We start from the raw sequence: 72,089 nt of genomic DNA, 5'->3' as shown, positions 1-72,089 counted from the left end.
TTTTGTAAAAAATATTGTTTGGATTGCACATTTATATAGAAGTTTTTATTGTGATCTGAGTAAAGTGTGATGTTTTTGAAAATGAGTAGAGATGTAATAAGCCAGGGATGATTGCTTTTGCAAACCCTGAGCCATTATGTTTTGGTTTTGCAAGTGTAAAATGACCCTTTGTTTCAGTTTCAGTTTTGAATTCACGGTCTACAGTCAAAAAGTAGTGAAAGAGGAGAGTGGTAATTTTAGATCTTCAGCCAAATTCTGCTTTGGCTTAAACCCCATACCCTCAGTTGTGTAGGTCAGGAAAGGATTTGCCCTTTTGAGGTTATGTTAAAGGAACTCTCTTCTGGTAAAAAGCTATAGAGAAACTAAGGAAAAGCATACTTGAATTTTGTACTGTACTTGGAAAAAAAGACCCCAGAAAAGCCTTAAAATGCAATTTAATAGTGAAATGAATTGGCAAAAGTGCTCCCATCTCCTGGACTGATAATAGTGCTGCAGAAGTGCTTGCTTGATGATTGTTCACACAAGCATGGAGGTGATTGTGCCTAAAATATAACATAGACATGCTTTTGTGCTGTTATAGACAGATGTCAGGTTAAGGTACCTTTGAAAATTTGGCCTACAATATTTGAGAAAGGAGTTTGAAAAAAATGTGGGGTAAAAGTCATTTTTCTGTTGAAATTTGATTGCTGAAAATAGTAAAAGAAAAAAGAGTTCATAGTTAATCAACTGCCTCCCTTCTGGGTATCATAAATGAAAGTGTTGCCATCAGAAGAAGCAGATCAAAACTTGTTTCATAGCTTCACAGCTGGAGGTCATGAATATGAAGGAAAGAGTCATCACAGTTAATAATAATCTTGTGGATAAGAAACCTTTGGGTGAGAGTGACTAAATTTGGAAGTTCATTATTTCAGAATTGAACTAGGTAAAAGGAGTGAAGAAAGTATGGAATACAATGGTGTTTTAGTATCTTCCTTTCTTTTAAAACATCTGCACATATTCATGCTTGGTGCAGGTGAAAAGGGTGAGAGGTTAAAGCCACTGTTTCATCCCCCCTAATCCTGGAGTGGCTAGAGGCCATAACAGCCCCAACACAAGTTACAGCAGGAATAAATCCCTGGGGAATGTTCTCCTGGCTGACTCAGGACTGCCAGAGCACATCCAACACACTCTAACTCCACCCCCTCTCTCCTTGACATGTCTTCTCAATGCTTTTTTCTAGACTTGATGTTCAGTTTTTGCTGGAGATGGGAAGAATGGGTGGCATAAAGCCATTAGAGGATTCCCTCATTCCAGGGCAATCCTTTTAAGGCTGGTTTAAGGTCACCGCTCCAGTGACACACAGGAATTGGGGGCGGGCATGGATCTGACCCATCATTAAGTGAGTATTCACCCATGAAAGCTCATGCTCCAAAATGTCTGTTAGTCTATAAGGTGCCACTACACTCTTTACTGCTTTTATCATTTTTAAAGAACTTCTTCCACATTTGTTTCAGTTTACTTACTGGTAAAGCTGTTGGTGACTCACCACTGTTCAGAATCCTCTCCAAAGCAAACTGATTAAATCATAGTAGGTTTCTTCATTTCTCCCTCCTTCACTCAACTCATGTTTCTATAAGTAACCAGTTTAACTAAAATCTGCCTACTAGGCTCAGCCTAGGTGCTGCTATCCTCTTTGAAGTGGGAGTAGATTAAAGCACACTAACTGTTAATGTACATCAGCAGGGTCCACATGGACAATGAGTGCACTGCAGGCTAGCATGAGGTGGCTACACTCCCCAGCTTGCCGGGGCTCCATTTCCAAAGGTATTTAGGTGCCTAAAGATGGAGGTAGACACTTAGCAGGATTTCAAAAGCAGCTAAGCAGTGCTAGCACAAGCACATCTACTCATGGTGGAAATCATGCCCTCAACTCCATGTGTAGAGATATGCTATGAGACTTAGGCTTCTAAGTGGTGGTGAAGGGTGGTGAAGCACTGAAATAGGGTGGTAAAGCATTGGAATGGGTTACCTAGGGAAGTGGTGGAATCTCCTTCCTTAGTGGTTTTTAAGGTCAGGTTTGCCAATGCCCTGGCTGGGATGATTTGGTTGGGGATTGGTCCTGCTTTGAGCAGGGGGTTGGACTAGATGACTTCCTGAGATCCCTTCCAGCCCTGATATTCTATGATTCTACGTGCAAAATCATTTTTGGGAAAATGCGATTTAGGCTCTTAAATCACTTAGGTGTGTTGGGGAATTTTTCCTTAAATAAAACCAAAATTCACTACATCACATTTTGCTTAAGGAATAATTAATGAATTAATGCTCATCTCCCTTGAGTCACTGTAAAACATAGATTGAAAAATTGTCCCTGCCTGGAAGAGTTACAGGCTATCTGAGAATATGCAATAAGAGGTTGTGACAAACCATTTGGAGGAGCAGGGAAGAAAGGGTGAGGGAAACACAGGCAAAATATGTACACATCTAGATGGTTTGAAGTTGGGTAACTAAAAAAAAGACATACATAAACAAAAAATAAAATATATATTAGATGTCTGTACAGGCCAATTACCTAGCTGTTACCAGGTGGTAATTTCCTGTATGTGTCACATTAGAAGTTAATCTTGAAGAGGGATTTGGAGGGGGACAGAGTATAGTGGTTTTGTGGACTGGATCAGAGAAGGTATTCCATACACGTGGGTGATTAAAAGAGCAAAGATGCTTGTGATAGTAGTGTGGATGGAGAGAAAAGAATGCATTTTAAAGATATTGTGTAAGAAAAAGTGGCAAGATTCAGACAGTCTGGATGTGCAGGTCTAGAGATGGGCAGAATCAATGACGAAGTTAAGGTTACAGGCCAAAGTGACTTAGAGTATTGTGTATAATGAACAGTGACAGTGAAAGAGGGGAATATGGAAAACAACATTACAGTTTTGGCTATATTAAGTTTAAATCAATTAAAAGAGATTGATGAAGAGATGTTAAAGCAAAAGGCCAATATATAAGCTTGGATATAGGGAGTCTAGCCGGAAGTGGAAAAGAAGATTTGTGAGTCATAAGCTGAGAGATGTTATCTAAGGACACATCCCTGTGAGACACCTATGAATAGATAGGGAGAAGGAAAGCAGGAGTGACTGAAAAGAGATGTTGAGGGCACAACCAGAGAGGCAGGAGGAGAGCTAGGAAAAGATGGAGTGATGAAAGTCAAGGAAGGACAAGATTTCAAGAGGGAGAATATGAACAACATTGCCAAAGGCAGAAGAGAGGTTAGGAAGGACGAAGATGAAGAAAAGACCTTGAGAATGAGTCACTAGATCAGGGGTGGGCAAACTTTTTGGCCTGAGGGCCACATCGGGGTTGCAAAACTGTACGGAGGGCCAGGTAGGGAAGGCTGTGCCTCCCCAAACAGCCTGGCCCCCTCCCTCTATCCGCCCCCTCCCACTTCCTGCCCCCTGACTGTCCCCCTCAGAACTTCCAACCCCCCCGTCCGCTCCCTGTCCCCTGACTGCCCCTCCTGGGACCCCCCACCCCTAACCACCCCCCGGGACCCCATCCCCTATCCAACCCCCCCTACTCCCTGTTCCCTGACTGCTCTGAACCCTATCTGCCCCCCTGCCAGGCCCCACGGGACTCCCACGCCTATCCACCTCTCCATTCCCCATCCCCTGACCACCACTCCGCCAGAACCCCCAACCCATCCAACCCCACCTGCTCCTTGTCCCCTGACTGCTTCCTCCCAGGACCCTCTGCCCCTAACTGCCCCTCCCAGGACCCCATCCCCTATCCAACCTCCCCTGCTCCCTGTCCCCTGACTGCCCTGATCCCTATCCACACACGCACCCCTGACAGGCCCCCTGGGACTCCCACGCCTATCCAAATGCTCCCTGCCCCCTTACCATACCGCTCAGAGCAGCAGGAGCTTGCAGCCCTGCCGCCCAGCTGGAGTCAGCCACGCGCTGCCCAGCAGGTGCCGGGGGCCAGAGCGCAGGCGGTGCAGCAAGCTGAGGCTGCAGGGGAGGGGGGACAGCAGGGGAGGGGCCGGGGGCTAGCCTCCCTGGCTGGGAGCTCAAGGGCCAGTTAGGATGGTCTTGTGGGCCGGATGTGGCCCGTGGGCCATAGTTTGCCCACCTCTGCACTAGATACTTCAATGAGAACAGTTTCAGTAGAGTGGAGAGGGAAGAAACCAGATAGGATGAGATCAAGGAAGGTGGTGGAGGAGAGGAACTTGAAGCAAAAGTTTTAGATGGCAAGTTCAATGAATTTAGCATTGAAGTAATGAAGGGCCATGGCATTAGAGTTAGAAAGAGAAGTGAGCTCAGGACTTTTTTTTTAAGGGTGGGAAGGATTAAATTGTGAGAGGAAGGAACTTAATGAGAGTGAGAGATAAAGGGGAGGGAAGAAGGGAGGAAGCTTAAGGGCAAGAGAGGTCATAAGGCAGAAATGGATTGCTGCAATAGATGGAAAGGTAAAAGGGGGAAAGCATGACAGAAATCTCAGCATGACTGACAAGGAAGGTAGGAGAAAGAGATGATGGGGAGAAGAGGGAGAGTGGAGTGGTCACATCAGATCTTGTCACTTTATCTGAAAGATTCAGAAATAACATTTGCAGAGAAGGAACAGAAGATAGGTAGAGACGGTTTTAGAAATAAGTCAAAGGCAGTGTACAGGTGCCTAGGACTGCAGGTGTGGGATACAGTGGGAGAGAAGAAGAGCTGCTTGGAAGGTGGCAGAACTGAACAATAAAAGAATGAATGTGTAGTGTAGGAATTCCATGTGGTTATGAGCTTTTCTCTAGAGGTGATCGGCAGCCCAGGAACAGGAGTAGAAGAAGCCAATGTTGGGAGTTGGTGGGCCATGCACTGCAGTGGAAAAGAGGGGCGAAGAAGCCCAAGGTGGTGGGAAAGTGGAGCAAACGGAAGGAAGAGGAGGAGACAAAGAGTGGCATAGAAGTCCTTGACATTGTCCTACCACTTTACCTCAACACTCTCCCAGAGTAATAACCTTTAAGGCAAGTTCATTTTCCCTTCTCATTCAATCCTCTGCTAAGTCTGGCAAGAAAGATATATGTTTAGTCCAGAGATTTTTGGGGGGGTATTTACCCAGTCAGCAGACAATGCACTGAAACTACCACCTCCTTTCACATAAACCACTCAGTCATTTCCCTGGGCTGGCTATGTATTGTTAATCTAGAGACACTCTATAGCCTATTGCCAATCTTTTGAGGCATACCTCAAAGCATTAGTGTATAAGAAATCTCAGAAAGTCCCAAAAACAGTTTTAAAAGAACTCTTGATTTTCATTATATTGTCCATATCTTAAATACTGGTCACAAAAGTAAACTACTTGAGCTCATCTACACTCTGATTTATCTAAAATTTGGTTAGTGGAACAAACTTTTCTTCTTCTTTTCATTTACAGGAAACCAAAAGTGGGATTCAAGCACTTTACAGAAAATGACAACTTTGACTGAAAAATTAACTTTTAAAAGTTCACAACCACAAATTCCGAGATGATAAGCAGTTGGAAATGGAGTGGGGGGAACTTGCAAGGCATGGAAAAAATGCTTTTCCGTCTGACCTTAAAAAAAATTATAGGAATTGGCTTGCTTTTGTTACACTTCTTCCAAGTTGTGAAAACAATCCAATGAATGGCCGCTTGCCATCTGTTATAATAAATTTCAAACATACCTCATAATTCCATTTTCTTTCACCTACCTTTTTTTTATTTTAACCCACAAACTTATTTAAAGTAAGAATTTTGATTATTACAAAATGACTGCCATTCTCAAAGAATTTTCCAGTTGTTAAGGCTTCACTTGGGTGCTAAAAGTCTGGGCCCAATTGCACTCTTTATATGAGACCAACTCCCACTGACATAAATAAGAGTTGTGTCACACAACTGAAGGCTGAATTGGGCCCTTTGGGTATGTCTACACTACCCGCCGGATCGGGTATATTGCTCATCAGAGGTTATATATTTATTGTCACAATACTCGGATCGGTGGGTAGTGAGCGATCTATCGGGGATAGATGTATCGCATCTCATCTAGACATGATAAATCGATCCCTGAACACACTCCCCGTTGACTCCAGAACTCCACCAGGGCGAGAGGCGGAGGGGAGTCGACGGGGGAGCAGCGGCCGTTAATCCCGCTTCGCGAGGACGCGAAGTAAGTGATTCTAAGTCAATCTAAGATACATCAACTTCAGCTACGCTATTCTCGTAGCTGAACTTGCATATCTTAGATCGATCTCCTTCCCCTCTCCCCCCCCCAGTGTAGACCAGGCCTTTGACTCTGATTTTAGGAAGGGCTGGGCACCTAGAACTAATGGAAGCTGTGGGTGCTATATGACTGAAAATAAGACTCTATGCCATTAGCCACTTTCACTATATTCAATCATATTATGCAAGGGTACTGATGCATAATCCAGTAACCTGTCCAGTGACATCCAGTAACATGTCCAAAAATTAACTTTGCTTTTTGTGTTGGATACATGATGGTATAGTATAGAATACTGGCTTTATCAGCGTAAGTTTGTAATGATCATCTCATGCTGATTTTTTTTTCAGAATTGCCACTGAACTGAAAAATCATCCAACTCTAAATCTCTCTCTCACAGACTGATTATTTGTTTTTAAATAAATGTTTGAAGGTGCTTAGGGAATTGGACTATTGAATACATTCCCATGGATGGATTAGTGGCCAAAGGTCAAGTGATGTGGTTGAAGGTGAGTAATATATAAATCCACATTTAGGTACCTAAATTAAAATGGCCTGATTTTCAGAGGTACTGTGCATATGTGACTCCCTTTGATTTCAATAGGAATCGTTAGACTCAAGGCTGGTTTACGTTGAAAACTCATGTTGGCATAGTTACCTCCATCAGGGATGTGAAAAATCCACACCCCTGACAGATGTAGTAGCTATGCTGACCTAACTCCCAATGTAGGCAGTGCTAGGTCAATGGGAAAATTTTTCGATTGACCTAGCTAGCACCTCTTGGGGAGGTGGATTAACTACAGCAATGGGTGAACCCCTCCTGTTCCTGTAGTGAGTGTCTATACTGAAGCAGTACAACAGTGCAGCAGCAGCTGTGCCGCTGTAGTGTTTTAAGAGTAGACATACCCTCAGTTTCTCTAAAAATCAAGATACCTTTGCTTAGGTGCTTATATATGGATTTAAATTTCTAATTTTAGGCACTCAAATTTGAAAAACAAAATGGCTGGAATATATTTACACATAATAGTACTAATGTGTATCTCCTAACCATTCCTTTGTCTGAAAGTCAGTCTTGAAAATGCCAGTGTTCCAAGGCGAAATCTTAGAAACTGGTATGTATATTGCTCATCAGAGGTTATATATTTATTGTCACAAACAATTGACTTCAAATTATAACTTGTATGTGTTGTATCTACATTAACAAATACCATAAAATAAAATAATCAACTTGAAGTGGTAAAATATGCCTTATTAGATCTAGTCATATAGTTGCCAATGTCCTTCTTGATAAGTTTAACTCTTCCCACAGATCTCTTTTAATATTGCCCTTCTTGGTGTTTATTGACTTCTGTGTGTGTGTGTGTGTGTGCTTGTGCCACAGATATTTGCTGGACAGATATTTGCTGTAGTGTTCACACAGCTTGTACTCCTTAGTTGATGGGCTGAAGAAAACTGATCATTAGAGGTGATTTATAGAGATTTTTCTTTAATTCAAGTGCTGTAGACCTATATTTTTGGAACAGAAAGTCATGGTTGCTATTTCTGCTACATTTATGCTATTAGCTGGTGTAGCGGGGTGGACCCCCGCTCCTGCCCTGAAGCGTTAAAAACAGCCCTGGGAGGGGGCTGTGGCTGGAGAAAGCAGCTTTTAGGCTGGGCTGATTGGGGGAAGTGGCTGGAGCTGGGGCCACGCCCCAAACAGACTCAGCTGGCTCTATAAAGGCAAAGAAGCCAGGGGCAGACAGGAGTCTCTCTCTAGCTGTTGAGAGGGATGGGAGCTGAGTAGGGTACCTGAGTGAAGCAGGGCTGGGGAAAGGAAGAGGAGCTGGGGAGCTCCAGCCTGGAAAGCCCTAGGCTGCGGCCTAGCACAAGGTCAACAGGTACTGGGGGTTGCAGAGGGCAGCTCAGGGGTAGGCCAAGGCAGCAGGTCCAAACCCAACCTTGCCAGTGATGAGGAGGCTGATACTGCAGTCTGCCCCAGGGCGCAGGGGCTAGACAATGACTGGCAGTAGCCATATACTGAGGCAAGGTAGGGATAGAGGATGGGGGTTTCCCGGGGAGGGGAGACCCTGAGAGAAAGGGGTTACTGCTTGGGGGCAGCACCCCAGCTAACAGGGCACCAGGGTCCTGGGAGGGACATGGGGCCAGAGGAGAGGCGGATCACCGGCCTGCAGAGGGCACTCCAGAGCTGGAATGAGCTAATTCCCAGAAGTCACCAGCAAGAAGCGCCGCAGGGGTGAGTCCGCACGTCTACGGCTGGTAATGTTTGATGGTGTCTACTTGGCCTATGGATCATTACATACAATGTGTTTAGCAAGAGCAGCAAAAATAACATTAACAAGAGAGGTGAAAATACTGCAGGACAAATAATCTAAGCATATATAAAACCTTTCAACCACATTTTTTTGTTGCTGTACTACAATTTGTCCTCAAGAATAACAGATGTGGATTTTATTTGCAACACTCTTTGCTAAATAGGTAAATTAAGTTACAAATAGTTGTTTCTTAAAATTTTGTGGCAATGCTAATGGTACCTTAATCATAATAAAGGCGAGACAAGATGGGTGAGGTATCATCAAACAACTATAACCCATATTTGATGGGGACCCTATCCTGAAATAAATCTTTCCTGACTCCCTCTTCTGGCCTTCAAACAACTTCCCTCCACCCTCCATTCACCAAGTTAATCAGAAGCAAGCTCCCCACAGACCAGGATGCACCAACTCAAAGCAGCACTAGATTCTGCCAGAACCAGTACATACAAAACCTGCAGACATATCTCCATTGGTACAATGATCAACACCACTCACAACACACCTTTCAAGATCCATAGATCCTACACATGCCTATCACAATATGTGGTGTAACTCATCCAGTGCACTAAATGCCCCAATAACAACTATGCAGGTGAAACCAGACAGACAATCACTACACTCTCGAATGAACTCACACAGGAAGATGATAAAAGACAAAAACAACTTATCACTTATGGGTGAACACTTTTCATAGAGCGATCACTCAGTTCTCATCCTCAAAGGAAACCTGTACTACATTTTCAAAAGATGAGCCTGGAAGCGTAAATTCAAAACTTTGCTTGACACTAAAAAGCATGGTCTTAATAAAGACACTGGATTTATGGCTTATTGCAACAATCTGTAACCCCCTTTTTATCCTGTGATTATAGGGGTGTTAATGGGCACTTAACCTTGAATGGTCCCTTATAATATGTGCTAACTACTTATGCAAAACTACCTGTTCAACTTTGAATTTAACTCTGACACTCTGAGTACCTTTTCTAGACCTGAAGGAAAGCTTTGTGTAAGCTTGAAAGCTTGTCTCTCTCACCAACAGAAGTTAGTCCAATAAAAGATATTACCTCACCCATTTAGTCTCTCTAATATCTTTGATTGACATGGCTACAACAACACTGCATACATCATAACAAAGGTGCCATTTTCCAATTGAAGAGGAAAAGTAATTGCAATGGATAAACATGCTGAAAGAAATCAAATGGATGAAGGGAGAGAGAAGGAGGATATGGATGCACAGTACTTCAGAACAAACAACACTGACACTTGACATGTAAGGAGTCTTATTTGCTTTCTCTTTGGAATTTATTTGCACTGTTGCAAAAAGACATCAAACAATTGGATACCACAAAGAATTTTTGCATTTCACAATACCTAGAACACTGATTTGATTTTAAGATACTTTTAGCAATGTATTCCCCAATAGAAATATTAGCTAACAACAAAGCCTCCTTTAAGCTATCCACACTGGGATTTTCCTAAAGCAAATTCAGTGGATTCATTTTCATTTGATAGACTTTGGCTGTTAGGCACCAACACACTTTTCTTAGGGTATGGCTACACTGGCGATTTGCAGCGCTGGAAAGCCTCCACCAGCGCTGCAATTAGTAAGTGGCCACACCTGCAGGGCACTTCCAGCGCTGCAACTCCCTGGCTGCAGCGCTGGCCGTACACCTCACTCAGCATGGGGAATAAGGATTCCAGCGCTGGTGCTGCAGCGCTGGTCATCAAGTGTGGCCACACACCAGTGCTGTGATTGGCCTCCAGGGAATAAGGATGTATCCCAGAATGCTTTTATAAATTACTCTCTTTGTTTTGTTATGCAGCCTCTCTTTGTTTTGTTGTGAATGAGCTCCGCCTGGAGCTCCGTTGCCGCTTATCTAAAAAACAAACACAGCTCCTGTTTGCTGTGATCATCTGTACCTGGCTGTAAACAATCAAATGAGAGGCAGGCAGGGAGCGAATGAAACAGCGGGGAGTTGTGTTGGCTACAGGCTGTTTTCAATTAAGAGTTAAGACTAAGGGGTCAGAAAAATGTTCTGATTTTTCAAGGCAGGAAGCTAAACACACAGTGTTGGCTCCAAAAATCCACTCTCTCTCTCCCCCCGCTCCCTGTCACACTAGACCCCACTCCACCCCCCTCTTTTGAAAAGCACGTTGTGGCCACTTGAATGCTGGGATAGCTGCCCATAATGCATCACTCCCAACAGCGCTGCTAATGCTGCAAATGTGGCCACACACCAGCGCTGGTAGCTGTGTGGCCACACACCAGCGCTGCTCCTACACAGCTGGATGACCAGCGCTGCAAACTACCAGCGCTGCAAACCGTAAGTGTAGCCATACCCTTAGTAGAGAAACTGTTTGCTACCAACAATGGCCCATTAAGAGTCAATGGAAGTGATTCCCTTTTCCCCTCATCCAGCACAATACTGACTTCTCACGGTCTTTAAAGACTTCACTAAGAAATTCCTTCCTTTCTGCAATACCATGAACTGCAACAGATTCCTTTTCAGCTCTAGTGGTGTTTAGAACCAACTTTGGTATAAAAGACCAATTAACAAACTCCTTCTGATTTTCACTCAAATTCAGAACTACCTCTGGCCCTTCAGGAAGATTTTCACACAACTTCCTTTTAGGCAAACTGCTAGACTCCACAGTCAAAAGGTTAGAGGCATTCCCTTCCTCTTTGCAGCTCTTCTTGCTGACAACATGCAGGTTACCAGGCTCAACACACACAAGTTTAGAGACTATTCCAGGGATCGGCAACCTTTGGCATGCGGCCCGCCAGGGCCGGGCCAGTTTGTTTACCTGCCATGTCCACAGGTTCAGCCAATCGTGGCTCCCACTGATCACAGTTTGCCACTCCAGGCCAATGGGGGCGGAGGGAAGCGGTGGCCAGCACATCCCTCGGCCCGCACCGCTTCCCACAGCCCACGTTGGCCTGGAGCGGCGAACAGCAGCAAGTCGGAGCCGCGATCGGCCGAACCTGCGGACGCACAGGTACACAAACCGGCCCGGCCCTTCAGGGGGCTTACCCTGGTGGGCCGTGTGCCAAATGTTGCTGATCCCTGGACTTTTCCCTCCTTATTACAAGTTTCCACTCTCTGAGTGGGTAACACTGTCAAATCACCTTTATGCTTTCCTTGTGCCGTGGTCGTGATATGAATCTAACCAGACAAGGTTGTCATACCTTTACCCTGCAACACACAAAATAGAAGCACCAGAATCTCCTGGTCCCTGGGAGCTAGTTATGACATCACCTGGATGCAACTTGGTTACAATGTCATTCTCCCTAACAGATACAAACTTAGGGACATTTCCTTCCTGGGCTTCAGTTGTGTCCAGAATCAACTCTGAGACAAGTGATAAATTTTTAACCATCTTAGGCTGACAGGCTTCTTCTGTCTGCTTCACAGACAAAGAATTAGAGAAACATTCTCCCTTAGCAAACACACTGCTATTCTCAACAGACAAATAATTTGAGATATCCTTTCTTTTATCCCAGCACTCCTGGCTGGCTACAGACAAATACTTGGAAAGTGGGACAGCTTCCTTAACAGGCAAGTTGCCAGAGCCACTCCCAACAGATAAACTACTGCTTTCCACAGACAGTGGCTCATCATACTGAACTACCTTAAGCAAATCACTTTTATATTGTCTAGGCTCACTTTCATAAGCTTCACTTACCAATAATTCAGTATCCACACAAAATTTACCCTCTTCTTCCACAGTTAGGGTATTAACCTGACCATCAACTTTAATTTGCTCCAGAGAAACATTTTCCTGAGCAATGAGTTCTTTCTGTGCCTTATCTACCGCCAGATTTACTTCTGAGACATTAGACAGACATTCAGAAATTTCTTCCACATATAAACTGCTTTTCTGGACAGTTAAATAGCTACTTTCCTCAGACAATCATTTGGAGAAACTCTCCATAGGCAAGTCAGTGCCCCACTAGACACAGGCTTAGGATCATTTATTTCCTGTGACTGGTTCATGAGATTAACTTGACTGAACAAAGCTTTAAGATAATTCTCTAAAAAAAGTTCTGAAGGAATTGTATTTTTCGCTCCCACAGTCAAGGTGCCATCAAATCCCTTCCACTTAAGGGGGATTTTAGCCAAAGGCATTCTTACAAAATATTCAGATAATGCTAGCCCAGTTACACTTTCACCTGGCAAATAATCTTCTTCCCTGACAAGACTTGCTTCAACCAAAGTAATATCTGCTGCAGTGTCCCTCCATGCCATACACCTTATTCCATTAACTTCTGCATGGCTAATAAACTCTGTATTATTGTTCCCATATTTATGATTTATGATGTAGATAACCTTCTTAAAGAATATGTGTAGTATACATGTGCACATATTATATGTACAGTATGTATGTGTATATATAGGATGTATGCAGTATTAACAATCAATATCAACTTCTACAACATTTTCTGTTTGTAGGAAAATATTTTACAGTGAATGCTAAATAGACATCTCTCTCATGCTAATAAATGAGGACCTGATCTAATTAGCTGTTCTGTATGCCTATGCAGAGACCTAATAACTTCAATAGGTCATCAAATTAAAATATTTCATAAAAATAAATGAGATAGAAGAACACATTGGATGGTTGTCTCCTGTGCCATGGAAGTGTAAGTATTTTGCAAACATCCATATACTACAATCAATTTATTTTGTATTCTGCATAATTTTTATCTACTGCTCATGCCTTAAATGTTTCTCTGAGCAAGAGGTCACTTCTGATTCAAGTCTATACTCCATTATTGGGGCTACACTTATAGTAACTGAGATTTATATATTTGTATTTTTCATAAACCATAAAACATGTAGTTAATTTCTTTCTTTTGAAGCATATTTGTATTGAGTACTTTAGAAAAGTATTCAACTGAAAAATATAATATAATTGACTCTCCTTGTGGCCCTGAATCTGACCCTCTGAAAAGAATAAGAGCTTCAATTTCAATAAGTGCATGATCAGAACCATATTTAATGTACATGTTTTATCACACAATCTATATGCTTAAAGTAGACTAGACTCTAGTTACTGTCCATAAATTTGTTTAAGAAAGCATTTTAGGATGATGTGTTGCTATCTTTTTAAGTTTGTGCTAAAAGTTCTGATGTAAAATTGATCTTAATCATTTAAATGTAATGGAATAATAGTAATTTGCATCTAACAAAATCCAGATTGCATACTGCTCTGCTTTTCTTAAGAGTAGTCTTACCTCACTACCAACCGAAAAAAACCAAAGTGACCTAAAAGCCACACAGAAGTGATAACATATGGGGTAAATATACCTTGGAGAAAGCTGTATAATCTCACATTCCTCTGTATCCAGTTTAGATATTTTAACTCTCCAGCTTATGTTCAAAGAATGACTTAATAAACCTCTCAGATTATTCTTTTCTTTGAAAGTAATTGATTTATGTTCTCTTCCCTCTTGATATTTCTGCAAAGAAATTCTCCTTCTGAAACCTATCTTAAACAAGTATTCTTTCTGTACTGGCTGACAAGGTGGTCCGGTCCCAAGATAGGGATATGTGTTCCGTCGATCGCCCCAACATAGTTAGGGAATCCCATTGCAGCAAAGCCATCCACTATGACCTGCACATTTCCCAGAGTCACTACCCTTGATAGCAGCAGCTCTGTGATTGAGTTGGCTACTTGGATCGCAGCAGCCCCCACAGTAGATTTAGCCACTCCAAATTGATTCCCGACTGACCGGTAGCTGTCTGGCTATCACCACTCATTTGTGAACTGTGAGGGCTGCTCTCATCTTGGTATTCTTGCGCTTCAGGGCAGGGGAAAGCAAGTCACAAAGTTCCATGAAAGTGCCCTTACGCATGCGAAAGTTTCGCAGCCACTGGGAATCATCCCAGACCTGCAACACTATGCGGTCCCACCAGTCTGTGCTTGTTTCCCAGGCCCAGAAGCAGCATTCCATGGCATGAACCTGCCCCATTACCACCTTGATGACCAAATTGCCAGGGCCCGTGCTTTGAGAGACATCTGTGTCCATGTCCTCATAACTATCATGATCGCGCTGTCGTCACCTCCTTGCCTGCTTTTGCAGGTTCTGGTTCTGCACATACTGCAGGATAATGCACAAGGTGTTTACAATGCTCACAACAGCAGTGGTGAGCTGAGCAAGCTCCATGCTTGCTGTGGTATGGCATCTGCAGGAGAGCAGAGTTGCAGCGGAAGCAGTGGATGACGACGGATGCCACGAGAACAGATATTTATACTGAATGACGAGAGGACTTGCGAGGTGGATTCATGACACCAGGAGAGCAGAGTTGCAGTGGAAGTGGTGGTTGGATGATGACGTTTAGCAGTCCTAGTGCACTGTCTGCTGAAAGCAGTATGGCGTCTGCACAGAAAAAAGGCGCGAAACGATTGTTTGACATTGCTTTCACGGAGGGAGGGGTGACTGATGACATGTACCCAAAACCACCCACGACAATGTTTTTGCCCCAGCAGGCATTGGGAGCTCAACCCAGAATTCCTATGGGCAGCGGAGACTGCGGGAACTGTGGGATAGCTACCCACAGTGCAACGCTCTGAAAGTTGGCGCTTGCCACGGTACTGTGGATGTACTCCGCTGACTTAATGCACTTAGTGGGGATACACACAATGGACTGTATAAAATCACTCCTTAAAAATCGACTTCTATAAATTTGACCTAATTTTGTAGTGTAGACATACCCAGAGAGAGTAAGCCACTCTTGAGAGACCATGGTTTTCTTGGGTTTTATTTATTTATTATAATTTTGAAAGATGCTCAGATACCATGATGAGGAGTGCAGCATAAGAACCTGACTAGAACAGAGAGAAGAACTGGATCTCTTGTGGCCTTTGGTGGGTGTAGACAAGAGAGTTAATACCAGCACTTCCATTTGTCCTGTGTGAGCCCTGTGCAAATACCCCGAATACTGTAAGGAATGCAGCCTCTGCCATGCCTTTAGTGTTGGCATTATCTCTTGCCAGAGAGACGTGAGCCAGAACTCAGGTACTAACAGGTAAAATACCTTTCAGATTACTTAAAAAATGCACAACTGGCTCTTATCAGGATTTATATAGGACTGTCTGCTGTTTGGGAGACAGTAGCTCCTTCCTGCTGTGTCTCACAGCTATGAAGGTAGAACAATGTCACTAACGATCATTGTCCCAGGCAAGAATCTAACCTGCAGTGCTTCTCTGTCCTGCCAAAAATCTTGCCCCTTCAGATGATATTAAGTAAGGAGGAGCAGGCCTTCATAACCAGCAGCTTGTATTAGAAGTCACTTTATAAACAGGTTCTACTTTCCCTTTGTAATTGACTTTCTCACCAGAGAGCCATGACAAATGGAGGCAAGGTGGCAGCCTCATTTCACAACCAATAGTCGCCAGGCCCCGTCTTGACAAGCAGGGGCGGCTCCAGACCCCAGCACCCCAAGCGCGTGCTTGGGGCGGCATGCCGCGGGGGGCGCTCTGCTGGTCCCGGGAGGGCAGCAGGCGGCTCCGGCGGACCTCCCACAGGTGTGCCTGCGGAGGGTCCGCTGGTCCCGCGGCTCTGGTGGAGCATCCGCAGGCACACCTGCGGGAGGTCCACCAGAGCCGCGGGACCAGCGGACCCTCTGCAGGCACGTCTGCAGGACCGGCGACCAACAGAGCGCCCCCCGTGGCGTGCTGCCGTGCTTGGGGCGGCGAAATGGCTAGAACCGCCCCTGTTGACAAGTGATGAAATGTACTAATAATGCCAGAAAACACAATCTTTGCTCCGTGTGCCACTTAACACATGCCGGGAAGAAGCGATTGACAAGCCAACTGACCCTCACATTCCTACTGATCCACTCTTGCTTAATGGCCTGCCTAAAAAAGGCTGAACACAATTAAACATATGGACCCTCTCAGACACTTAGGGTTAATTTAAACCTACTGGCAGGGGGCCAATGCAAAACCTTCTGTGTTATGCAAGCTCCATAGTACATGGAGGAGCATGGACAGAGAAACTGTCCAGTGGAACTTCCACCCTCTCTGAATGCCAGGGAGGAGGTGATTCCATGCAGGCTTCAAACAAGCAGACATTGGAAGGGAATGTTGGGGCTGGGTCACTATACCTCCAGTGAGCTCAGAAGGCACTCCATAGTCTGGAATCGGGAGCCATGGATGAGCTGCATTATAACCCTGTAGTTCGGGCATATGTTTAGGGCTGGATTGTGTTACCTCTAAAATCCCTGTTTAGTTCTTTAAAGAAAACATGTTTACTTGGTCTTTATGCAGGGAAGGCTGGATTTCACCCTCAGAGCAAAGCAGATATGGAGTAGCTATGCTCCTACTTACTCAGAGAGGAGTGAAGCAATGGCTTAGATGTTTTAGGGCTTTGGGGATAAACACTAAAGCTGTCAATCCACATCACAGCTTCTTCTCCACCAAATTTCCCTTTGCCAAATGAAGACATTGTTAAGTTTTACATGCTAAAACCAGCAATAAAACACTTTGGGTACATGTATAACTTACAAGAGCAAAAATTATTTTCACTGAAAATTTTAATGAAATACTAAGAAATGTTCCTAGACTGTGACCTTATATGCCAAGTTATATACTGGAGCCAATTTTAAATTCTGAACCCGGAAATAAGGGTTTATAGTGGAAACAATTATAGATGCAGGGCGAAATCCCTGTGTCTGGATTCAATGGGACCACCACCAGAGCTTGTATGTTATACACAGGTCTGTACATAAAACATGTTGAAAACCTGAACAGTACATAGATGCATTATGTAAAAGGAAACTCTATTGCATTCTTTTGGTTTTTTTTGGGGGGGGGGCGGTTGCGAGGGGTTGGGGGGGTAGCTGGCAGGAAAAAACAGTTATCCCAAAACTGTAAAGATAATGAATATATTTTATTAAAATCAAAACACACTGTGTGTTCAAGATATGTGATAGGTGTGTGCTATAGGTATGTATTCTCAGTAAACAGAATAAGAGTTTTGATATCTAATATGCTGGCACACTGTGTTTTTCATTCAGTTATCTGTGTTTTACAGTTTTGTATAAAATTGCATTATCTCAATTATCTAAAATTTAACAAGATGCAACAGGACATAATCTAAAGTAACCTATCCGCCCCAACATGTTGAAAATATGGAAAATATCCACCCTTCTTTTTGTCCAATTTCTGCCTGTGTTTTGTATAGCAAGCATACAAAATAATTGCAGGTGTTCTTCCTAAAAAAATACACATAAGAAGCTAATATAAAGTTGTTCAACAGTCCTGTAAATTCTGAAAATAAAAATAGTTTTTGCTTTCTACTCCTTCCGCAATGATTAAGAGGTCAAGTGCCGACAGGAATCTCTGTACAGGCAGCACAATGTATTTCATACCCATCAAAGAGCAGTTAACCATTGGGCTTGTTTTCACTACAGAGTTGCATTAATTGTTTTGCACTAGATTTCAAACACACAATTCAGTGTCCCCCTACATGCCATGCAGATTCATGTTCAGTGCACCGTCAGTTTTGCCTCACTTCCATGCTGGAACTGCACTCAGTTGATTCAGTGGGAATGTCTTTTCAGTATCAATCTCAGAGTTCTCAGCATTGCTCCAAATAGCAGTGAATTCCAGATAGAGCTAAGTGGATGTTGAGTTTTTGAAAAATTTTAGCATCCCAAAGCAGGATGAAAGGTAAAAATCTCAGAAAATTTTGCAAAATAACAAATGGGAAAGAAATTCAGTTGAAGTCAATTGAAACATTTAGTTTTGCTAATTTCAATCATAGATCCTCCAGTCTGGCCTCCAACACCACCTAGCATCCACACACTAAACCCAACAACCAAAATTAGACCAAAGTATTATGCCCACAGGAGACTAAAGGACATAATTAAGGATTAGAGCCCACAGGAGAATAGGAGGGACCAAGGTGAACCAGTACCCGAGGCCCCTACAATGACCGGGAAATGATTAAGTGAGAAATAACCAGCTAAAACTGGCAAGTGACCCACACCCACATGCTGCCAAAGAGGGTGAAAATCCCCCAAGGACACTGCCACTCTAACATGGGGAAAGACTCCTTCCTGACCCCACATATTGTTATCAGTTAAACTGTGAGCATGTGAATAAGAACCCGCCAGCCAAGCACCTGAGAGAGAGAGAGAGAGACAGAATGCTCAGTGCCACCTTGGAGTACTGGCCCACTCCATCCAATGTCCAGTCTTCATCAATGGCCATCCTTGATGCTTCAGAAGAAAGAGATATGACAAATAATGAGGGGAAATATCCCTTCCTGACCCCTGCAGGTGGTTGGCTGAAACCCTGAAACATGAACTTTTAAGAACTGTAACCAGGTGTGCTGAGTCGAGAGCTAACTCAGCACTCTAATACTCAAATCCCCTTCAGTTTATATTAACTGCACTCTGATTGGAAGACTGGCAGTTGGCAGAGGATGCCAATTAACTGAGGCCTGGTCTACACTGGGGGGGGGGTCGATCAAAGGTACGCAACTTCAGCTACGCGAATAGCGTAGCTGAAGTCGAAGTACCTTAGTTCGAATTACTTATCCGTCCTCACAGCGCGGGATCGACGTCCGCAGCTCCCCCGTCGACTCTGCCACCGCCGTTCGCGGTGGTGGAGTTCCGGAGTCGACGGGAGCGCGTTCGGAGTTCGATATATTGCATCTAGATGAGACGCGATATATCAAACTCCAAGAAATCGATTGCTACCCGCCGATATGGCGGGTAGTGAAGATGTACCCTGAGTGGAGATAGAACTGAGGACTAATTGAGTGGAAGAATCCCCAGCAGCTAGAAACATATAAGCAGACAGAAGGGAAGTGCTGGACGAGAGTAGGGAGTCTGAAGGAAGGCAGAAGTAGGCAGGATTGGCTGCTGCTACTACTGCACCCTTCCCCAGGAGCAATTGGGGAAGCAGGCTACTGACTGTAAATATAATAAAGCATGCTGGTGGTTAAGAAGACCTGGAGTGGTTGTGGTAAGTTACTGAGGTTGGAAAGGACTCACAAGGAGCCACCCCAAGAATGGAACATAAAACATAAATGGGAGGTGAGTCCCAAAATGCTGCTGAGCCTTACCATCACAGGCAGCCCCATCATATAAAACACTCAAAACTTTGGCTAGCTTTCTCAAAATTAAATTGTTTGCCCCCCACCACTCCCACTGGGAGGCCGTTCCACAACCTCACTTCTCTGATGGTTAGAAACATTCTGATTTCCAGCCTGAATTTGGTCATGGACAGTTTATACCCATTTGTTCTTGTGAGAACCTTGACCTTTAGCTTAAATAGCTCCCCTGCTGCTTGCACCAATGTATTTATAGAGAGCAATCATATCCCTTCTCAGCCTTCTTTTTTTCTAGACTAAACAAGCCAAACTCTTCAATCTCCTCTCATAACATAGCCCCTCAATTACCTGATCATCCCAGCAGCTCTTCTCTGCACCTGTTCCAGTTTGAATTAATCTTTCTTCAAGATGGGTGACCAGAATAGCACACATTATTCCAAATGAGGTCTTATCAGTGCCTTGTCCAATGGCATTAATATTTCTCTATCTCTACTGGAAATGCCTCAACTGATACATCCGAGGATTGCATTTGCTTTTTATGCAACTGCATCACATTGGTGGCTCTTAGACATCCTGTGATCAGCCAACACATCCATGTCTCTCTCCTCCTCTGTAGCTTCCAACTAATGAGACCTCAACTTGCAGCAGAAACTCTTATTATTAGACCCTAAGTGTATGATCTTGCCCTTGGTACTATTCAAGTTCATCCCATTTATATCACTGCAGTCTTCCAGGTCATTCAGATTTTCCTGTGTAATATTCCAATCCTCCTCCATATTGATGATGCCTCCCAATCTGAATAATCAGCAAATGATCATCATTAGCATTCTCCCAGTTTTTTGCGCCAAGGTCTTTAATAAAAATATTGAACAATATTTGTCCCAAGACTGATCCTGGAAGAACTCCACTATTAACCTCTCTCTGGTCTGATAACTCACCTTTCAGCACAACCCAATCTCTTCTCCCTTTTAGCCAGTTCCTTGTCCCTCTTACGGGTCTTGTACTGATCCCCATCTTCTCTAATTTAACTAATAATTTCCCATGTGGTACCATGTCAAATGGTTTACTGAAGTCCAAATATATTAGATCTACTGCACTTCCCTTATCTAAAAATATCAGTTATTTTCTCAAAGAAGGAAATCAGGTTAGTCTGATTGGCATGATCTACTTTTGGTAAACCAATTCCTTTACATCTCCTTTATCATTTACCTCCATGAATTTAATTATTCTTTCCTTTACAATTTGTTCTAAAGGCTTGCATACTACTGAAGTCAGACTAACAGGTTGTAATTGCTCAGATCACTTTTTTTCATTTCCTAAATATGGGTACGACATTAGCTATTCACCAGCTATATGGTATTATCCTCAAATAGATAGATACATTATAAATCCTTGCTACTGAACTAGCAATCTCATAAAACAGTTTCAATATTCTGGGATGGAAATTATTCAGTCCCCCAATTTGAATGCATTAAGATCTTTAAAGATTTTATTGCATCTAAGATGTGGTAATTTCCATTTCTATACCCTCATTTTCATCAGCCATCCTGCTTTCATGCCCATGTTTCATACTATCATCCTTACTGAAAACTGAGGCAAAATAGTCACTTAGTTTTGGGGCCATACATAGATTATCTTTAATCTCCTTTCAATCTGCACTACATAGCAGCCCAACCCCATCCTTCCTTAATCTCTTTAATACACTCATTATTATTTATTTTAATTTCCTTTGCAAGAGCTAATTTGTCTTTGCTTTCTTAGCAATTCTCACTTTATTCCTATATTTTCTACCCTCCAAGATGTAGCTTTCTTTGCTGATCAGTCCTTTTATTCCATTCCCTATAAACTCTCTGCTTATGTCTAACACCTTTTTGAGATGGTTATTCAACAAGATGGGTCTTTCCCTACAAGTTTTATCCCCTTGTTTGGGATGCAAATTTCAGATAGTTTTTGTACAATTGATTTAATGAAATACCATGCCTCCTCCACATTTAAGTCCTTGAGCTCTTCCATCCAATTGACTTTTTAAAACTAAATTCTCTTAATTTCCTAGTGTCTGCCCTTTTGAAATTAAAAAAAATAAATAGCTACCTGGATTTTAACCTGTTGTTGTTAATATAAATTGAACTAAATTTCTAAACAAAAGTGTTTCACACCAAAACAAAAAATGAATCTTTTTGTTTTGAAGATGTCAGTCTGGGATGTTTCAACAATTTCAAAACTTTGTTTTACAATTTTATTTCAAGTTGGCAAATTTGTTATAATGAATCCTTTGCTGAAAAGTTTTGGTTTCAACAAATTTGCACTTTTCCATGAAAAAAACATTTTGTTGACAAATTCCCAACTAGCTCTAATTCTAGCTGATTTTGATCAGCTCTTGTAAAATCCATTTATTCTTGGTTTATCCCATTATTTTCTTTCCCAGTATAATGGAGTCCATAGAAAAAAGTCACCTCATGATTCTGCACCATCAGCAAAGGTTTTATTTATTGAATCTGTTGCCCTTTCTTCCAACACCAGTGTCCCACTGCTGAGTGATACCAGAATTCTGGAGCCTGACAGGTCAGCTTCCTGGTGGGGAAGAAACCACTAACACTCAGCCTGGGTATATTCTAAATGTAACTTGCTTTATTTATAAGTAGACACTGGTCCTGGAACATGGATGGTCATAAAGAACATGCAGGAAATTCCTTCCTTCCAGAAATCTCTGCCCACGCACCAATGCCTAGTTCCCATGATGCAGCTCTGAACTGATTTTAGCAAACAGCAAATCTCCTTGCTGCTTGCAACAACTCTTTTTACACATCTCTCTGTATCCAAGCCAACAACACAAGCACTTCTTTCAAGACTAAAAAGTAGTGCATGCTAAGTAAAAGCACTTGAAAGACTGTGTATAACAGCACCACCCTGATGATATCGCCTATAGAGTTTATGAGAATATATCACAAGTAATCTGAGGTGGCTGCAGAGAGGTCATGTAGTGTGTTCCAGGAGTGTGACAGCAGTGTGCAGCACTAGAAAAGAAGACCCACTGATACAGGCTGAGTGATTTTTCTAAGCAAAGCAAATGAGGTTAAGTTCTCTCATATTTACAACATCCGCTTTCTGATCTATTTATTTTTTTAAACAAGACTATTTTCCTATTAGGGTTTTTCTTTAGTTTTGCAACATAAAGAAGAAAAGGTGGCACTGCTATAATTCAGTTTTTAGGTTAAGGGATAGCACATGATATGCTAGCCCAGGGATCGGCCACCTTTGGCACGCAACCCATCAGGGATATCTGCTGGCGGGCTGGGATGGTTTGTTTATCTGCAGCGTCCGCAGGTTCAGCCGATTGCAGCTCCCACTGGTTGTGGTTCGCTGTTCCAGGCCAATGGAGGCTGTGGGAAGCGGCAGCCAGCACATCCCTCGGCCCACGCCACTTCCCCACAGCCCCCATTGGCCTGGAGCAGCGAACCGCGGCCAGTGGGAGCTGCGATCAGCCAAACCTGCGGACGCTGCAGGTAAACAAACCGTCCCGGCCCACAGCAGATTTCCCTGATGGGCCGCATGCCAAAGGTTGCTGATCTCTGTGCTAGTCTGTCATTTCCTTGTTACTGTCACAGTGAATTATTCCCAGTGAATTGATAGACTGAGGGAGTCAGTGTTCATCTATTCAGGAGTAATCAATTATTTTTTGTCAAGGTCCAAATTTCTTGATCAAGGTATCGTCAAGGTCAAGAATCCAGAGAAAATTATATATATACATAAGATAGGTAAATAAAAAGATTTCAGGCTCGATTTAAAAGTGTCTGGTGGTCCAGATTTGGCTTGCAGTCTGCCTACTGACTACCCGTCATGTAGATGCACAATATCTCACTAGGAAAAGAAACAGTGTGAAAGGAGGGAGATGGGGATGTGTGTATGAAATCTGACGGACTAAGATATTTTGCTTTCTCAACCAGGCTTTCAATCAAACCTACCATTCCCCATTGATTCATTTCACACTATGGTAGATCCCTCAATCAGTCATTGTCCGCACAGAAAATCCCTTAGATTTGCTCATTCACTCACTCATTCACATCCTCATCTTTCACATCATTTACTGACCTTCACTCAGTCTCTAACTTTCTTCCTTTCACTGTCCACATTTGTCACATCCCCCTCAGTGAGCCTCAGTCTATCATTGTTTTCCTTACTACATCCTTTGCCTTCATTTTGCATTGCTCCCTATCAATGCACCACTTGCTTGCAATTTGCCTGGTCAGGAGCTACAATACAAACATGGGTAAAGTCAAAAGGAAATAAAGGAAACACTGCCAATGGCACCAGAGTCAGCACAACACCAATACACCGAGATGGAGGAGAATGGAGAACAGATATGTGGGCATTATTTCAAGAGTATAACCTGTTTTTCTCCTGCATATAATCTAGCATTATCTGTCACATTTTCTAAACTCCCCCATTCTTCTACTGGAAGCTAAGCTAGATTTGATTCACAAGCAGAAATTCACTTCTTAGATTCCACCAACCAGTCAAAGCAGGTGTTAGTTCTCTTACCAACTCCAGGAGAACACATTTTGGAACCAGGGTCCGCTAAACAGCAGTTGTGGGGTATCAGCGTTGTTCTGTCACTGCTTCATGCATACATCACTCACTGGATTTCAATCTATCGCTAATGATCCAAATTCAGCAATTGGTTTCTAGTGTTAACCTTAGGTATAATTTCTAGCGGCCTGAGGGGGGAACATTTTCCACTAACCTTCAGGCAGGGCAACAACAATAACTTTCCTCTAAACTTTGAGCCTGTAGCAGAAAAGAAGGAAGGAAGAGGATGCCAGTTCTGGCTTCATAGGCTCTGACATTTGCAGTGGGGCAGGGTCAACTGTCTCCCCTCTGCAGGGCTGCTTAACAACTGAGGAGAGGAGATCCCTGCATAGCAGCTGAAAAGCAGAGAGAAACCAGACTCAGTCAGCATGGGGAGCCAGAGAGAAAAGCCCAGTTTCTATGCTGCTGTCTGCACCTGCACTCTCCACAAGGTGAAGGGAGAAGAAGAAGGGAATCTTCCTCCCTACAGGCCTGGAACAGGTGGGAGGAGACAGAGCAGTGCTTAATTTGTGCCAGGGCTTTCCAGGGCCGTGTCCCAGCACCTCTAGGCTTGGCAGTTCATAGCCCCAGCACCTCTGAGCTCGCCGCATCAGTTATGAAAGCAAAAAAAAAAAACAGCTTGAGCCCCAGCATCTCTTTCATTACAAAGTAAGCACTAAGGCAGAGGACACCCACTAGCCACCCTTTGGATTGAGCTGGAGGAAGGAACTGCTAGGACAAGGACATACATACCCAGCTGGGGAAGACTGTGCCCAAGTGGCAAGGGGAGATTATCTAGAGAGGGATTATAGAAGAACAGAGTGTGCTGACTGTGGGAGGCATACTAGTGCTGGGACATCTCTCCAGATCCCTGTTTACATTCCTTATCAGGCAGAGGGGGGACTTGACCCAAGGATCTTCCACAACCTGAATGCACACCCTAATCACAAGGTTATAAGTGAACTGCTGCTTAGGTAGGGGGTATCTGAGCACACCTACCAGAGCAGGCCCCACATCACTTACACAGTCAAATATCTATGTTCATGGATTGCTCTGGGACTTAGGTGGGAGAGAGGCACCTGGGTGACTACAGTGAGGCCACAATGCACGTGCTCAAATGAACAATCATAAGCATGTAGGGAACTTTTACTGTAAAAACTTAGGCACCAATTGAGGTTAGGCGACAGCAGAGCAGGAGTGTTGTAGATCACAGTGGTGCCTAATAATGGGACTTAGGCATCTTTGTGGGTCCCACCCTCAGAAAAATCCAGATCCTGATGCAGTGGCATAAGACTGCTGCCAAAACCCTATCTAGCACCTAGCTTTTGCTCTATGCTTCCAATTTTTTACTCTGAACTCTATGATCATGCTGTCCAAATAGCTATTAAGTATAGATGTAGAAAAGTCTGGACCTAATTATTTGTGTTTCCATAAATTCAGTTATGGTGGTATGATCTATCTGGATTCAACCAAATCTTGCAAATTTGCAGTAAGTGAAGTGGGTGAAGTATAGTTGGATGGGCTGTTCATTGTCAAATTGGATGTGGTTTAGCTCATGAATTGTTAATATGTTTAATATGGATGTGCATGTTACTGGTGGTGAAAATTATTCTACTGAAATGACATACAAGATAGTAATAGTTGCTTCAGTGGTTTAAATACTCTGGATTTAAACTGTTGTTTTCATTAATTGTATCCCCTTCTGCTTCCTGACAATATAGTCCAATGACTTGTGCCAGGACTACAGCATATTTTTGAGAGAAATCTAATCCCAGGTTAGAATCCCCAAGTGATGGAGAATTTGCCACATCCCTTAGTAATCTGTTCCAATGGCTAATTAACTTCTCTGTTGAAATTCTGCATCTTATTTCCAGTTTGAATTTTGCTGACATCAACTTCCAGCCACTGTATCTTGTTATGGAATGTATTTTGTATTTAATGGTTTCCAAAGTAAATGTGACATTCTGCTTGCTTTAAATGGGTATAAAAGGTGAAGTTAAACTTAACTTTTCTGCCTATAATTGGGATTTTTAGACAGCTTCTTTCATTTGTAGGACAACTGTTGTGACTTGATGGCAAGTATCTTAAAGCATCTGAGATATGGACAGGAGATGCTAATAGTGCAAATAGTGATTTTGTACTTTCACTAGTGCCATCAAAAGCAGGGGAAAGTGTTAGAGGATTGTTATTTGGGTACAAGCAACAGGAACTAAGATTTTAGATACCATTTCATTTTAAATGGATTCCTCTGATGAATAACACCACCATTCTCGGTGTTAGTTTAAGGATCAGTAGAATAACCACTTGTAGGATGGTGCAAGTAAATGTAAAATTAAATGGCTAGGCAAAGTCACCTTTGAATGGACCAACATGTAACTTTCATTTTCAAAAGCATTCAGGTTCCCCAAACCCTCAACAAATGATTACATTTCTGGGGAGGGGCATCTGACCCTTCTTGCCCCTCCCAGGCATTGCCTTTTGCAGCTTATTGACCATTTTAAAATGGGAGGAGATGACAGGATCCATATTCCCTGAGATGGGTTTTTGGGTGCTGTTCCAGCTGTAAGTCAGAGTCTTGATTTTTCTGGTGAAATAGCAGTGACTCCATTTTTCTATTACTGTAGTAGAATTTAGAGATACAAGGCCAACCACTGGCTGTCTCTACCATAGATGGAGCCAAGTGCCAGATCAGATTATTTTTCTGAGCTCTTGCCGGAGAGTTTCCTAGTAGAACTCAGGGATTCAAATCCCTAGACTGGTAGACAGGTTCCTGCGATACTCTCCTGTCAGGTACTGAGCTGGGGTCTGTTGGGTTGTTTTTCTTCTGGTGTGGTGACAGGGGATACACTTGTCTATATGGCAAAATTCAGGCCAAATATTGACTAGATCCAGTAGGATCTACGTTTCAATGTAGACCTTTGAGAGTTTGCTTGTTTTAGGATGAATTAGACACTGGATTTTGGTTTGTATTTTAATGTGTGTGTCTGCATGTGTGTAATGGCAGCTGCTACATTGTTTGTCTATTTGGGGGGTATGATTTGGGGTCTCCAAAAATTGGCTGGCTCAAGCAATCCCCAAGTGCTAGATATAGAGCTTTGCATTATTATTGCACAACAGTAAATTAGATTTTTTCGTGTAATGGCCCAGTCTATCCTAGTTGAGTATAGACAGTATCATTCAAGGATTCAGAGGAAAAACCTGTCTGAAACCCAGGTGCGGATACGATTTTTGTTTTTATTTTTCATAATGCTCTCCCTCCTCCACCATGAGCTGTGGTCCTGGTTTTTCTGTCGGATTGCCAGTGGCTATCCAGCAAGAGCCAGTTTTCAATTTGCGTAAATTACACCTCAGTTAAGCTCTGTCTCCAGCACCTTCGCTTAGCTCCCTCCCCATCAGCTCCACTCTAAAGAGCCGCCCACCGAGAAAGAGGAGCTGAGCAGCCACTCCGTCCTAGCTCCAAACACACCGCCCGAGAAGGCAGGAGAAGTGCGTGCCGTGCCCCGAGTGCTGTGCGCGCCTCCTTTCCTGCCTGTCCCGGGGCTGGATTTGAGCCTGAGGCTGCGGCACTGGGGGGCTGAGCCATCTGCTGCAGGAAACAAAAGCTGGTGAATTGCTTTGCACTCTCGCCCAAGTGCCTGGGAGGAAAGAGCTGTGGTGGTGCCGGGAAATGCTACAATCTGCCTGCATGGTCCGCTTGCTTTGAAACAAACGATCTCGGGATTTGTTGTCTTTAATAAAATAATAATAACAACAACAATAGGTGGATGGATTTCGAGGGCTAATTCTCTTTTTGGAGCCATGACTCCCCAACCTGGCTGGCGGGCAATGCGAAGGCGTAAGGAATTATAGCCCGGGGCTCAGCCAGGTTTGTTTGGGCTGGGATGAACTTTTGGAGCCCAGGGTGCCACCCAATGACAGACACAAAGCCGGAGCACGCAGGAGCTGAAACAACCACATTCCTGGGCATACCTTAGGCGAGCTTCTAGCCCCTGGCAGCGACGGAGGAGGATGGGCGCTGCCTCCGCCGCCGGAGTTTTGTGATCCCAAACTGCAGGTAATGGCTGTTGCACCAAATGTCTTTTCGCTGTCCCTCCCTCCCCGCATGGGGTCGCGTTGCTGCGTGCTGTTCATTGCATTTTAACGGGCAATGCGAGCCCTGGCAGAGGAGCCCCTTAGCAGAGATGGAAAGTGCCTGGTGAACCCAAACAAACGCACGCTGGTGCAGCAGCCGCTTGGGACGTGGTTCGTTCGGTGCCCGGGGCGGCTTGGACGCCTCGGGCTGTAGTGCCTGGGGGGGAGTGGATGGTTGGTTGGGGGCGGCGGGGTTCGCCTCCAGGACACGGGGCTTGTTTTATTTCTCTCTGTTTGTGTGTTCGGTGCTCACTGTCCGGCTGTGTAGGCAATGAACTCCCTTCAAGGCGACCTCGGGGAATTCTTCCCCACTGGGAAGCATCTGCCTTGAAAAAGGCTAAGAAGGGACCTCCCCCCGGCTTTCTGAGACTCCTCGTGCCGCAGCCCCAGCAAATCGTGCCGCTGAAATAATCAGCGTCTTCCCCCGTCCCCGCCACTGCCCCTCAGTGACGGAAACCCGAGGCCACCGTGTGAGGCCAAATACTGGCCTGGGGCTCGCAGTCCTTCCTCAGGCAGCGCTCCCCGTGACGTCGCAGCGGTCTCCGCGGAGAGCCACGCCGGGAGCTTGCCGCTCACTTTGTAAGAGTGAGTGTCCCGCTGCCCCCGCACCAGCGGTGGTCTCCGAGCTGCGCCCTCCCCTGGTCAGCCACTCAGCTCCCCAGGGGGGCGGTCACTAATCCCTGGGCATTGCCAGTAACCTCCCATCTCCCCCCGCCCCGGTGCAGTTTCGGGAGAGGGAGGGGGCACCTCGTGCCACTGTTCAGGAGACTGAGGCCAGTTGGTTCTCACTCAGCTATTAACAGCTGAAAACAGCCCAGCACAGACATCCCCCTGGTTTGTGCCAATCGGAAGAATGATGGACCTGCTGCTTCAGACCTGAGCCAAACTATTAATGCAGGGGGCCAAGCTTGTGGGAAGTGGAGTCAGCCCTGGCAGGAGGTGGGGCCTTAAACGCTGCTAGTGTAGGTCATTCTGGCAAGAATTCAAAGTCGAGCTGGCCAGGGGCTTTCCACATCTCTCCCCCTGCATCCCAAATTGCACCCTTTGCTCTCCAAGCTGCTTTTACCTTGCTCTGCTTCTTGTGTGTGTGCTGGAGGGGGAAGGGGGCTTAAATGCTTTGTACCATGGGCCCCTTCCCCTCCAGCGTGCCACTCATGATCGTGCAATGTTCCTGTGGCAACTGCATATTTAATTGTATTGATTGTGACAAATGTCTTGTCCTCTTTTTGGGGGTGGGGAATGGGAATCACTTTTTTTTTTTTGGCGATCATTTCCGCTCCTCTCCCACATGTTCTGTCTCTCTCTCTCTCCTCCTGGCATAGGCTTCTATATTGGTGTTTGATTTTTCTCTCCCTCTGCATGTGCTTTCTCAATCCTTCTTCCAACTGCAACACTCCCATGCAGCCCCCTCCTGTGAATATGTGTGTTGCCCCCTGAGTCTCTTCTCTCCTGCACAGGCTGTCCAGCTCCCTTCAATCCTGCATACACTGTTCAGCTGCCTGGTTCCCAGCTCCCCTAAATATATTGCCCAGTAGCCTGTTCCCCTGCACACAATTCCTAACTATTTGGTTGCCTCCTTCCCTACACATAATGGCCACCTGCCTGGTTCCTTGATCCACTGACATGCTGGCAGACCTACCTGGTTCTATTCTCTCTGCTTCCATTCTCACTTTCCCATTGATGACTCCTAGTGGTGGCTGGCAACACCACACTCACTTGTGTTTCCAGTCATTCTGTTTTCTCTCATGATATGTGGCAGCAGCTCCTGGTGGAGAGAACAAAGGTAATTGCTCCTTGTTTGCACCCCTCTACAGGGGCTTGGGCTCTTCCACAGTCTGAGAAACACTGGTCTAGTGATTACAGTTGGGGATTAGAAGTCAGAACTCCTGTGGTTCCATTATTTACTCTCCCATGGACTTATTCTGTGATGTTGGAGAAGTCACCTAATCATCTGCAAAATGAGAAGAATGTTTCTCTGATTAACAGGAGTGTTGTAAGACTCAATGAATGTTTGGGGAATAACTGAAAAGTTAAATATCGTTATTAGTTGCAGAAATTGTTGTTAATGATGAAAACATCAGAAATGAGTCACGAAACTGAGGTTATAGTAAATGTAACTCCTCTTAAAGAAATGAATCCTAAATCAGTTTAAACTTCTTGCTTTTAGTAACTTAAAGTTATTTAGACTCTTAATGGGAGTTAGGTGCCTAAATACCCCCTGGAAATCTGGGCCTTAGGTTCTCCTTTTTGTTGTTGTTGTTGGTGGTGGTGGTTTTGTCCTTTCTGTCCCAAATCTGCATCTTGACATAGCAGGGCCTTCAAAGAGATCTCACCAAAAGAGCAGTGCCTCTTGTAAGACATTTCCTTGAGTTCTCTAAACTTAACGAAATCATCCCTTTCTATTAAAATATATTATGAAGATTCTGAGGATATATCATTTATCTCTTCCAAAAATTTCAAATGTTTCTGTGTTATTTAACTAAATAATATTTAGAATGCTTAAAAGGAGAGGGATTTTGTATTGCACTGAAAGGGGAATACATTTTACTGCGAGTTAGTATGTATTAGGTGGATATTTTTCCAAATTTAACCATTTCAGTGTTGTGAGTATTTTGCATTATTGTTATTCATTTATTTTCTTAAATGGAGAAAAAATATGCAATCTGTAATTTCCCACTTAGAAGTTTAATTGTTGATCTTGCTTAGCAAGTCCTCATCTTTTGTAACTTCTTCTTGACTCCTGCAAGAATTATATAAAAGGAAATGGAGGTTTAGTACTCTTCAAAAGAAAATGAAATGTGTAAGGTGTTTTAACATGACAACTTTCACTAAAGAGAACACCTAAATAAGTGCATAGTTCTTACACACTTTATGAGGTGTTTTTGTTGAGAATAGTAGCTGTCTTATTAACTTGACCACAGACACTAGAGAAACCTCTTCAGATTGATGAGTCTCTTCTTTGAATTATAATGGTTTGCATATGATGTTGGTAGAAAAATGACAGTCATACTGTTTGAAGATTTAAGAAATTTGACTTTTATACTAAGGGTAATATCTTGGTGTAGGCAATACTGGATGAGGTTTTAATATAGCTGAAATCCACAAGCCACCATAGACTTGGATGAGTGTCCTTCATTGCTAGATGAGGTGCCTTAATATGAATTTAACAGCTTAACTTCTGGAACCCACATTTAAAAATGTTGGCTTAAGTTTTATAGATGTTAAGGCCAAACTTTTCACACTTGGGAGCTTAAGCTTCCTTCTACATGCATGTTTAGGCTTCTAAAAAAGTGGCTTAGTTTTAGAAGTCCTGCTTATCCATAGCTCCCATTGAAAGTTTTGGCTTAAATGACATTGCATACCAACATCACACAACCAGTGAGAGGTAAAGTATGATAGTCCCAGATATAACAACTCCTAGTTCTCTGTCCTAAGCTTTTAGAGAATGCCTTCTCCCATAAAAATTATATGTCTAAACCAAAAGTATACAATATTTTAAAACAGAGAAAGAGAAAATTAGTATAATTATGGTGAAATAGAAATGAGGGGAAAAGTTGACTTTGAAATAGCAAATAGCTTGAAAGAAAAGCTCTTTTCACACCATATTTCACAGGCTTTGCCTAAATTGCCTATCAGATTGCATAGAAATAGATTTGTACAAAGTTTTCTTTATTTACATTTTCTCTATTGTATAGCTCAGTCAGGAAGCCTTAAGAAAAGTAGCTCCTACAGAAGCCATCATTTAAGTGATCATGCTCTACAAGTGTGTTTATGAAGATAAAAACATTTTCTTTTACAAATAAAACAGGTACAGCGAAATGAAGACAACTGACAAGATGCAAAAGAGGGCAAATTTTGGGGCACTATCCGTGGTGCTGATTGTGTCTCTGGGGCTTCCACAAATCGCTTTTGCATGTCCACGCCCATGTGCCTGTTACGTTCCCACTGAAGTTCACTGCACATTTCGATCCTTGGCAGCAGTGCCAGCAAGAATCTCTAAACATGTGGAAAGAATCAATTTGGGGTTTGTATTGCAATTTTACTGAAGAGTTTTACATTTTCTATGTATAATCCTATATAGCTCAGCACACATGCTGCAAGGTGAAAGCGTTATGTATTCTTGCTGAGCAGAATTGCAATTGTGGATGATTATTGACAACTGCTTGAGTTCAAAAAGACATCAGAGTCATTGGTAATAAGGATGTTTTGGTCAAGCCTAATTTTCCAAGATTGGTTCCCATTTTTTCAAACAAAAATTATTGTGATGGGAATTACTTTTAAATGTTATACATACATTTGAATAGCATTTTATGAACATTGGTAAGACAAATTCAACATTTTAAAGTCTATACAAATAAATATTTTACCTGAGATTATATTTTATTAGGAATATCTGGAATAAGACATATCTTAGAGAAATATTGCACCTAATAGGAAATTGATAATCGCACTGGTAGTAAACTCTTTTGCAAAATAACTTTAGAACAATACTAGAAACCCAAAAAAGTCTATAATTTATGAGTGATAGTCTGGATGTTGATACAATTGCCCTACTGAAGTTGAAAGAAAGGATCTCTTCTCATCTTAGACTAATTCTGTACATCAAATAATATTCATTTTAGAAGAGGACCTATTTTCATACTGCATCCTATTATAGTTTCATAGCTTTTTTAGTCTTTCCACTGCCCATTCTGAAATCAGTGGGACTGCTCACAGAATAATGTGTAACTCCCACAGTACAGAGGGTATGCCTAGTTAGGACAGATTTATTACTCCTTTTCATTGCTCCAGTGGTGCAAAAGGCTATAGTGTTGGCCCAGATCTGGTCTGTGATTATGTCAGACCATCTGCTATTACTATAATTTGTAATGGGCCCCAATTAGAAAATAAATTGTGTGCACAAGTAAATGGGAAATAAATCTTAATTACATTAAACAGATATGGTACCCCAGGGAGTCATCTGAATTGTTGTCTCAAAGCTGTAGCCAAACAAGCTGAAATGAAGAGAGGTCGAATTCTATCCTGCCATGTGTGCACTGCTCCATTTGGCCCTAAAATTGTTGGCGAATCTTTGGTTGGAAAATGCAAAAATTATTGAATGTTCACAGGAGTCATTATTAAATAAAATTATATCCAAAAATCTATGCTGCAAGAATAATAAGGTTGCAAAGTCAAGCACTCAATATTTAGGAAGTGCCAGAGTTAAGGTTGCCTGTGAAAAGTTAATTTCCCACTTTCTGCATATGCATTATGATACAGTTTTTAATTATATGATTGCATTGAATTTTTTTTCCACTGAAAATTTACATAATAATTCAGTCTGAGGCAAACACCTGACATGGAAAATGTGAGCCCAAACAATTAAAATCTGGCAAAATTATAAGCATGTGAACAGTATTTTAGATGGAAATTTTTAAGCAACCTTACTACAGACATCTCTACCAGCTGTACCTATAATAACTATGTGGAGATCTTGCCCTAAAGATCTGCTCATGGAGGGTACCATCAATATTTGGGGTTCTCCTCCTAATATGGAAAAGGAATAAAGGATTGGACATCTCCATGGCCATACTCCCAGCTTTCTTTCCCTAGACAAACGGCCCATTCTGCACTACGTGGGGGGAAGTCTTACCTCCCAGTCAGAATGGTTTGGTAGGAGTTCAGGTTTAGGCCCCTCTTGCAGGTTTTACCACAGGGAGGAGAGAGATTCTCTATTATTTGGTTGGTTTACCCTTTATTTTGTGAATGAACTTAGTTTTCATGAGCCAGACGTAGTAAAGACAAGCATTACTCAAGCTTTTATATACAGTTCTGTCTTAGTCCTTATTTACAGTAATTTTGTTCTACTAATCTTTGGACTGTCTTATTCATATCTTTGAAATCATGATGCCAAGTGTATTGCTGTTTTTAGAATTAGGTGAAAGTTTTTGGCTAAAACATTTTCAGTGAAAAATGCGATTCAGCTACACTGATTCATTTTGTGAATTTTTGTCAATTTTGCCAATTTATTTCAGTCAGAAAAAATGTGAAACAATCAAAACATTTAGTTTTGACATTTTCAGAACACAATGTTTTGATTTTTCAATTTGAAATGACTTTTCATTGAAAAAGTCCTTTAAGTTTATTTTTTAAAAATCCCATAAAAACATTTTTAAATGGTAAAAATTAAAATGACATGTTTTGATTTTGTTGAAACAAAACATTGAATTAAACTTGAAACTATTTTTTTTTCAATTTTAAGAATTGCCAGTGAACTGCAAAATCTGTTATTTGGACATCTCTAGTTATTAATTATGATTATTGGGCCAGATCCCCAGCTGACCTTCAGAAATTAACATAGCTGTGCTGAATTAGACCAGCTGATTATCTGGACTACTGTTTTTCAGTGATAATGGTGTTCAGGCTTTTTGTTGTGCATAGATGGGAACTAGGATGAAAACACTAATGTTGTGTCTACACAGGGGTTTAATCTAAAGCTTTTTGATGCTGGTCAGGTAACTCACAGTACACAAGTCTCACCAATAGCATGCACACACAATGCCTGCTCCATTTTCATTTCACATCAGATGAACACACTGCAGTTTGCTGCCAACTGAGGCTGTAGCGTTCTCCAAGGATATCCCGTGGTCCTTTGCTTTCCTGCTGAGCCGCGTGCATTCTGGGATTATCTTTGCTGTGAATTCTGAGATGTCAGATAGGTTCAGTTTTTTGGTTTTTTTTTAAATCAAGTTTCCACTGTCTCAACCCTATGCTTCCTTTCTGGGCTGGTTTGCACCATTTTCAAATTCCTGTTGGCCATATGGCCCCAACAATGCTCTGTGCTGCTATGGTGACATGTGAATATGTGCAGGCTGCTTGAGCTGTATTAAAGTTCTCAGAGCTGGAGAAATTTGACATTCAACTTTGCCTATTGCACCAATGAGCTGCGGGACCAGGACAGTATCCGATAGCAGTAGCAGCAGCTTCTCTGGCATCAAGAGGGAGCAGGAAGAACAGGAAGATGCCAAACTGTTGGAACAAGAGGCCTGGTCCTGGATCACCTACACATCATTCAGTGCTGTCTCTGGGCTCAGGAAACCAGCGTGGATTGGTGGGAGAGGATCGTTCTACAGAGCTAGTATGATCAGCAATGGTCAGAGAACTTCAAGATGGGGAGAGCTACTTTTTTTGAGATCTGTGGAGAACTACCTCCAGAGATTCAGCAACAGCATATCAACATGTGAAGCCTCATACCTGTGGACAAATGGGTCACTATTGCCATCTGGAAGCTGACCACCCCAGAAGGTTCTTGGTCTGTAGCCATCCAACTTGGCATAGGATGATCATCTGTTGGGGCCATTCTCCTAAAGGTCTCGTATGGCTTTGATAAGGTGCTGTCTAATTAGGTCATGAAACTGGGTAACGCCTAGGAAATTATTGATGGCTTTGCATGTATGAAGTTCCCAAAGTGTATTGGGGCAATTGATGGAATCCATATGCCTATCATTCCCCACGCCCCAGGGCACAGAAGGTATAAACAGAAAGGGGTATTTCTTCATAGTGCTCCAAGGACTGGTGGACCACTGTGGCAGGTTTATAGACAAAATTGCAGAGTGGTCTGGGAGGGTCCATGATGGTAAGGTCTTTCAGAACTCAGTACTATTTAAACTATGGAGAAAGGACTGTTTGTCCCCAGAAGCACGGTGACCATTAATGGGGTGGAGGTTTGTCAGGTTATTCTGGGCTTATTCGCTGGTGCCCTGGCTACTGGTGCAATTCACAGGTCACTTGGACAGAAGGAAGGAACATTTGTATCTATCACCTGAGTAGCTGCAGAATGGTAGTTGAGTGTGCATCTGGCCGTTTGAAAGACAGATAGGACTGTTTACGGAATAGGTTGGAAACAGCAGGAAAAAATGCTCCAGCCATTTTAACAGCATGTTGTATTTTGCACAATATTTATGAGAGCAAGAGAGGAAGCTTTACTGAAGGGTGGGAGGCTGAGGTGGGAAACTTGCTCGGAGGTTTGAGCAGACCTCAAGGAGTTCCACAGAGTTCCACAAACATGCCGGGGGCACGCTGCTAGGGATGTCTACTGTTCATATATGGAGCCTCCTGCCTGAACGTGTTAGCCCATGGAGGGTGTGGGGATGCTGAGTGGGGGATTGTGTGTGGGTGGTTGAAGTTCCACATTCCATTGTGCTATTGTAAAATGCCATGAATTATTTCAGCTTTGTTTAATGGATTTTCTGTATTAAATGCAGTCATGACTCTTGGATTTATTGTAAGCAGTTTTATTATGAAATAACAATAAAAAATAGTTAAGTTTTAATGAAAACAATGGAATAATAATATCTATGTATTTGGAAAAACATTTAACCAATCTTCATAAATAACCAGCTATATGCAAACCTTTAATTACTGCAGCAGTATAAACAAAACTCAAAGTAGTACAGTTTTGTGGAAGGCAGGGAGGGCATAAAGCTAGACACATGTATAAGCTTTTTTTCTGGCTCTTCTTGTCCTCAGGGGTTCTGGGTTGAGTGGCACAGCTCAAAATTCTCAGGGCTCAAAAGAGCTGGAGTTCGGGTGAAGTGTGCTTGGTGCCCAAAGGCTGAATCTAAGAGATTTATGGGAGCCGCTGGGAGTACTGCTGCTGGGATGCAGAAATTAGGAGTTGCTGCTGGTCCCCATAGCCAGTATTGTCCAGGGGCAGAAGGACATGTCTGAGTCCCAAATTATGGGATTGCAGGCCTAGCATGACCATGTTTTGCAGGAGGGCATTCTGGCTCAGGATAGCGTCCATGAAATGCCTGTGCAGCTCTCTGTCTTTTTCCATGCTTTTCTTTACCATGGTGATGCTGTCTTTGGCCACACCCACTCTTTCCCTGGCAACTGTGACACTGTCCTTGGCTATTGCCATGATCTCCTAGGAAAGCTGCATTTATTTCTTCCACTGGGTCCTCGTGTACAGCCTCCACCTCTCAGCCAGCCTAGTTTTCCTTTCACTCTGCCATGTGATCTGCAAAGTCTCATTCAGAGTCTTCCATCCGTCCCTTCTCCTCCCTTCAGGCTGGCCAGTCTGTCAGCAGTAAAGGGCTGGCCCTTGATGCAGGTACTGTGGCTATGGGAGCAGGAAATAAAAAACAGTTGTTTGTTCATATTCCAGACAAGTTATGATTTTTTTTGTATGTATATGTGACTTTACCTCCACTCTTTGGGGAACCTCAGAGAAAGTAGATTGCTGGGTGCATTTGGATTTCAGTCTAGTGTATCTGCATTCATCTGGTGGTAGGGGTCAGGTTGAGTGGTTAGAGCTATGTTACAGGTTTGTTTTTGCAGTTTTGTTGGTGCACTGGAGTGCTTCTGTGGCATCAAAGACATTGTAAAAAGAGGCATGCATGGGGGGGTGCTGGATAGTAATCCCGTCTACATCCCCTTGAGGCTGTCTCGTTTGTCACTGAGTATGTTGAGGCAGGCCACTAGGAGACTGAGAATGGTCTTACTCAGAAAGGCAAATGATACACCAGCAAGATCTGCTGTGAAGTTATTCACCAGGATTGTCCCCCCAGAAGCTCTGCAAGAGTGGAAGGGACTTGCAAGCTCTAGCAGGGGGCATGGGTGTGTGGCTATTTCTTATAATGTGCTAAACAAAATGGAACAATTTCTCAGTCTTAAGTTCTGCTACAGTTCCCCTGCAGAGAGGGGAAAGTGTAGAGAAAATTAAATAAGGTCCTGCAATGATTGCCAGCTAGAAAGCAGCAGGGTACAAGGAATTTGTACCTCAGCAAGGAGCAGTATTGTTTGTGCTTTGACCAGGTCCACAGCGTACCCTCATACTTCATGTAAACTATGAAAACTAACCACATTTCTTTTCTTGTAAGCCCTGTCTCAATAAACAGCTGAATTTTTGCACAAATGAATGCTTTCGGTATTCAAATCTGCTGTGGGGTAGGGGCAGGTGGGAGATGGGGAACTGTTTGTGACTGTGCCATGCTGGTGGGCACTGTTTTGAAGCAGCAAAAGGAGGGGATGGGAGGATGATAGGGGGGGGACTCCTAGCTCACATTCACCACCAATAATCAATAATAAATTGTAAAGATAGGTACTTCCATTCTGCAATTCCCTATGGGAGATCTGACTCTTTGGTCCGAGCCTGGGTTTCTGGTGGGGACTCAGGATCAGCTGATACAGGGCAGGAATCAGAGTCCCCTCTAGCAGGGCAGGACTTATGCTGGATTTCCAGCTGGCCATCCTCAGGTTCCTGAATCCCCCAAAGATCCTGCCAAACAGAGGGCAGCTCCTCTGCTGTTCATCCCCTGATGGGCTGAGCCAGTCATCCTAGACTGAGAGGGTAGGGAGTGCAGGAAGCAGGCTCAAATAGTTCTGGGATGGGTTGTACTATCATTATATCATTGCGTAGAATCTTGTCCAGTTCATCAAAAAAATTCACAGGTTACATGTCTCCTGCCAGATGTCTCCTTTTATCCGTTGTTTCAGTGTAGTTTCTCCTGAGTTGTTTGTTCTTTATCTGGCACTGGCCATGATCCCTCACAGAGATCGGCTTTGCAATGTCCAAAAAAAGGTCCTTATTCTTGTGGCCACAAGAGCTTCCCAAACCAAATCTTCTCCCCAGATGGTGATGAGATCCAGCGGCTCAACATGGCTCCAGGCAGCTGTGCAATGCATGTTGTGGGGCTTCTGGTATGCTATTGTGGTTGTATCAGATGGGATCCATGAGCAAATGGGCAAAATCTGGCTCTGTGCCACCTTTTAAAGGAGAGAAGGGAAGGATCATCCTGGAAACTTGACACCAGGGTTGGGAGAGCACACAAGTAAATGAAAAGAACAGTAATGGTGGACCTACAAAGCACTGTGGAATAGCTGTTGGCAACATGCAAAAAGTGGTGCACAGCAATTGTGTGAACACAAAAAAAAGACAGAACTAATTACATTCAAAGTCAACCACTTTGTAGAAGGACTCCAGAGTTCCCAATAAATGAAGAGTTAGTGTGCACTGATAGGTGCATTCAAAACGGATTAATTTGATTTGATCTGGTTTAAAATGCCTAGGTAGACAAGCCCAACATTTGTGGTCTAATCCCAAAGCTCCAGACCTACAACCTCACCTCATTTAAAAACCTCTTGATTTTGAGAGAGGTAGGATGCATGGGTAAAATCCTGTCCCTATTTAAATTAATGGCAAAACTCCCTTTGACTTCAATGGGGTCAGGATTTCACGCCATGTATTTTTGAGACACACAAGCCAGCACTATTTCTTGGTTTCCCAGTTCTTTTATCTTATCTCTGTTTCAGTCTTTAAGATGTAATACATCTTTCCTCTCCTTCCCCCTAGCCCACGCTTTTACTTGTATAGCCATGAGCACATCATTGGCCCTTAACAAATAGTAATTAAAACAAGACCCTATAGTCTGTTCTGCGATTTATAGCTGTGACTAAGGTGGGACTGAATGAAGTGTAAATCAGTTCTCCAGAATTGAGAACTGAGGTTGGTCTACCTAGTCTCTTTCTTTTAGAGCCCCATCCCCTTCTCTCAGTGAAGTTAGCAGGAGTAAGATTAGTTCCTTCATTTCTTGCATCCATATCCTGCAGTTATTGTACAGGCACTATTCTCATTTGTTTCATTAGACGTTTTACCTATAGGATCAAGTATTTCGCTGCTGCATTTCCTCCCCTTTCCCCTTCATTCCCTCAGACACCTAAAGTAACAATTAGACATCACTGTAGTGCATTGCAGAATTTTATCTTAAAAATAGCTGATTACTTTAAGTCATGGCACAGACAGTATTTGAAACTACAGCTGTATTCTTTCAATTCACATTCTTTTCTCTTGCTTTGCTCTAACGCAGTAAAAGTAGGAGGAGGTTTTCAGAATTTGTGTATATTTTATGACTCAAAGAATGAAACTGTCTCTGATATGTTTCTTTTGCAGCAAATATTTGTTGCTAAAGGTAAAGTAACTGTAAGGCTTAACGTAACTATAAATATATCTAGGGTTCCAAGCGTCAGTGCTTGGCTTCTCTTTTACGTTGCATTTCTATTAATCTGACCTGGAAGAAGGGCTAAACTATGCGTTAATTATATTTTCAGATACTATAAAATTGTTATTGGCTGCAAATACTAGTGAGGACAGAAAATTGACACAGAGGCCTTGAACTTGATCCAGATCAACTGAAGTCAGTGGAAAGATTTTTTCAGTCTCAGCTGAGCGGGTCAGAAAACGGAATTTCCATGCTGCCAGAAATTCTGACATTTCAAAATTTGTTTTCATCCTAGATTGGGATTAAAAGTCAAAATCTTGAAATACTTCAGGGGACAGAAATTCCAAAATATTTTGATTCAGAAACATAGTTTAGAAATTTTTCATTAAAAATTTCATTGTGTTCCCACAAAACCTTTAGATTTCAACAAAGTGGCATTTTCCAATGGAAAACTGTTCCATCCATTTTTTTTTACCAGTTCTAGTCTTAATGGGAGTTGGATTTCCCCTATGTAGGTTAGAAACAGGGGAACAAATAGTAATTGTGAGGTTAATAACTGGAATACAGTAGTGTAAATAAGATCTAAGAATCAAAGTGAGTAGCACATTGGATATAAGGATACTGTACAACATGATGCCAAGAACAGCCAATGTGCTTTTTGACTACATGCACAAAAGTGTCATAGCATGGATCAGTCAGGCCCTCACCTTTTTCTATATGGCACAGGTGAGACAATACCTGGAGTACTGTGTACATTTCTGAGCACATCAGAAAACTAAAACTTATTCAGAGAAGAGCAACAAAAATTATATGAGGCTAGAGAGACTGATCTAAATGAATGACGTAAAGTGCTAAACATTATAAACCAGATGCTCAGCTAATATAATTTTGTGTAGCTCTGTTGTAGACAATGGAGTTATACCAATTTTCACCCGCATCTTGACCAAGTGACTATCAAGGGGGCAGATATTTGATAATGGTTGTGGCTATACCATAGCTCTGGTAGCCATATCCAGTCAATGCATAACAGCTTCTTATTTCCTAGCCTTTCAGAGCTACCCTACAGCTGCCCTCTACCACCCGAGGGTTCCTATGCATAAAGAAAATCCTCTGGGAGACATTTAAGTCAAAGTTATGACTGTTTGCAGTACTGAAGCAGCCCAAATTAGTCAAAGAGTACCAGAGAATCATGTTAATTGAAAGAGGTACACAAATCAGCTAAAGGGTTCTAATTTTTCTGGGGGCTGAATTATTCCCTGCAAACAGGATTCTTTAAGTATGTCTTTCCACCATGTATAGGAGCTCATACAATGGGCCACATTCACCTTCAGGGTTTGATTGTTTTGTGCTGCTCTGGTGAAGCAAAGTAATCATAAACCCGACTGAACCTGATGATTTAGAGGGGTTTACTATGGTTTGGCATTGTCAGTTTGACACCCATGAATCTGACTAAATATTTTTTTAAAAATGAATTATTATCCTGATTCTGCACCTGTTATGTTGGGTTTATGACATTGTAACTCTGAATTACAATGGTGTAAAAATTACATAAGGGATTGGAGAATTGGACCCAGTAACTCCATTTATACTGGTGTGCCTGTCTCCCTCCGAACAGAATATTTATTTTAGTTTCTGCTTGCTGTTCTTTCCATCTGATGGCATGTATTCAGTTAGAATAGAAAAAGGTCAGCCACATATATTTCACCTCTCAATTACAGTATTTTCCACCTCCCTTTAATATATTTGATTTAGACTCCTAGATACTCATTCCAAGTTGAGTATCAAAGGGGTAGCCATGTTAGTCTGGATCTGTAAAAAGCAACAAAGAGTCCTGTGGCACCTTAAAGACTAACAGATGTATTGGAGCATGAGCTTTTGTGGGTGAATGCCCACTTCGTCAGACGTCTGACAAAATGGGCATTCACCCACGAAAGCTTATGCTCCAATACATCTGTTAGTCTTTAAGGTGCCACAGGACTCTTTGTTGCTTATTCCAAGATGAGAATGACTATATGTATATTTAAGGTAAATATGAACTTCCTCTCTTTCCGTGTCTGTCTTTCTCCTCTTCTGTCTGTGTCCAACCCTGCCATTCTCTCTGTCTCTCCTCTACTTTTCCCATCTAATTTCACTCCTTATTTTTTCTTTCTTGTCTTTCTTATTATTACTATTATTCTGTACTTTAGAAGCAGTGGAACTGTAGAGCCATATTCCTATGTAGAGATGTTCTTTACCTCTCACACTAGCTACGGAGCGAAAATTATCTCATAATCTTACTCAGTTTCACTGCACTCAGCAAGAATCATATAAATCAAGTCTAGTTGTACAGACATAAAACATTTATTTTCTTGGGAGTTTTCAATGTCACTAATGGCAAGTTTCCTTGCTCGCAGTAAAGGCAAGGAGGGTTTGGTAGAATTTCTGCAGTTACAGTCACAGCGACACTGAAGGTTGAAATGTTGCTGGGGACCCCTTAATGAACTTCCTAGCCTAAATTCCTTATATCATCCATAATCTATAGTAACTTCCTTCTCTCCAGCCTTCCTGTTTATTTCTCCCTCTTCAAACTGCCCAATATCCTGCAAATAAACATTTTTCCCACCACTCTGACTACATCACCCCTATTTCTACTGCTTCCCTCCACCGCCTCTCTCACTCAATCACTCACTCTCTCACACACACTTCTGCATCAACTCTGAACATCTAATCCTTATTTTCAAGGTGCCACATGAGTCTGACTCAACCTATATCTCACCTTTGTCTCTACCTAGTCCCCACAATGTGATCTGTCAACTCTTCTCACTTCGATACTTTTCCTTTTTTCACTCATGCCTTTCTGCCTTTTTCCTATGCCCGGAATGACCTTCCGCTTTAACTGTCAGTATGAGGTATTGTGGGATGGCTTCTGAAAGGCAGCAGCAGTCAATGTAAACAACACAGTGTCTACACTGACACTGTGTCAACCTAACTACATCAACCCAAGCGCTACGCCTCTTGAGGAGGTGAAGTTATTCAGTTAGTATAGTAGGTGAGTTACATCAGTGGGAGGTACATTTTTTAGTTAAACTAATCTATAGTGTAGACCAGGCCTTATTCTCAAATGCAATTGTCTGGACTTTCAAAATGCATGCAAAACATATGGTCCCAATCTCTGTATTTTTTCAATTCTCATCCCTTTCCTTCTCTTTACTTCTCAGCATTTCCTATGTTTGTCCAATTTTAAGTTCTCCAGAGCAGGGATCATATCTTTTTATTTCTATAAACTTCCATGTAAAACCCTGGTGCTAGACAAATGTTTAATAATAATACGATCCATCTGCTCATTGTAATGGCATTTTCTATTAAAAACTGTTAAAGGCACACCGAGCTAAATTTTTCATCATTGTCCTCGAAATTGAGCTTGCAGACAGTGCACCCATTAAAACAGTGAATTGTACATGCAGAGTCCGTATGTACAAGCACAAAATAGTTAAGTATATGTGCAAAAGGGTACTTGGGTATACAAATATACATTTGTGTAAGCAGTTATTTGTTTCATGCCCACAGAATGTGTTTCTCTTGCATTACTAGCTATTTGTGCACGCACTTTTTGTGGGCAAAACTCAGGCACTCCTGGCTGAAAATTTGGCCCTTTAGATCAAGAATACATTTTTCAAAAGCATTTATGTGACTTATGAGGCCCAAGATCCATTTTCAAAAGTGTTTTAGGTACTTGAATCATATTTTTAATCTGGACATTGATTTCAGTGGCAGTTAGGCAACTCAATTTCTTTAGGTGCTTTTCAAAATCCCACATGGACACCTATCTGCATCTTTAGGCACCTAAACACCTTTAAAAGTTGAGCCCTAAGTCACCGTTGAAAATGGGACATTATAATCCATTTAGTCATTTCTGAAAACGTTAACCCAGCAGATAAGTTTTTCTTATAAAAGTGACATTTAATGATGGTAGCATTACACTGGTCTTTGCTATACTTTAAAGTTAGCTTTTCATTAGTGCAAATAGTGTTTGTGCTAGGGAGTAAAGTTTATGCATGTTTGCTGTTGCATGTGTTTTCAGACTGGAAAATTTTCTTCATAAGTATCATTAAAACAATAGATTTAGGAAGAAAACATTTTCCAAATGGAAATGGATGATTTTGAACTCAAGAAATAGAAGGTACAAAACAGATAATTAATTTGCCACCTATAAAAGGACTAAAAATGTCTTTTAAAAAAGCCTGAAATCTTTAGCAAATTCATCAAGACCATACATCTCAGTATCTAAATGTATCTCCTCCATGCTCCTGATACTCTGCTTTTCCTGAAAAATAATCTATTACAGCAGTAGAAAGAATGAAAAATCCAATTTTAAAACTTGGGTGCCTAATTTAGAGTTCCTGGTGCTCAGGTCAGCACTGGATATTCCTGCATTTGGCATTTGTGTGCCCAAATGCAGAACGGAGTATCCTAATTTAAAGCACCCAAGTTGGCAAATGGAACCGGATGTGTCAGTTCAAAAAGCTGAACTGAGTTGTTTTCAAATAGCAAATTCTGTCTCCCTTACTTCTCAAAAGAAAGCTCAAAAAATTTTGCAACTGGAAGATGAGTATCTGGATTTTATGTCAGTAGTTAAATATCCAGTAACATGTGGTAACAGTAGGGCAAGCAGTTGAGCTAGTAACTGTGGTTTTTCGATTCAGGAACTGCTTGGCAATGTCTCTTTTCAAATAGTCCGCTTCACAAAGCTTCATTTGTTTAGTGTTAGTGGCTTTGTTGGCAATCCTGCTATTGGCAATACTGCGGTAGTTTGCCAGTCTCCATACTATCATAGGCTGGCAACATGCCATTAACTTATACCATTCCCATAATGAGAATTCCATGGAAAAATATACTGACATCTCTTAGAATTTAAGCTCCCATTTGCTTTTACTTTAAATTATGGCTAAACTAGCACAAACTGAGTTTAACAAAACATAATGTAAATATGGGCCTTATAAAAATGTTTACTGAAATATTTGGCCCTTTAACTGCATATTTTAGGATACATCCAATGTTTCCTAGAAAGTCAGGTTCTATTAATTTAGCCTTAGCAATCTATGAGTCTGTCATGCCTGAAATATAACTGAATATGTTGTGTTTTTTCCCCCAGGTTTAATAGCATACAGTCCATATCTGAAAACTCATTTTCAGGACTTACAAAACTGGAATTGCTCATGATTCATGGAAATGACATCCAAAGTATACCCAATGGGGCTTTAAAAGATCTCATGTCTTTACAGGTAATACTAAGGTGTTTCTAAATATAATAAATTACAAGTTATACAATGATAAAAGACTGAAATAAGTAGGTTTCTTTAATGCTTCATTTATTGTCCAATAGGTTATCCATTTTTGTTCCAAATATATTGAAAACTTTTGAATTACAATAATATCATGATTAATAATGTCCATTAATGGCTGATGTTATTCTATTACTCTGCTCTCTGTTTCACTATTAGGTATTTCTTTTTTAGGTATTCAAAATTAGCTACAACAAGCTGAAAGTTCTAACAGGCCAAACTTTCCAAGGACTTTCAAGCTTAATGAGATTGCACATGGACCACAACAGAATTGAATTCATCCACCCAAATGCTTTTAATGGGTTAACTTCTCTGAGATTGCTCCATTTGGAAGGAAACTTACTCCAGCAGCTTCATCCCAACACATTTTCAACATTTACATTCCTGGATTATTTCAGACTGTCAACAGTAAAACACCTCTATCTGTCTGAAAATATCATTAGGACACTGCCTGCAGGGATGTTTCAAGGAATGCCACTCCTGGAGAATCTTTACCTTCATGGGAATCCCTGGTCCTGTGACTGCAGCTTGAAATGGCTCCTGGAATGGGATAAGAAGTCTGGAGGTAAGAAAAGATCAATGATTATTCTATTCATTATAGTGACAACATTCCAGTAATATGCCCTTCTTCTGCTGGGCACATGAAACCATTGGTTATTCTCTTGGCTGTACTGCTTATATATTGTGACTTCCTGAGGACTGCTCTATTTTTTCCACTATCTCGCAAACAAGAAACATTCCAAAAAGTAATGTGAAGGAGAAGTAATTATGAATCTCAGGCAAAAAATCTGTGTTTATGCATGAGGGAATCATGGTCACAACTGAATTAAAAAGCATGATTTCTAAAAATTGTAATTGGAATAAAAAGGTGGTAGAGCACACTATTAATAGAGAAACAAGATCTATCCGTGGTGCAGGAGCCAAGGAGCTGGCTTTGTTGCAACAAATTCAGCTGCAGTTAACACAGAGGAAATTAAAGGCCATTTCCAAGAATGGATTGGGAGGGCAGTCACACCCAGGCAAACCTCATCTCAGGGAAGAAGAAAAGAAGCCCAGAAGTTGGAAGTCTTATGAGGAGGATCAAGAAGGCTGCAGCAGTGGGAAGGGTCAGCTAGGTCAGGGACTCACATAAGTGTGGGATTGGGGTTATACCAAGATGAAAAAGAACAGGTAAAGGACTCATAGGAGACTGTAAGATTTGCTGTAGCTGACTGGGTATCAAGAAGGGACTGTTTTTCTCAGGAAAGTTGATGCAACAGAAGAGGTTTGGGCAGGGTTAGTGACAAGGTGTGAGGGCTGCTTTCACTGAGGTGACTCAAAAGATTTATAGCACTTGGGAGCAGGTTGAGCAGATGTAATCAGTCATAGCAGATTCTGGTGGCTTAGATTTCCTCATACAATGTGTGGCTTGTAGCACTTTGTTGAGGGTCACATTGTTACAGATCTTTGTGTTGTAGAACTTTATTATTTTGGACTTGTGAGGGAGGGATACCTAACAGGACTAAAATGATTTTATCTTTAGCTTTGTATTTAGATAGTTTGCCGTCTAATAGTCTGATTAATTGTCCTTAACACACATCAGTAGATGTGTCAAATTATTTTAAATTGTCCCATTTCACCTGATAGATATTAGCTTTCCTCTGCACATGCACTAATTTAGGCTCAACCACTGTGTTAAGCACTCTTACACAGTAATAGTTTGCCACAGTTTTTATTCGATTAGCTTTGTTTTCTAAATCAGCATTCTAGTGCTGGGAATTACTTTTGGATGTAGTAAGAAAGTTATTCTTATGATTGTCAAATAGATGTAACTTTTATGTTCAGTTATTTTTATCACTGACTTCATTAGAAGTTCTGTACATGCCAGCATATGGGCATAAATATTGTTAAAGTGGTCATTTGAGATTTGAGGGTGCTTCCTTTTTGTGGGGCAACAACTAATTCTGGGCTGAATAAACTTTGATGCTGAAGGGGCTTTATTTGTTTTTTAAAATATCATAATTAACAGTCTAATTTAATTTGAATGGGGAGTGGGGAAGAGCTTTACATAAAAGAGCTGTCAAACTGACAAACAATCCATTGTTTAAATAAAAAGAGTTTTAAAACTCTTTCCCCTTCCTTCCTTCATCCTATTGTCATCCTTTATTTTCCTTCCTCATTTCACCTGTTTCATTCACCCACCCCTGCTCCCTCACCAGAAGTCTGCATGACTCTTGTACCCAGAATAATTGCAATATATTTTGTTTACATTGAGTTTCCAAATGGAATTTGGATGAAGCAGCTGGGATTCTACTAACCAAAATAATGTGAATACAAGTATATGGCTGAGGAGAAGGGTCTTGCTAGCCTGTATGGAGGGAAGGATCCTGGCAAACAATAGGATTTCCCTTTCATAACTTCAACAGCCCTATTTTCTTTCCTGTTTGGTATTTTTCCCCTTTTTCTTCATGTAAATTGTGAAGACTGTACACAAACCAGTCAGAGCAAAGGGATTATGGCAGATAGAGTAGAAAGGTTTGCATAAATACAGTATTATTATTGAGGAATAAGCATAAAATGTTTATGTAGAACACAAACCCCAAGCCCTCACAGCGTGGGGAACTGCATAAATTAAAAAAAATGTGTTGTTTTCCCTCAATAATTATGTATACCATTTTACTCTGCATCCCTGATAATTCCATTTAAGGCTAATTATAAATAATCTGCTGGAACATTTGATGACTGAAGAATGTGTGCTACATTTCTCAAGTAAACTCTACAAATATTTTTTTAAAAGTTTGTGACTGAAGATCTTTGCATGACTTGCAAAAAACATTTAAAACTTGTTTTAAATATGCCATTTGTAAACCTAATAAAGTTTCTGTAAATATGTAATAACCAAGTAACCATTCAACTATGTTCAATATTTTCCACAGCTTGGCCTTGACTGTTTATAACAGTCACATAACAGTCACATAAATCATAATGTTGAAAGCTTAGTGTAAGCGTTCTACAGATGTTCACCATATCCATTTGTATGTTCCCATTTTTGTCATCAATTTACAAGAGAAAATAATCTAATTTCATAGTTAACATGCTGCATAATATTGGAGACATGAAACTCCCAACTTTACAAAATCTTGTTTTTCAAATTGTTGTATTCAGTAGACTTAAGTAAATTAGTACTTAGGCACAGCTTATCTGCTCTGCTTAAGCAAATATTCATTTGCTTGTGTGAAAAGGTGTGCATGTTCATTTTGTGGCCACAGCACAAACACTGACATGAAAAATTAATTTGTGCTATATAGATAACATTTTAAAAAGTGGCCTTAGATTCTTCGATAACTGGGTGCCCAACTTGAGAGATGGGGGTCTGATTTTCAGAGGCTTAGAGCATTCAAACTTCCCATTAAAATCAATGAGAGCCATGGTTGCTCAGCAACTTTGAAACTCAGGCCCTTTGTTGCATCAAGTCCAAAATCTAGAAACTAAGGCACCCAAAATCAGTGGCCACTTTGGAAAATTTGGCTGAAGATATGTGTGTTCTTACAACATTCATTTAGCTCTCTAAAAAATGCTAGAATTCTATGTCAGAATTCTGTGTTGGTCTCTAGAATGTATCTTTTATTTTTTCCTTCCAGGTGTATTAAAGTGCAAGAAGGATAAAGCTTATGAAGGAGGTCAACTCTGCCCTAAGTGCACCAGCCCAAAACAACTGCAGAAACAAGATATTCAAAACTTGAAAGAGCTTTCCTGTAAGAAACCTATTATACAATCCCAATTGAAACAGAACAACAGCATTGATGAGGAGGAAGATAGGGACAATTATGAACTTCTTATGGAGACATTTCAGCGATCTCCATGGAACATTACTCTCAATATGACTGATGAGCATGGGAACATAGTGAACTTAAACTGTGAAATCAAGAAACCAACAGACTCTGCCAAAATTCAATGGAACCAAATCAATCCTCAGGAAATTGATATCAATGCTACAGTTTCACTTGATTTTGAATGCCCAATGAAACGAGAAAACTATGAAAAATTATGGAAACTTATAGCTTATTACAGCGAAGTGCCTGTTAAATTACAAAGGGAAGTCATGCTCAGCAAAGAGTCTAAAATAAGTTATGAGTACCGGCAAGATTCAGATGATGATGCCCTTTATTACACGGGTGTCAAAGCTCAAATACTTGCAGAACCTGCCTGGGTTATGCAACCGCTGATAAACATCCAATTAAATAGACACCAGAGCACAGGGAAAAAAGTGGTGCTGTCTTTTTTTACCCAGTTTTCTCAAACAATTCAGATGAAAGACATAAGACAGCACAGACGAAGCTGGGTGATGATAGAGCAACCTCAGAACTCAAAGACAGCCCAGAGTGTTATTGAAGGCTCAGACTGTCAGCTGAGATGCAATGTGAGAGCATCAGAGAGTCCTGTCATCCAGTGGGTGTTGCCAGATGGGAGTAAGCTGATAGCTCCATTTAATCAGAAAGATAGTAGGTTTTCCATCCTCAGCAGCGGCCAGTTAATGATCAAAAAAGTGGGTTACACTGATTCTGGTTTGTACCACTGTGTTGCCCAGGTTAGAGATGATGCAGACAGAATGGCCTACAGAGTTTTGGTGCAGCCTCCAGTCATTCAGCCCACTGACTCTGATGTAATGAGGGTTGAAAAAAACGTAGGGGACCCAATAGTTTTGCCCTGCAGTGCAATTGCCATACCAGATGCACAGCTGAGCTGGATCCTTCCAAGCAGCCATGTACTTAATGATTTGTCAAACTCATCCAAAGGGTACGTGTCTCACAACGGCACATTGTTAATTCCAAAGAGTCATGTCAGTGACAGCGGGTATTACAGGTGTGTGGCTGTCAATCAGCAGGGATCAGATCAGTTTGCTGTTAGGGTATCAGTAAATAAGATGGTGTCTGACAGATCATCCAAAAGGATAAGAATGAGGAAGCGTCCAGGTTTGAAAACCTCTGGAAAAAGAAGAGGGGAGGTGATAGAAGATGAAGGGGGATCAGGAGCAGAAGTTCCAGCTGAATCCCAGCACAAAAAGAACCATCTGAAGGACCGTGAAACATCCATTAAACAAAAGAATGACCTCATGCCTGAGGTTCAGGTTAAAAAAAATAAGAAAGGCAGGAGAAAAATGAAGTTATGGAAAGGTATAGATAGAACCCAAGACAGCAATGTTGCCGAAGGCCGTCGGGTATTTGAATCTCGAAGAAGAATAAATATGTCAAACAAACAGATTAATCCACAACACTGGGCTGACATTTTGGCAAAGGTCCGTGGGAAAAATCTTCCTAAAACAACAGCAGCAGCAGTCCCTTCTTTAATGACTACATTGCCGTCACTCATGCAAAAAGCCACTACAGCTCCGTTTCCTATGGCCAGTCCCCCCGAGAAGCCTTCTCTAGAGACTGCAGCCAATGGGGAAGAGTCTTCTGCAGATGTATCACACTTGGGTGAGGACAAGATCTTCTCAGTCACTGTTTCCCCCACCATTATAGCACAAGATTTTAGCCCAGATCAAACAACTTCTGCTCAACTCACATTAATGAGCACAGAAACTGAGCCCTCCATAGAACGCCAGTCTTTAGGAACACCTGGAAGTATATATACTGTAGAACCATCCTTTGTGTGGTCTACGTACCTTACTCCAATCTCTTCAACTTTACACTCACATCACTCATATGATCAGCAGCATGCTGATGTAAAGACTGATTATTCACCAGTAGCAGAAGAAAGCATTAACACGGTCACTGAAGAGCCCCTAGATGAACAAACAACTACCTTGCTCAATATTCAAAGCAGTTTTCACACAGTGGAAAATGCAGTTACAACAACACTGTATACCACAGAGGAATGTTCTGCTTCTGCTGAGCTACCAGGGCATGCTACTGTCCTTGCAGAACCTCAGACGGTTGTAAATCTCCCTACCACCTTGGAGACAGATGTACAGCACAGTGAAGTAGATGCAGATTCCATAAATTCCTCACCTTCTCAGGGTGATAAGATCAGCTATATAGATTTAATAGCCACTACTACTATTTCTTCTTCTGCTTCTCCATTTAAGGATTTTGTTACTAGAGAGAGCAATGTCGTAAAGCATCAGCACAGGGAGGTACCTACAGATCAGACTAAAATTACGGACATTGACTTAAGCACAATCTTTCAAGTTTTCACATCATTTAATGAGGAGCCACAGACCAACAAGGATATAGAGACTCAGGTAAGAGTGTCTAGTAGCATCTATGGGAGCTCTGAAGGAGCTGCACATGAAGATATGCCTGTTTCAAAATCAGACTCCACATTCACTCTGGCAAGTACCATTGCTCCTCTTAAAAAAACAGAGTCAATAACAACTGCTGTTTCATTTGGCAACCTGACCACTATGGCCGATGTTACAACTCCCTCTAGAAAGACTACTACCTCTAATACACTGCTTACCCAGCATCCCAGAAGAAGACCTTATGGGAGAAGGAGATTAAGACCAAACAGAGTTCGACAAAGACCAAAACCTATTCCTTCTCCTGCTTTTACCACAGAGGAGATGCCTGTTATTCAAAAAACACCTAAAATAGAAGGTGCAACTAGAAGTTCTCCTGGATCTGCTGTTGAGGGTGATCATACAACTAATGCTAAAATACAAATTAAGAAACATAATCATTTAGAGATGATTTCTTCATTGGTTACAGAGGCAAATGTATTAGAGAGGTTGACCAAAGTCAGAGACACAGAGGCAGGTTTTTCACTTAGGCCTACTGCTTCTCTACCTGAAACAAAACATTCAACACTTTCTAATGCTGGTGAAACCCAGGTACTTCCTGTGACTACAGCTATCACAACTGCTTCATCATATGGTGGACTTAACACAGCCTCTGTTATAGAGTTACATTTGTCCCAAGAACCAGATCAGAAGACAACCTCAACGTACCATACACTAGTTAATGTGTCTGAAGAAAATGTCATTAAAACAAGTTATGAAGTTACAGATGGTAAGGCACAAAAAACAAGCAGTTCAGTCTCCACTGAGTACATTAATAGCCTGCTTAGCCCTGGTTATTCAGTAACTCCAGAATTTCGAAAAGATTCCATTCCTCTTGGATCAAAAGTCGGAGAGAATGGAATCAGCTCAGGAGTATTTCAGCCAATACTTCCCACTGTGCTGCATTCAAGTGCTCCTGTTGGCACAGTGGAAAGTTTTAAGGACCTGTCAATTTCAGATGAACTTCAGAAGCCTTCAAAATCTTTAAAAGCAGCTACAGTAACCACACCACCTCAACCAACAGAAATTGTGACTGTATCCTTTCCCTTCAGCACAACAAGATCTCAACCTTTCACACCAATAGAAACCAAGAAACCAATTATTGTTCCTGTACAAACTTGGACAAAAACAGTATCATCTTCCTGGGACAAGAAGGAAACCAACTCTCATGCATTTGATCATGATCAAATTGCTATATACACAACTGAAAAACCTGAATCTCCAGTTGCAACCATTGACTTTGTTCCATTTACAAAATCTGGTGCTCCTCCCCCATCAGTTTCAAGCACTTTACATTTGTCTGTTCATTCTTCTACCAAGCAAAATACCACATTCAATCAAGTAAGATTTCCAGAGACCAAAGGAGTTGAAACTGATGATACAACAATCACACACAGCACAAGACAAAATGTATTTTCCACATCTTATTCAAACCAAAACAGTATTAAAGCACAACACAAACAAGAGCAATTTAAAGAGACATTTGGTCTCATTAGATCTAACAATAGTTTATTGTTAAATCCAAACTTTCCCCATCAGTCAGCTGGAATTGTACCGATCTTTACCCAGCAACCAGCTGTAGCAACTCCAAAGCATATTCCAGTGAGAGGGACAAAGAGGCCACCATATCTCATAATACAAGGATTGTTTCATCATTTTATAACTCACCAGCCCCTCCACTATACGAACAAACCAGAGATAACAGCATATGCTGCACACACAACACAGGACAGAAAAACCTATGCTCCTCAAACAGAGCCAATCACTACAACGACAGCCACTCCATTATACAGACCTATCCCACTTGCTCCAGGTAGATTTGGCAATCAGGGACAAAACAGATACAGTGTTCACTCCAGAGTTTTTGGCAATAACTATATTCCTGATAACAGAGGCACAGTTGGGAGACTACCGAGTCAAGGAATCCCATATTACCCCAACCCTGGAATCTCCTTTGTCTTTAATAGAACCAGAACATTTTCACACTTAGGAGTGAATCCCAAACCAATGATGCCTAGTCCACTTCCCCCAGTAAATACAAATGACAAGAAAGCCATCCAAGTCTCATCTGCTGGGATTACAATGCAAGGCACTGTTCTAAAGGCCACAGCTGTTTCAGTAGCTCCATTGTTCCACAACTCAAGTATCACACCGCCAGCCACAACTACTTTGAAGAGCACTCTTCCATCATTCATCTCTCAAAGCATCAGACCTCAAATATCCTCTAACATTCAGTCCTTCAGAAGTGTCCTTTATAATAATCGAAAAGTCCCATCTGTGCCTAAACTGGGAGGAATTATGCCAAATAATTCTACTGTAATTCAACCTTCAACTAACTTCAGGGCACATGGTGAAAGACCTAAAATTACCACGAAAGGTCCTCAGAGCTTATCCATCCTTGCTGAAACAGATGCTGTTATCCCGTGTGATGTAGTAGGAGAACCCAAGCCCTTTGTTACTTGGACAAAAGTCTCCACAGGTAAGTTAGTTAAATATTTGATCTGCCATATAGCTGTAAAAAGGGACACATACAGTAACTTCCATATTAAAACAAATACAATAGTATTGTACAGTAATGATCCAAAACACTATATAACACTTTTATCCATGTTAATAGTTTGGACCATTAGGGTATTTTAGTGTTTTTTAAGGCTGCACATGGATATGAGAAAAACTTCCACTGTCTAGTACTCTGAAATAAAAATGACTTTTAAGTCCTTTGCTAAAAGGTACTCTAAGGGCCTGATCCAAAATCAATGATTTATTGCCCTTTGGATCAGTCTGCCAATGCACTATAATCTTTAACATTAAAAGTTACCCCCACTAAAAAATGTAAAATGCTGGGGGAGGAGGGAAATGTATCAAAAGAAAACACTTGGTCTTTAAGAGATCCAGGCATCCAAGTGTGCATGTTCTCCTAGACTGGAATTTATGTGAGAGGAGCCTACGGGAACTGATTGTTAGGAGAGTGCTTCAGAGTTTTTTATGTTATATGTCTAGGTATATCAGTAAAACATTCCTGGAAATCATGTGAGAGGTTAATTGACCCCCCAAAGCATTAAGAGTATATTGTACTCTGAGAACCTTTTTCCACTGTTTTTAAGTCTTGGACTTTTTGGATGGTTAGGTTGGACAACAAAAACTCCAGAGCCAAATTCTTAAACTAAAGCCACAGGAGTATACCAGAAGACAAATATAAGATTTTGCCCATATAGATCATTCTTACTGGGGAGTCTGTTATTCCCATTCATCTTCACTCCTAGCTTCTACTTCATTATTGTTAATATGCAGTAAATAGAGACTTTCCATAAATGTCTTTCAGTGCAATGTTGTCTGTCTTAAGAACAAACTCTCCAATTTTCTTTCTTTTGTCCTGTCCTCCCAGGAGCTTTGATGACAGCAAACACAAGGATACAACGGTATGAAGTCTTGAAAAATGGCACATTCATTATCCGAAATGTTCAACTCCAGGACCGCGGGCAGTACTTGTGCACTGCTCAGAACCTGCATGGTGTCGATAAAATGATTGTCCTGTTGACAGTGACAGCCCAGCAGCCCAAAATGTTAGTTTCCCGCTACCGAGATGCCACTGTTTATTTTGGAGACACGGTGGCAATGGAATGCCAGGCCAATGGGATCCCAAGCCCACATATTTCATGGATTTTACCTGATAGGAAGATATTGCAGACAATAACCACTGCTGAGAGCAGAATAATGCTCCATGAAAATAGAACTTTGTCTATCAAGGAGGTGACGTTTTCAGACCGAGGAGTGTACAAGTGCATAGCTAGCAACACTGCAGGAGCGGACAGCATAGCCGTGAGGCTTCACATTGCGGCGTTACCCCCAATGATCCATCAGGAAAAACAGGAGAATATTTCCTTGCCCTTTGGTCACAACATTTACATTCATTGTACTGCGAAAGCAGCACCCCTCCCTAGCATCCGCTGGGTGCTCTTTGATGGCACCCAGATCCGACCCTCCCAGTTTGTCAATGGGAATTTATTTGTCTTCCCCAATGGGACACTTTACATACGGAACGTCTCCCCCAAGGACAGTGGGAGCTATGAGTGCATCGCGGCTAACATGGTGGGGGCAGCTAGGAGAACGGTTCAGCTCTATGTGAAGAAGCAGTCATCAAATGCCAAGATCACTTGGAGCTCTCCGCAGAGAACAGATGTAACCTATGGCAGCACCCTGCATCTGGACTGCAGTGCTTCTGGGGATCCCTGGCCCCTGATATTATGGAGGCTACCTTCCAAAAGGATGATTGATTCTCTGCACAGGTAGATTGCTATTCATTGTGGCCTGCTTAAATTATTCTTCCAATGAGGCTAATGCAAAGCTCATTGAAATAAAGAGGAGTATTGTTATTGACTTGATTTGATAGGAGAAGAGTCCAAAGCAAAAGCTATTTTAAAATAATGACACTAATAAAATGGAAAAAAAATCCAATTTAAATCTATTATGGTCACACTGCCAGGGTAGTAAAGAACCAGGCAGTAAAAGATTTTGATTAGGGCCCTATCAAATTCATGGCCATGCAAAACACATCATGGACCGTGAAATCTGGTCTCCCCTTGTGAAATTTGGTTTTTTGTTTGCTTTTACCTTATACCAGGGATTGGCAGCCTTTGGCATGTAGCCCCTCAGGTAAATCCGCTGGCGAGCCGGGATGGTTTGTTTACCTGCAGCATCCGCAGGTTCGGCCGATTGCAGCTCCCACTGGCCATGTTTTGCCATTCCAGGCCAATGGGGGCTGTGCGAAGCAGCGGCCAGCACATCGGTCGGCCTGCACGGCTTCCCCACAGCCCCCATTGGCCTGGAATGGTGAATCCCGGCCAGTGGGAGCTGTGATGGGCCAAACCTATGGACACTGCAGGTAAACAAACCGTCCTGACCTACCGGCAGATTTTTCTGATGGGCCACATGCCAAAGGTTGCCGATCCCTGCCTTATACTATACATATTTCATGGGGGAGACCAGCGTTCCTCAAATTGGGGATTCTGACCCAAAACCGAATTACAGGGGAGGTCGCAAGGTTATTTCAGGGTACTTGCAGTATTGCCACCCTTACTTCTGCACTGTGTTCAGAGCTGGATGGCCGGAGAGCAGTGGCTGTTGGCCGAGCCCCTAGCTCTGAAGGCAGCGCCCCGCTAGCAGCAGTGCAGAAGTAAGGGTGGCAATACCATACCATGCCACCCTTACTTCTGTGCTGCTGCCTTCAGAGCTGGGCAGCTGGAGAATGGCGGCTGCTCTCCAAGGGCCCAGCTCTGAAGGCAGCAGCTCTGAAGTAAGGGTAGCAACTGCTGGCAGTGGCTCTGCCTTCAGAGCTGGGCTCCTCACTATCCAGCTACCCAACGCTTCCTCAGCTCCCATCCACTCACGCCCCTTCTCTACCTACGCTACATTGATGACATCTTCATCATCTGGACCCATGGGAAGGAGACTCTGGAAAAATTCCACCACGATTTCAACAGCTTCCACCCCTCCATCAACCTCAGCCTGGACCAATCTACACGGGAGGTCCACTTCCTAGACACCACGGTGCAAATAAGTGATGGTCACATTAATACCACCCTATACCGAAAACCTACCGACCGCTATGCCTACCTTCATGCCTCCAGCTTCCATCCCGGACACACCACAAGGTCCATTGTCTACAGCCAAGCACTGAGGTACAACCGTATCTGCTCTAACCCCGCAGACAGAGACCAACACCTAGAAAATCTCCACCAAGCATTCTCAAGACTACAGTACCCACATGAGGAAATAAGGAAACAGATCAGCAGAGCCAGACGTGTACCCAGAAGCCTCCTACTGCAAGACAAACCCAAGAAAGAAACCAACAGGACTCCACTGGCCATCACATACAGTCCCCAGCTAAAACCCCTCCAACACATCATCAGGGATCTACAACCCATCCTGGACAATGATCCCACACTTTCACAGGCCTTGGGTGGCAGGCCAGTCCTCGCCCACAGACAACCTGCCAACCTGAAGCATATTCTCACCAGCAACTGCACACCACACCATAGTAACTCTAGCTCAGGAACCAATCCATGCAACAAACCTCGATGCCAACTCTGCCCACGTATCTACACCAGCAACACCATCACAGGACCTAACCAGATCAGCCACACCATCACCGGTTCATTCACCTGCACCTCCACCAATGTAATATATGCCATCATATGCCAGCAATGCCCCTCTGCTATGTACATCGGCCAAACTGGACAGTCTCTAAGGAAAAGGATAAATGGACACAAATCAGACATTAGGAATGGCAATATACAAAAACCTGTAGGAGAACACTTCAACCTCCCTGGCCACACAATAGCAGATCTTAAGGTGGCCATCCTGCAGCAAAAAAACTTTAGGCCCAGACTTCAAAGAGAAACTGCTGAGCTCCAGTTCATCTGCAAATTTGACACCATCAGCTCAGGATTAAACAAAGACTGTGAATGGCTTGCCAATTACAGAACCAGTTTCTCCTCCCTTGGTTTTCACACCTCAACTGCTAGAACAGGGCCTCTTCCTCCCTGATTGATCTAACCTCATTATCTCTAGCTTGCTTCTTGCTTGCTTATATATACCTGCCCCTGGAAATTTCCACTACTTGCATCCGAAGAAGTGGGTATTCACCCACGAAAGCTCATGCTGCAAAACTCTGTTAGTCTATAAGGTGCCACAGGCTTCTTTGCTGCTTTTACAGAACCAGACTAACATGGCTACCCCTCTGATACTATCCAGCTACCCAGCTCTGACGGCAGTGCCACCACCAGCAGCAGTGCAGAAGTAAGGGTGGCAGTACTGGAACACCCCCTACAATAACCTTGCGACCCCCACACAACTCCTGTTTGGGTCAGGACCCCTACAATTACAACTCCGTGAAATTTCATATTTAAATATCTGAAATCATGAAATTTACGATTTTTAAAATCCTATGACCATGAAATTGAGCAAAATGGACTCTGAATTTGGTAGGGCCCTATTTGTGATATAGGTTTCTCTGGAGTCATACAGCATTTCAGTGGCATCTAATTGCATACCTGGAATTTGCCTAGTACTGCATAGACACCTGTCTGTCAAAGAAAAGTCCTTCCTCTTGGGAAATGACAGACTGATTGTTTTGAGGGGACTGTTATGAAATGGTTCTTTTGGGGGGGATCCAGTGTGTCACTATTGTATAAGATTACAACATACTAAATGGAGCATTCTTAACTCCTTTATGAAAAATATAGATATTTCCCAAATATTATATGTAATATTATTATTTAAAATATATTACAGGTTCAGGAAAAATAATTAGGATGTTAAATCTAGGTACATCTTTACAAAACTAGCAACTTTTCCTGGTATTGAAAATATATGGTGTAATAATAGGGTTAAAAATCACTGAAAATGTCTAGTTTGATACATATGAACATGTATAGGCCTAGATGAGTGCCTATAACTTTGGTCAAGCTAAAAAGGAGCCATGGATGCTCAGAACTTCTGTAAATCAGTTCATTTATATCCATTACACTAATTCTTATGCTTGCACAAATACCTAGGACTAGCTGGAAAAGAAGTATGTCATTTAAAATTTTGGGGTTTTGGAAGTTATTTTCATTTTGCTATGGAACCTTTTTGCTACAAGACCTTTTGAATTTTTTTTTGCAAAAAAATAGGAGAGAAACCCACCCCAGAATAGCCAGTACCCAGTGTTTGGAGCACTCACTTGGGAGGGGAGAGATTCTAGTTTGAGTCCCTGCTCCAAATCAGGTAGTGCAGGAACATTCCAGGCAAGTGTCTTAACCACCAGCCTATAGAGTCTGTCTCTCTTACTCTCCGTCCCCTCGTTGGAGCCTTTCCACTTTGTATGAATAAATAACTATTCATTGAATCAGAGAGAGAGAATGACTCTATGCAGGACACTCACATGACAGACCCATCTTCAAGCCCCGGGTGTGAATCTGGGAGAACAGAGATTTCAGCCTGGGTCTTTCACATCCTGAGTGAGTATCCCAACCAATTGGCTGTTCTGGGTCTCTGAACATTACATGGAGGGAGGTGTACACTGACTTTATTTACTTCATTTTCCTGTTCTGCTCTGTCCCTCTTCCCCTCCCCCAATCAGATGAGCCCCATTCTACTGTGAGCCATTACATTTTGTCTATTTGACCCATTGGACAGAAATGACCTTAGCATAATTTCAGTGCTGAAGAAATAAAACCTCCTACAATTATTTATTTAAATAAGTACAGTCATTCTAGCATTAATAATGGCTTGTAACTAGACCTGTGCAAATACTATCCTATGTAGCTTCTTATAAGAGAACTCTCTCTCTAATGCTCATGAAATCAAACCACACTACCACTATAATAATCACTTTCAAAATTTGCAGTAAATTCCACTGATATGTTTTCCCCAAAACATAAATTTCCACACAGATATGTAAAATGCCACTCAATCATACACTGAGGTTCATAGACAGAGTGATAAGAGATATTTTTCTATTAACATGCTTGCTGCCTGATAATGCCAGATTATTTGCCAACAGCATTCCTGATTAATGAACAAGTTCATCATGGTTTATTTCATGATGACATATTTAATATTTGGGCAGGCTGTGAGTATTATCCACAATACATTTTTATACCTTTTAGCTATAGCAACAAAATGGCATTTTGTATAGTTTGTGTAACCATAATTCCCTCCTCCCCTTAGCCATCATGAGATCCATTATAAGGTGATTAATTTTGTGTACAAATATATAACTCTGTTAAAAATTTACTCCTTGAAATTTTTCTGAAAGTTTAAAAAGGGTGTATGGGAATCCGTAGGAAGTAACACATTTTGGTTCATAATTGACTTGAGTATAGCATTCCATTCTCCCCATAGTTAGGGTATGTAGATGCATGTATATATAAATTAATGTTCAGTGTTACCATGTCTGAATATTACAGAGTATGGTAGATGTACTCTACATTAAAAGAGTAATAGAATAAATCAAAAATCCTTAATTCAGTAGATGGGTACATTTAAGTTCAGAGAAGAATTGTTTAGTTGCAACTGAACAGAATTATTTTTGTATTTTCTTTCTGGTGAAAAAAGGGTTAAAATTTGTAGTACATTCTAATTACCTAGTTGTAGCAACACTGCTATTTTTAATGGGGTTTTCTGTGAGTTACAGTAAATAATAAAATAATGAATACTGATTTTGCAGCTCATATCGCATTCTCTTTTCTTTCCCCAAATTAGCTTGGAGACCAGAATCAAGGTGTTTGGCAACGGGACTTTGGTTGTCCATGCAGTCACGGATAAGGATGCAGGAGACTATCTGTGTATGGCCCGCAATAAGATTGGAGATGACTATGTAGTTCTCAAAGTGAACGTGATGATGAGACCTGCCAAAATAGAACACAAGAATGAGAATAACCACAAGGTTATGTATGGTGGGGACTTGAAAGTTGACTGTGTAGCCACTGGTCTGCCAAACCCCGAGATCTCCTGGGGCCTCCCTGATGGCAGCATGATAAATACCTTCATGCAGTCAGACGACAGTGGAAACCGAGCAAAGAGATACGTGGTCTTTAACAATGGAACACTGTATTTCAATGATGTGGGGCTGAGAGAGGAAGGGGACTACACCTGTTATGCTGAGAACCAAATTGGGAAGGATGAGATGAGAATACGGGTCAAAGTGGTGGCTGAGCCTGCAACGATCAGAAACAAAACCTACTCTGTTATTAATGTACCCTATGGAGACGTGGTCACTGTGCCTTGCAAAGCCAAAGGCGAGCCCACCCCCAGGGTGATATGGCTCTCTCCAACCAACAGACCCATTCCTCTCCGGTCTGACAAATATCAAGTGTATGGGGATGGCACCCTCCTCATCCAAAAGGCCCAGAGATCTGACAGCGGCAATTATACTTGTGTGGTGCGGAACAGTGCTGGGGAAGACAGGAAAATAGTCTGGATCCAAGTCAATGTTCAGCCTCCCAGAATCAATGGGCATCCCAACCCAATCACATCTGTGAGAGAGACAGCCATGAAGGAGAGCCGGAAACTTATTGACTGTAAAGCTGAAGGCATCCCAGCTCCACGGATCTTATGGGCTTTCCCAGAAGGAGTGATCCTGCCTTCTCCCTACTATGGGAACAGAATTACTGTGCACCGCAATGGCACCCTGGACATCAGGGGGGTGAGGCAGACAGACTCAGTGCAGCTAGTGTGCATCGGGCGGAATGAAGGGGGAGAGGCTCGGCTGATTGTACAACTCCTGGTCACAGATCATTTGGAGAAACCCACCTTCAGGGACCCAGTCAATGAAAGAATCACTGCCACGGCTGGGCACAGTATCAATCTGAACTGCTCAGTGCACGGGAACCCTGAGCCCAGCACATCTTGGATCCTTCCCAATGGCACTGAGCTGCAGAGCGGCAGCCACTTGCAAAGATTCTACCACAAGAGGGATGGGAAATTGCATATCAGTGGTCTCTCTGCAGTGGATGCTGGGACTTATCGCTGCACGGCCAGGAACCCAGGTGGCTATGCGGAAAGGGTGGTCTTCCTGAAGGTGGGTCTCAAGCCAGAAATCAGCAACCAGTACAACAACCTGGTGAGCATCATCAATGGAGAGACTTTGCAGCTCCACTGCATCACCCAGCCGAACCCCCGAGCACACATTTCCTGGACACTGCCCAATGGGATGGTACTAGATGGCCCTCAAGCCATGGGTCGCTTCTCCCTCCTAGAGAACGGCTCGCTCACTGTGCACAATGCCTCTGTATTTGACAGGGGCACCTACCTGTGCAAGGCAGTGACAGAGTACGGCACCTCTATTATGAATGTCCCAGTCATAGTGATAGCCTATCCACCCCGGATCACCAGTGAGCCAGCCCCAGTCATCTACGCCAGGCCTGGCAATGCAGTTAAGCTGAACTGCATGGCCATTGGGATTCCTAAAGCAGAAATAACATGGGAGCTCCCAGACAAATCACATCTGACAACAGGAGCTCAGTCTCGTCTGTATGGAAACAAATTCCTTCACCCTCAGGGGTCATTAATCATCCAGCAATCTACACAAAGGGATGCAGGCTTCTACAAATGCACTGCGAAAAATATACTGGGCAGCGATTCAAAAACAACTTATATTCACATATTCTAAAGTTCAAACAAGCTCCTTTGACTAGACACAAATGCCCAGTCACTGCCAAGCAAGTGCAGCAGGAAAGTACTGTTTGTAAGCAAAGCCAAGGATACAGAGGGCACAAAAGTGGGATTTTAATTCTCATTTTCATGAGCAGTACATCACTGCTTTCGTAATGACCATGATCCTGCAGCAGAAAGAGACAACAAAAATACTTAAATGAGGGGGCTAACACAATTGTTTACATGATGTAACGTAATTTCTCATGGCATTCCATAGCACCTGAGACCTAATGTACTGTACACATACCTGTTGATATTCCAAAGCTATGCCTTGGCTTAACAAGCACTTTAAAAATACCAAAGAAGTATTAACTGTAATAAGTGAGCTACAGTGATAAAAGTGCTTTATTATTTTGTAGGCAAGACATCAGTTTTTTTATCCCCTGCGGTGCATTTCATAACCTAGGCTTATAGAATATGATTACTAACCTTTCTATTAATTCTTCTATCTGCTATTCCAGATCAAAGATTAATTTAGCAAATAAGAGTGATCTATTTCTAATCAAGGACATTCAGACTGTAATGAATGAACCTTTTCCAGACAGTAAGGATGCTCCAGTTGAATTCAATTATTATATATTTTATATATATATTTTTAAACAAGACTATGAGACTGGAAAGAACAACGATTTGTCTCATTTTATAAATTATTGGTCTTTACAAGACTCTGATATGTTACTGTATTTTATAATGTTCAGGTCAGTATACAGTACATTTTATAATAAAAAGTATTTTCCAACCAACTTTTTTCATGTTTTCATGGTAATTCAGACAAATGCTAGCTGAAGGCAACATAATTAGTATGAAGTAGAATGAGTAAATATAACAGATTGTTAAGACATAATCTTCATCCTACCGAATATCATTTCTGAAACCTGGCCGGCAACCTCCCATGCACCCCATCGTGGCCGAGGGCCAAGCTATAGGCAGCCTGACTCACTTTCCCCTCCTGAACTGTTCAAATAAAACTTCCCTTTAAGGTTTTTCTTGGTCAAAACTACCCCTCCTTGGGGACTAGGTTTATTAATGTAAAATAAAACTGCAGATAAAACTCAATCTCTAAAGTCCATTTCTAAAACCACACAGCACAAGGTTTCTCTTCTTCCGCCCAGGCCTTCCTGCCTGAGGCCTTTGCATTCTCTCCTCTGCTTGGACAGGAGCTCTTTCAGGCCCCCCTGCCTGAGGCAACTCCCCTGGTCTTAGGGTCTTCCCTGCAGGAGCTTTTCATCGCTCTCTGCAGGCTCTGCCACAGCTTCCTGAGCCACCCCCTTCACTGCAGCCACCTGCTGCCCTTTATAGGGAATTACCTGATTTAACTCAGGTGTCCTTCATTCTGCAATCAGGATTGCTAGCATCAGACCTACACCCATTAAGGGACGAGCTGTCCTGCTACAGTTTTGTAACAGCTAACATGGAATTCCTGCCCCATATCTTTTAGATATGTTTTCATGTTCAAAGTCTTTTACTCAGAATCAAATATGGGATTATTTAATAGTGTGATGTCCCCATTTGATTTGCCCAGATTTTGAATACCACAGCCACCATTAGAGTAGCAAGTAAAACATTGACTCTGAGTTAGGAAGAGAAGGATAATCCATATCAGGTCATCAGCTATGATTTTTTATTTCCTATGGGCAAATTTGGGGAAATTCAGTGAATTTAGTTACAGAAGTCAACTGAATTGAAGAGCTCAAGAGCTTAAATATGGAGGAGGCTTGGAATTTCCTCAAATCAACTATACAAAAACAATCTGAAATTTGCATCCCAAGCAAGGGAATAAAATTGTAAGGAAAGGTCCCAGCCCCAACTGGATGAATAATTACCTCCAAAAGATTATTAGGAGTTGACAGAGACCCTATAGGCAATGGAAAATGTGGTTGATTAACAAAGAAAGTAACATCATGGAGGTTAGACAACGTAGGAATAAAGTGAGAATTGCTAAAAGTCAAGATGAATTAGCTCTTGCCAAGCAATTTAAATAAATAATGAGGATTTTTAGTTATATAAATAAAAAAAGAATGAGGAAGGATGAAGTTATGCAGTCGCTATGCAGTGTGGACCAGACGGAGATTAAAGATAAGATAGGTATGGCCCAGAAATTGAATGAATCCTTTTAATTGGTTTTCAGTAAGGATGATAATATGGAACGTGGGCATGAAGGCAGTATGGTTGTTAGAAATGAGTGTCGGATATGGACATTGCTACATTTGAGGTGGAAGACAAACGTAAAGAGCTAAATGTACTCAAATTGGGGAAGTGGAAGGAGATTTCCACCCCAGATTACTGAAAGAACTGGCAGATGAGATTGCTAGTCCATTAGCAAGGAATTTTAATAACTCTGTCTATTCAGGAGTAATAACATATGACTGGAGAATAGTTAACATTGTACCTATCTTTAAGAAAGCAGGGGGTGGGGAGTGATCAAAGTAATTATAGATCTGTTAGTCTCACTTCAGTGGTATTAGAACAAATTGTGAAAGAAAGAATAATTAACTTCATGAGGTAAATAGTAAAGGGGGTGTAATGCAATAGGGTTTACCAAAGTTTAGACTGTGCCAGAGTAACCTGATTTTTTTCTTTAAGAAAATAACTGACATTTTTAGATAAGGGAAGTGCAGTTATTTAATCTACTTGGACTTCAGCAAAGCATTTGACACATTGCCGCATGGAAAATTATTTGTTAAATTAGGGAAGATGGGGATCAGTACAAGAAATGTACTGATAAGGAACTGACTAAAAGGGAGAAGGCAACAGGTTCTGCTGAAACATGAATTACTGGACTGGAGGAAGGTTATTAGTGGATCAGTCTTGGGACTAGTTTTAGTCAATATTTTTATTAATGACCTTGGCACAAAAAGTAGGAGTGTGCCAATGACATTTGCTGATGATACAAAGTTGAAATGCATCATCAACATGGAGGGGGATTGGAATATTATGCAGGAAGGTCTGGATGAACTTGAAGACTGGAGTAATAGAAATGGGATGAAATTGAATAGTACAAAGTACAAGGTCATGTATTTAGAGTATAATAATAAGAATTTATGCTACAAGCTGGGAACTTATCAGCTGGAAGCAACAGAAGAGGGGAGAGACCTGGGTGTGTGGACTATTCACACAATGACTAGGAGCCACCAATATTACGCAGTTGTGAAAAAGGCAAATATGATCCTAGAATGTATCAGGTAAGGCATTTCCAGTAGAGGTAGTGAAGTATGAATGCCATTGTACTAGGTATTGGTAAGATCTCATTTGGAATACTGTATACAATTCTGGTCACCTATGTTGAAGAAAGATGAATTAAAACTGGAAAAGGTGCAGAGAAGCACTACTATGGTGATCAGGGAAATGGAAGGCCTATTTTATGAAAGGGGATTGGAAGAGATTGGTTTGTTTAATCTAGCAAAAAGATGGCTGAGAGGGGACTACATAAATACTTTAGGGGGGTAAATACCAGGCATGGTGAAGAGCTATTTAACCTAGAGGACAGAGTTCACACAAGAACAAATGGATAAAAATAGTCTATGAACAAATTCAGACTGGAAATTAGAAGGTTTCATGCCATCAGAAGGGTGAGGTTCTGGAACAGCCTCCAAATAGGTGGTGTGGGAGAAATTAAATTAATTTTGAGAGAGATGGACATTTTTATGATTATGAATGCATGATGGGGTTGTTTGTGATGGTGGGGGGCAAGGGTCAACAACCCTGGAGCTCACTTCCAATTTATGTCTTATGTTCCTAAAAATTCACAGTTTCAGCCAGCCATCAGGGATTTCCTTCCTCATACCCCAAATGTACTCTGGGTTTGGTCTGGTCTGTGTTATCTCCTTACACTGAATTATCAGGAATGGTCACAGCTGGAGATAGGACATTGGACGGGATGGGCCAGAGCTCTGAGGTCGCACCAAGCATTCTCTCTCTCTTAGGTGCTTGGCTGTCTGGTTCTTGCTCACATGCTCAGAGACTAACTGATTGCCATATATGGGGATTGGGAAGGAATTTTTCCCCACGTCCAATTGGCAATGACCTTGGGGATTGGGATTGCCTTCCTTTGCAGCATGTGGGGGTAGGTCACTTGCCAGAATTAGCTGGGTTTATCTCACTTAATCATTTCCCTCCCATTGTGGGGACCTCAAGTCTTGCTGCACCTCAGTCCCTCCTATTCTTTACCTGCGGCACATATTAGTCTAGTTTCTGGTGGGCTGTAATGCTTTGGTATAATTTTGATTGTTGGGTGTACTGTGTAGGTGCTGGATGGAGTTGGTGGCCAGTGATATATAGAAGTTTAGATTAGATGATCTGATGGTCCCTTCTGGCCTTAAACTCTCTGATTCTAATATATGTGATTATATTTCTAAATCAATATCATTTCATGAGTTGGTGAATGCTTCCAAATTTCACACACAGAACCTGTGGCTCATGATTTAAATGTTTAGGAGAATTTTATAGTTTTGATCTTTTATAGTTAATGGTCAAATCTTTGGGAGGGAGGGAATAATGCAGATATTTAAACATTCCTTTTTTGTCAGAATTTTAAATGTAGATTTAAAAATGTGACAAAATCAAAATTTGGAAAATTTTGACCAGCTCCAATATATGCATGTGTCTTGGTAGTTTGAGCTGGTCTTATGTTATTTGGTGACTGAGATTTAAAGTTCAGAAACTGGCTTGTAAAAGTCTGGATCTTTATCTCGAATTAATCAAACCTCTTGAGTTTTCCAAAGGAAATCCTTCGGGAAGGAGCTTTCTGCTGAAATTGTTGGTATGGCCTGCTGCTGTTTGATCCTGCATGACTGTAACAATAGAATCATAGACTCGTAGGCCTGGAAGGGATCTTGAGAAGTTATCTAGTCCAGTCCCCTGCACTCATGGCAGGATTAAGTATTATCTAGACCAGGGGTCGGCAACCTTCGGCACGCAGCCCATCAGAGTAATCCACTAACGGGCTGCGAGACATTTTGTTTACATTGACCATCTGCAGGCATGGCCCGTTGCAGCTCACAGTGGCCACAGTTCGCCATTCCCAGCCAATGGGAGCTGCAGGAATGTGCTGGCTGCCACTTCCTGCAGCTCCCACTGGCCGGGAATGGCGAACCATGGCCACTGGAAGCTGTGCGGGGGCTGTGCCTGCAGACGGTCAATGTAAACAAAAAGTCTTGCAGCCCGCCAGCGGATTACCCTGATGGTCCACATGCCGAAGGTTGCTGACCCCTGATCTAGACCATCCCTGACTGGTATTTGCCTAACCTGCTCTTTAAAATCTCCAATAATGGAGATTCCACAGTAAATTTAGGCAATTTATACCAGTGTTTAACCACCATGACAGGAAGTTTTTCCCAATGTCCAACCTAAACCGCCCTTTCTGTAATTTAAGCCCCTTGATGCTTGTCCTATCCTCAGAGGTTAAGGAGAACAATTTTTTCTCCCTCCTCCTTGTAACAATCTTTTATGTACTTGAAAATTGTTACCATGGCCCCTCTCACTCTTCTCTTCTTCAGACTAAACAAACCTAATGTTTTCAGTCTTCCCTCATAAATTATATTTTCTAGACCTTTAATCATTTTTATTACTCTTCTCTGGGCTTTTTCCAATTTGTCCACATCTGAAATGTGGCACCCAGAACTGGACACAATACTCTAGCTGAGGCCTAATCAGCACAGAGTAGAGCAGAAGAATTACTTCTCATGTCTTGCTTATAACACTCCTGCTAATACATCCCAGAATTATGTTTGCTTTTTTTGCAACAGTGTTACGCTGTTGACTCATATTAGCTGTGATCCACCTATATCAGTGGTTCCCAGACTGGGGTTTGTGAACTCCTGGGGGTTTGTGAAATGTTACAGGGGGTTCTCAGGGGAAAATTCCCTAATGGCGGACAGAACTGTCACTAGGGACGCCGGGCAGCAAGGGACCAGCAGCCCGGAACCCCTGGACTTCCAAGAGCTAAGCAGATCAAAGCAAGCATATCTATCACACTGAGGAGATTTAAACTTCAAGACTTCTTATAAGAAATGGAAAGGGAGGTGGATATTTTTTGCTGTTTTTAAAATTAAATAAGCAGCTAGGATTGTTTTTAAAATTATTATGAAGAACAAGTTTAAGTTTTGTTGTAATGTGCGTTGTTTGCCTGGACTGCTCAAGCCCTAAATGCTTGTGTAGGAGAAACTCCTTGAGTTGGCTTCTTCATAGAATCATAGAATCTCAGGGTTGGAAGGGACCTCAGGAGGTCATCTAGTCCAACCCCCTGCTCAAAGCAGGACCAAACCCAACTAAATCATCCCAGCCAGGGCTTTGTCAAGCCTGACCTTAAAAACCTCTAAGGAAGGAGATTCCACCACCTCCCTAGGTAACCCATTCCAGTGCTTCACCACCCTACTAGTGAAAAAGTTTTTCCTAATATCCAACCTAAACCTCCCCCTCTGCAACTTGAGACCATTACTCCTTGTTCTGTCATCTTCTACCACTGAGAACAGTCTAGATCCATCCTCTTTGGAACCCCCTTTCAGGTAGTTGAAAGCAGCTATCAAATCCCCCCTCATTCTTCTCTTCTGCAGACTAAACAATCCCAGTTCCCTCAGCCTCTCCTCATAAGTCATGTGCTCCAGCCCCCTAATCATTTTTGTTGCCCTCCGCTGGACTCTCTCCAATTTATCCACATCCTTCTTGTAGTGTGGGGCCCAAAACTGGACACAGTACTCCAAATGAGGCCTCACCAGTGCTGAGTAGAGGGGAATGATCACATCCCTCGATCTGCTGGAAATGCCCCTACTTATACAACCCAAAATGCCATTAGCCTTCTTGGCAACAAGGGCACACTGTTGACTCATATTCAGCTTTTCATCCACCGTAACACCTAGGTCCTTTTCTGCAGAACTGCTGCCCAGCCATTCGGTCCCTAGTCTGTAGCAGTGCATGGGATTCTTCCATCCTAAGTGCAGGACTCTGCACTTGTCCTTGTTGAACCTCATCATATTTCTTTTGGCCCAATCCTCTAATTTGTCTAGGTCCCTCTGTATCCTATCCCTACCCTCCAGCGTATCAACCACTCCTCCCAGTTTAGTGTCATCTGCAAACTTGCTAAGGGTGCAGTCCACACCATCCTCCAGATCGTTAATGAAGATATTGAACAAAACCGGCCCCAGCACCGACCCTTGGGGCACTCCACTTGATACCGGCTGCCAACTAGACATGGAACCATTGATCACTACCCATTGAGCCCGACCATCTAGCCAGTTTTCTATCCGCCTTACCGTCCATTCATCCAGCCCATATTTCTTTAACTTGCTGGCAAGAATACTGTGGGAGACTATATCAAAAGCTTTGCTAAAGTCCAGAAATAGCACATCCACTGCTTTCCCCTCATCCACAGAGCCGGTTATCTCATCATAGAAGGCAATTAGATTAGTCAGGCATGACTTGCCCTTGGTGAATCCATGCTGACTGTTCCTGATCACTTTCCCCTCCTTTAAGTGGTTCAGAATTGATTCCTTGAGGACCTGTTCCATGATTTTTCCAGGGACTGAGGTGAGACTGACTGGCCTGTAGTTCCCTGGATCTTCCTTCTTCCCTTTTTTAAAGATGGGCACTACATTAGCCTTTTTCCAGTCATCCGGGACCTCCCCCGATCGCCATGATTTTTCAAAGATAATGGCCAATGGCTCTGCAATCTCATCGGCCAACTCCTTTAGCACCCTCGGATGCAGTGCATCTGGCCCCATGGACTTGTGCTCGTCCAGTTTTTCTAAATAGTCCCGAACTACTTCTTTCCCCACAGAGAGCTGGTCACCTCCTCCCCATACCGTGCTGCAGAGTGCAGCTGTCTGGGAGCTGACCTTGTCTGTGAAGACAGAGGCAAAAAAAGCATTGAGTACACTAGCTTTCTCCAAATCCTCTGTCACCAGGTTCCCTCCCTCATTCAGCAAGGGGCCCACACTTTCCTTGACTTTCTTCTTGTTGCTAACATACCTGAAGAAACCCTTCTTGTTACTCCTAACATCTCCGGCTAGCTGCAACTCCAAGTGTGATTTGGCCTTCCTAATTTCACTCCTGCATGCCTGAGCAATACTTTTATACTCCTCCCTGGTTATTTGTCTAATCTTCCACTTCTGATAAGTTGTTTTTTTGTGTTTAAGACGAGCAAGGATTTCACTGTTGAGACAAGCTGGTTGCCTGCCATATTTACTCTTAAATATCTTCATGCTGTTTCACATCTGATACTCCTTGATGAAACATAGGAGCCTTGTTTTATAACAGGCTTATTCAACGTGATACATGCTACAAAAGTGAGATCTTGGAAGAATGTTGCAAAGAATCCTGTGGCACCTTATAGACTAACAGACGTTTTGCAGCATGAGCTTTCGTGGGTGAATGCCCACTTCGTCGGATGCAAGAATGTTGCCATTTTCATAATGTAATAAAAATACTGTAATGATAAATAATTAATAATAGTGTGTAATAAGCATGTCATAAAAACAAATTTTATATTTCCAAGATCACTGCTTTTATAATTTATACTCAGGTAAAGGAGAAAATACCTGGAAATATTTATTTTTAGGAGGGGGTTCGTGAGACTTGACATTTCGTTGAAAGGGGTTCGCAGGTTGTTAAAGTTTGGGAACTACTGACCTATATGAAAAAAGGCAGCCACTTCAGTGGTGAAACTGAATAATACACCATTAGATCTAACTTAGTGCTTTTCCTAAGATTCAAAAGCTCAGGCTCTGAATTAGCATGCCAATGGAATTTCTCACATGATTAAAGTAGGGTATGAGCTTTTGTGTCCTGCAGAACTGGGGCCTCCCACATCAGAGTTCCGAATTAAAGAGAGGGGACTGAATTAGTGGCAAAAGTGTTTAGCTTGATCACGTCAATAGTTAACACTTTTGCAATGTGACTTCTTTTGTAGATTTTACATCATGGCTGAACAATTATTTTTCTAATCTGGCTGTTTTCCATTAAAATATTCTAGATCAGATATTTCTTTCCTTTTATTCCTTTGATTAATTTTACCACTTTGATGCTGGAGAAATGACCATATAAATTTTAATAAAAATACAACT

General features: G+C 42.1%; 1 protein-coding gene across 1 annotated transcript; it reads left to right on the top strand.

The window, feature by feature from the left end:
• The first annotated feature begins 27,908 nt into the window (after positions 1–27,908).
• Positions 27,909–63,391, top strand: MXRA5 (matrix remodeling associated 5). Its single transcript, XM_039500174.1, has 7 exons — positions 27,909–28,196; positions 32,082–32,297; positions 45,386–45,515; positions 45,750–46,140; positions 49,196–54,313; positions 55,220–56,120; positions 61,081–63,391. Exons 2-7 carry the CDS (start codon positions 32,092–32,094, stop codon positions 62,987–62,989), a joined length of 8,655 nt encoding a protein of 2,884 aa, XP_039356108.1. The 5' UTR covers positions 27,909–28,196; positions 32,082–32,091; the 3' UTR covers positions 62,990–63,391.
• The last annotated feature ends 8,698 nt before the right edge of the window (positions 63,392–72,089 follow it).

This window comes from Mauremys reevesii, linkage group 1, assembly GCF_016161935.1.
Source record: "Mauremys reevesii isolate NIE-2019 linkage group 1, ASM1616193v1, whole genome shotgun sequence".
NCBI classification, from domain to species: domain Eukaryota; kingdom Metazoa; phylum Chordata; order Testudines; family Geoemydidae; genus Mauremys; species Mauremys reevesii.
The sequence above is the reverse complement of the archived record's forward strand: the minus strand, read 5'-3'. Positions and strand labels throughout refer to the sequence as shown.

Bases quoted from the DNA above. Each gene is read 5' to 3' on its own strand.
- MXRA5 (XM_039500174.1), top strand. From the start codon at position 32,092: ATGAAGACAACTGACAAGATGCAAAAGAGGGCAAATTTTGGGGCACTA. The intron at 46,141-49,195 runs GTAAGAAAAGAT...TTTTCCTTCCAG, and splicing joins ATGGGATAAGAAGTCTGGAG to GTGTATTAAAGTGCAAGAAG. The intron at 54,314-55,219 runs GTAAGTTAGTTA...CTGTCCTCCCAG, and splicing joins TTGGACAAAAGTCTCCACAG to GAGCTTTGATGACAGCAAAC.